General features: G+C 37.6%; 1 long non-coding RNA gene across 1 annotated transcript; it reads right to left on the reverse strand.

Annotated features, from left to right (window-relative positions):
* Positions 1-15,827: 15,827 nt before the first annotated feature.
* On the reverse strand, positions 15,828-30,035 carry LOC123939050. The gene is made up of 3 exons (XR_006817807.1): positions 30,019-30,035; positions 26,380-26,383; positions 15,828-15,855 (listed from the first exon to the last, which is right to left on the reverse strand). It is a non-coding gene; the product is annotated as an uncharacterized LOC123939050 (long non-coding RNA).
* Between the last annotated feature and the right edge of the window lie 42,054 nt (positions 30,036-72,089).

Below are 72,089 nucleotides of genomic sequence, written 5' to 3' on the forward strand. Positions count from 1 at the left end.
TTAGAGAGAATTCTTGCTGACGTCTAGATTTGTGTTACATTTGGTGTCTGTCTCAGGGCAATCTGTAAAGTATTCCCCAAGAATCATCCCCTTCCCCCCTAGTTGTGGGTAAACCCACTATTTTAAAATCTTATGATTTTGTTCTCTCAGTCACTAGTAAGCTAATGTTCTTTCTCTTTCATCAGGTCATACTCATTATTTTCCAAGTTCTTTTTTCAAGCAAGGTCCCGGCTCCCAATTATGTGTGTTTCATAACATGTAAAATTTAGGTGTTGTTATTTGACTATGCCTAAGTGTTTCTTACGCATTATATAAATACCATAAATACTGAGCATTTACTCTTATCATAAATGTTAAAAAGTTCTTCATTATCAATTTAATTTTCTCACAATGTTCAATTTCAGAAAGTAACATAATTCTGTTTTTAAAGATTTCATTTATTTATTTGGCAGAGAGCAAGAGTTCACAAGTAGGCAGAGAAGCAGACAGAGGGAGAGAGGGGGAAGCTCTCTGCTCAGCAGAGAGCCTGATGTGGGGTTCAATCCCAGGACACTGGGATCATGACCTGAGCTGAAGGCAGAAGCTGTAACCCACTGAGCCAATCATAATTCTACTACTGAAGGAGTTTGCTTCAGTATATTTCTTGTATTCTTATTATGTTAAAATCCCATCTATTGTAGAAATGTCAAAAGTTAATGACACTGAGGCACCTGGGTGGCTCAGTCATTAAGCGTCTGCCTTTAGCTTAGGTCATGATCCCAGGGTTCTGGGATCAAGCCCCATATCGGTCTTCCCACTTGACGGGAAGCCTGCTTCTCCCTCTCCCACTTACAGTGCTTGTATTCCTTCTCTCGCTATGTCTCTCTATATCAAGTAAATACATTAAATCTTAAAAAAAGTTAATGACACTTTCTGAAAATTGTTTTCTCCCCATAAATTGAAATAACAGGAACTATAGGTCCTAACTCCATTCATGTCCAATCTCCAGTCCCTGCACAATTTCAACTTGAAATTTAACTTATTATTAAATATTTGTACAACTATGATTTGAAGATTATTTTGAATAAATCAATCACTACTATTACTGAAAAGGAAAACCAGAAGGTGGAGGTAATATTTGGTGTCTTGCTAATTCTTATTGGATAAGGATTGACTCTTACCTGAATATATCTGCCTCTGCAGTTTCTATGAGGCCCCTGCTAGTTAAAACAAATGAAACTGCATGGAAATGAAAGTAAATTGCCCTTGATACTCAGAGAATTGTCCAAGATACTCAGTAGAATCTACCCCACGCAGTCAGTATTGCAGATAAGGCTGTAAGCATTCTTTATCATTATTAATAGACAAAGTGGGGTCAATATCCACTTGTAATTGGGGATAGAAAAGTTTATCACCATGTTATTATGGGAAAGTACATTGAGTTTATTACTAAGAATCACTATGTGTAAGTCTATTAAAAATGTAATCCAGATAGAATAATAATCATAAGAAAAATCTGAATGGAAATAGTGCATGGGGACATCAATAAGAATGATTCTTTATTTTGCAGGGAAATAATTTGTTTAGCCTATAATACTCTGCTGCAAATTAACATGGGATATAGAGTCAGAACATAAATCAAAATCTGTCAGATATTTGGATCCATATGACAAATAAGAATGTACTTGTTTTCAATTTCATCATGTATTAAGTAAGATTGATAATACATCTCTAATGCAGCTTTTGTTTTAAAGAATAAGCAACATGGGGCCCCTGGGTGGCTCAGTGGGTTAAAGCCTCTCCCTTCAGCTCAAGTTATGGTCCCAGGGTCCTGGGATCAAGCCCCACATTGGGCTCCCTGCTCAGCAGGGAGCCTGCTTCCTCCTCTCTTTCTCTCTTTGCCTACCTCTTTGCCTACTTGTGATCTCTGTCAAATAAATAAATAAAATCTTTAAGAAAAAAGAATAAGCAACTTTATAAGAAGTGCTCAGTAAACAGGTAAAGCAGTATGAAATGGGTAAATGTAGCTTTCTCTCTAAAATCAGGTGCAGCACAATATTACTACTTTTCAGGCTTTTGATGGATTTAATATTGTTCTCAGACAAATTCTCAAACTCAGGTTATAGTTATATGCCATATAATTATTGAAAACAAGAGAGAACGAAGTGGTAATTTTAGCAGATATTTTTTCTCCAATTTTAAGTGTATCTTTTATTTCATTTTAGTTTAATTGCGTTGTAGTTAACATTCAATGTTATATTAGTTTCAGGTGTAAAATATAATGATTCAACAATTCAATATATTAGCCAGTGCTCATTAAGTTAAGTGTACTTTTAATTCCCTTCACCTATTTCATCCTTCTCTAGCAACCTCTCTTCTGGTAATCACCAGTTTCTTCTCTAGAGCTGAGGCTTTGTTTAATGGTATGTCCATTTTTCTCCCTATATTTGTTTTTTTGTTTGTTTCTGAAACTCAATATAAGAGTTAAAGCATATGGGGATTGTCTTTCTTTGACTGATTTATTTGAACTAACATTACACTTTCCACATACATCCATGTTATAAAAAGCCAGCTTTTCATCTCTTTTATGACTGAATACTATTTCACTGAATATACATACTATTACATTTTTTTAATTTAAAAGATATTTTATTTACTGTGTGTATGATGTTGAGTGATTTTTTAAATCTTTTTTATTTTATTTCTTCTCAGTGTTCCAGAATTCATTGTTTAAGCACCACACCTAATGCTCCATGCAAAATATGCCCTCCATAATACCCACCACCAGGCTCACCCAACCCCTTACCCACCTCTCCTCCAAAACCCTCAGTTTGTTTCTCAGAGTCCACAGTCTCTCATGGTTCATGTCCCCCTCCGATTTCCACAACTCACTTCTCCTATCTACTTCCCCATGTCCTCCCTGCTATTCCTTATGCTCCACAAATAAGTGAAACCATATGATACTTGACTCTCTCTGGTTGACTTAATTCACTCAGCATAATCTCTTCCAGTCCCCAGCATGTTGATACAGAAGTTGGGTATTCATCCTTTCTGATGGAGGCATAACACTCCACAGTATATATAGACCATATATTCTTTATCCATTCACTTTTTAAATGGCGTCTTGGTTCTTTCCATAGTTTAGCTATTGTGTCCATTGATTCTATGAAAATTGAGGTACAGATGACCCTTCTTTTCACTACACCTGTATCTTTGTGATAAATACTGAATCCAGAATACACCAGCACTTTGTACACCTTAAAGAATTGGAGAATCAACAACAAATTAAGACAACTCCACACACAGAAGGGAAATAATCAATATTAGAGCAGAGGTCAATGACATAGAAACTAGAGATAAAGTAGAACACATCAACAAACCTAGAAGCTAGTTTTTTGAAAGAAACAATAAGATCAATAGGCCATTGGCCAAACTAATCCTAAAGAAAAGGGAGAAGAACCCAATTAATAAAATCATGAATTAAAATGGAGAGGTCATGACTAACACCAAGGAAATAGAAACAATCATCAGAACTTATTATGAATAAGTCAAGTAAGCTATATGTAATGGATGCAGTACTGGAAAGCTAAAAATTTTCAAAACTGAATCAGGATGAAATTGACAACCTGAATAGACCAATATCTAGTAACAAGATTGAAGCAGTGAACAAAAACCTCCCCAAAAACAAGAGCCCAGGACATGATGAATTCCCTGGGGAATTCTACCAAACAGAAAATGTAGAAATAATACCTATTCTCCTGAAGCTGTTTCCAAAAATTGAAGCAGGAGGAAAACTTCCAGACACTTTTTATGAAGCCAGAATTACCCTGATCCCCAAACCAGGCAAAGTCCCAGCCAAAAAGAATTTCAGGCCAATATCACTGATGGATATGGAAGCTAAGAATCTCAAAAAGATCCTTGCTAATAGGATTCAGCGATACATTAAAAAGATTATCCACTATGACCAGGTGGGATTTATTCATAGGATGCAGGGGTGGTTCAACATTTGCAAATCAATCGATGTGATAGAACAAATCAATAAGAGAAGAGCGAAGAACCACAAGGCCCTCTCAATTGATGCAGAAAAAGCAATTGATAAGATACAGCACCCATTCCTGACTAAAAAGCTTCAAATTATAGGGATAGAAGAAACATTATTGAACTTCATAAAATCTATCTATGAAACACTCACAGCAAATTTCATTCTCAATTGGAAAAAGCTGACAACCTTCCCACAGATATCAGGAACATGACAAGGATGCCCAGTCTCACCACTCTTGTTCAACATAGAACTACAAGGCCTAGCAACAGCAATCAGACAACAAAGAGGAAACAAATATATCAAATTGGCAGTGAAGAAGTCAAACTCTCTCTCTTCACAGATGACATGATACTTTATATGGAAAACCCAAAAGACTCCACCCCCAAACTACTAGAACTCATACAGCAATTCAGTAATGTGGCAGGATAAAAGTCAATGTACAGAAATCCATTGTTTTCCCATACATTAACAATGAAAATACAGAAAGGGAAGTTAGAGAATCCATTCCATTTACTATAGCACCAGGAACCATAAGATACCTGGGCAAAAACCTAACAAAGTAGTAAAGGATCTGTACTCAAGGAACTACATAAGATTCATGAAAAAAAATTGAAGAAGACAAAAAAGATGGAAGACCATTCCATGTTCATGGACGGGAAGAATAAACATTGTTAGAATGTCTATATGGCCTAGATCAATCTATACTTTCAATGTCGCTCCGATCAAAATCCCACCAGCATTTTTCAAAGAGCTAGAACAAATAATCCTAAAATTTTTATAGAACCAGAAGAGACCCCAGATTGCTAAGAAAATGTTGAAAAAGAAAAACAAACTGGAAGCATCACGTTGCCTGATTTTAAGCTTTCCTAGAAAGCTGTGATCACCAAGAAAGCATGGTACTAGCACAAAAAACAGAAACAGAGACCAAGGGAACTGAGTAGAGAACACAGATAAGGACCCTTAACTTTATGGTCATATAATCTTCGACAAAGCTGAAAAAAAATATAAAGTGAAAGAAAGACAGTCTCTTCAATAAATGGTGCTGGATAAATTGGACAGATATATGTAGAAGAATGAAACTCTACCATTCTCTTACACCATACACGAAGATAAAACTCAAAATGGATAAAAGACCCCAACGTGAGCAGGAATCTATCAAAATCCTAGAGGAGAACATAGGCAGTAACCTCTCCGACATCGGCCACAGCAACTTCTTTCAAGATATGTCTCCAAAGGCAAAGGAAACAAAAGCAAAAATTAATTTTTTGGGACTTTATCAAGATCTAAAGCTTCTGCAAAGCAAAGAAAACAGTCAACAAAACAAAGAGGCAACCCACGGAAGGGGAGAAGATATTCGCAAATGACACTCCAGACAAAGGGCTGATATCCAAGATCTATAAAGAACTCTTCAAACTCAACACCCACAAAATAGATGGTCATGTCAATAAAAGGGCAGAAGAGATGAACAGACTTCTCCAAAGAAGACATACAAATGGCTAACAGACATATGAAAAATGTTCATCATCATTAGCCATCAGGGAGAATCAAATCAAAACCACATTGAGATACCACCTTAAATCATTTAGAACGGCCACAATTAACAAAACAGTAAACAACGTGTGTTGGAGAGGATGTGGAGAAAGGGGAATCCTCTTACACTATTAGTGGGAATGCAATTTGGGGCAGCCACTTTGGAAAACAGTGTGGAGATTCCTTAAGAAATTAAAAATAGAGATTCCATATGACCCTGCAATTGCATGATACATACTATTTCTTCATTACCCATTCATTTATCAATGTACTTTAGGTAGCTACCAAAATTTATTTCTTTTTTTTTTTAATTTGTTTATTTACAGCATAACAGTGTTCATTGTTTTGGCATCACACCCAGTGCCCCATGCAGTACGTGCCCTCCCTATTACCCACCAACTGGTTCCTCAACCTCCCACCCCCCCCCAACCCCTATAAAACCCTCTGTTTTTTTTTAAGAGTCCATAGTCTCTCACGGTTCATCTCCCATTCCAGTATCCCTCAACTCCCTCTCCTCTCCATCTCCCCATGTCCTCCATGTTATCTATTATGCTCCACAAATAAGTGAGACCATATGATACTTGACTCTCTCTGCTTGACTTATTTCGCTCAGCATAATCTCTTCCAGTCCCATCCATGTGGCTACAAAAGTTGGGTATTCATCCTTTCTGATGGAGGCATAATACTCCATTGTGTTTATGTACCACATCTTCCTTATCCATTCATCCATTGAAGGGCATCTTGGTTCTTTCCACAGTTTGGCGGCTGTAGCCATTGCTGCAATAAACATTGGGGTACAGATGGCCCTTCTTTTCACTACATCTGTATCTTTGGGGTAAATACCCAGCAGTGCAATTGCAGGGTCATAGGGAAGCTCTATTCTTAATTTCTTGAGGAATCTCCACACTGTTCTCCAAAGTGGCTGCACTAACTTGCATTCCGACCAACAGTGTAAGAGGATTCCCCTTTCTCCACATCCTCTCCAACACACGTTGTTTCCTGTCTTGCTAATTTTGGCCATTCTAACTGGTGTCAGGTGGTATCTCAATGTGGTTTTAATTTGAATCTCCCTGATGGCTAGTGATGATGAACATTTTTTCATGTGTCTGATAGCCATTTGTATGTCTTCGTTGGAGAAGTGTCTGTTCATATCTTCTGCCCATTTTTTGATATGATTATCTGTTTTGTGTGTGTTGAGTTTGAGAAGTCCTTTATCGATCCTGGATATCAACTTTTGTCTGTACTGTCATTTGCAAATATCTTCTCCCATTCCGTGGGTTGCCTCTTTGTTTTGTTGACTGTTTCCTTTGCTGTGCAGAAGCTTTTGATCTTGATGAAGTCCCAAAAGTTCATTTTCGCTTTTGTTTCCTTGGCCTTTGGAGACATATCTTGAAAGAAGTTCCTGTGGCTGATATCGAAGAGGTTACTACCTATGTTCTCCTCTAGGATTCTGATAGATTCCTGTCTCCGTTGAGGTCTTTTATCCATTTCGAGTTTATCTTTGTGCACGGTGTACGAGAATGATAGAGTTTCATTCTTCTACATATCGCTGTCCAGTTTTCCCAGCACCATTTATTGAAGAGACTGTCTTTTTTCCATTGAATATTTTTTCCAGTTTTGTCGAAGATTATTTCACCATAGAGTTGAGGGTCCATATCTGGGCTCTCCACTCTGTTCCACTGGTCTATGTGTCTGTATACATAGCCATCCAATCCTCCCTCAAAAAAATTGAAAAATCCAGGATACACCAGCTGTATCTACACCTTGAAGAACTGGAGAATCAACAACAAATCAAACCAACTCCACATGCAAGAAGGGAAATAATCAAAATTAGAGCAGAGATCAATGAGGTAGAAACGAGAGATACAGTAGAACATATCAATGAAACTAGAAGTTGGTTTTATGAAAGAATCAATAAGATCGATAAACCATTGGCCACACTAATCCAAAAGAAAATAGAGAAAGCCCACAGTAATAAAATGATGAATGAAAAGGGAGAGATCACAACTCACACCAAGGAAATAGAAACAATCATCAGAAATTATTACCAACAGTTATATGCCAATAAGCTAAGCAATCTAGATGAAATGGATGCATTCCTGGAAAATTACAAACTCCCAAAATTGAACCAGGAAGAAATTGACAACCTGAATAGACCAATATCTAGTAACGAGATTGAAGCAGTGATCAAAAACCTCCCAAAAAACAAGAGCCCAGGACCTGATGGATTCCCTGGGGAATTCTACCAAACTTTCAAAGAAGAAATAACACCAATTATCCTGAAGCTGTTTCAAAAAATTGAAGCAGAAGGAAAACTTCCAGACTCTTTTTATGAAGCCAGCATTACCCTGATCCCCAAACCAGCCAAAGACCCTACGAAAAAGGAGAATTTCAGACAAATATCACTGATGTATATGGATGCAAAGATTCTCAACAAGATCCTAGCAAACAGGATCCAGCAGTACATTAAAAAGATTATCCACCATGACAAGGTGGGATTAATCCCTGTGTTGCAAGGTTGGTTCAACATTCACAAATCAATCAATGTGATAGAACAAATCAATACGAGAAGTGAGAAGAACTACATGGTCCTCTCAATTGATGCAGAAAAAGCATTTGACAAAATCCAGCATCTGTTCCTGATTAAAATGCTTCAAAGTATAGGGATAGAGGGAACATTCCTGAACTTCATAAAATCTATCTATGAAAGACCCACAGCAAATATCATCCTCAATGGGAAAAAGCTTGAAGCCTTCCCATTGAGAACAAGAAGAAGATATGGATGCCCACTCTCACCACTCTTGTTCCACATAGTATTAGAAGTCCTAGCAATGGCAATCAGACAACAAAGAGAAATAAAAGGTATCCAAATTGGCAAGGAAGAAGTCAAACTCTCTCTCTTGCAGATGACATGATTCTTTATATGGAAAACCCCAAAGACTCCACCCCCAAACTACTAGAACTCATACAGCAATTCAGTAACGTGGCAGGATACAAACTCAATGTACAGAAATCAGTGGCTTTCTTATACACCACAAGGAAAATACAGAAAGGGAAATTAGAGAATCGATTCCATTTACTATAGCACCAAGACCCATAAGATACCTGGGAATAAACCTAACCAAAGAGGTAAAGGACCTGTACTCGAGGAACTACAGAACACTCATGAAAGAAATTGAAGAAGACACAAAAGATGGAAGACTGTACCATGCTCTTGGATTGGAAGAATAAACATTGTTAAAATGTCTATACTGCCTAGAGCAATCTATACTTTTAATGCCATTCCGATCAAAATTCCACCGGTATTTTTCAAAGAGGTGGAGCAAATAATCCTAAAATTTGTATGGAATCAGAAGAGACCCCGAATTGCTAAGGAAATGTTGAAAAACAAAAATAAAACTGGCGGCATCACGTTACCTGATTTCAAGCTTTACTACAAAGCTGTGATCACCAAGACAGCATGGTACTGGCATAATTTATCTCTTATAATTAATTTTGAAATAAACATAAGGTTCCATATATCCTTCTGAATTCGTCATTTTGTATCCTTTGTGGAAATAAACAGTAGTGCCATTATTGGATTACTCATAATTTATTGAAGAATGTCCATACTATCTTCCACAGTGGCTATTTCAGTTTGCATTCCCATCAGCGCTAGCATGAGGGCTCCATTTTCTCCACGTTCTCATCCAAACTTATTTTATTTTCTCTTTTCCATTTTAGCCATTCTGATAGATGTGAGAAGTTACTTCATTGTGGTTTTGATTTGCACTGCTGTGATGATGAGTGATGTTGAACATCTTTTCTTGTGTCTATTGGCCACCTGGGAAGAAATGTCTACATGTTTTCTGCCCATTTTTTAAAATCGGGTTATTTGTTTTTATGTTGTTGAGTTGTGTAAGTTCTTTACATATTTGAGATAATTATCCTTTCTTAGATATGATCTTTACAAATATATCTTCCTATTCAGTAGGTTGCGTTTTCATTTCTTTGGTTGTTTCCTCTGCTGTGTAGAAATATTTTGTTTTTATGTGGTCCCAATAGTTTATTTTTGCTTTTGCTTCTCTTGCCTCAGGAGACATATCTAGAAAGGTGTTGCTATAGCTAATGACAAATTAACTCTTGTGCTCTCTTTCAGGTTTTTATGGTTTCAGATATCATATTTGGGTCCTTAGTTCATTTTAAATTAATTTTTAGTATGATTTAAGAAAGTACCTGTTTTCATTCATTGGTGTGTAGCTGTCTAGTTTTCACAAGAACATTTATTGAAGGAACTTTCTCTTCCCCAATGTATATTTTTGCCTACTTCATTGAAGATTAAGTGACCATATAATCATAGGTTTATTTCTGGTCTTTCTGTACTGTTCTATTGATCTATATGTATATTTCTTTTGTACCAGTATAATACTGTGATGATTACTTCAACTTTGTAATATTACTTGACATATCCAATTTTGACAACTTTGGCATCTTTTTCAAGATCGTTTTGGCTATTCACGGTATTTCATGGTTCCATACAAATATTAAGATAGTTTGCTCTTTTTTAAAAAAAGGATTTTTTTCGTCTACATATAGCTGTCCAGTTTCCCAGCACCATTTATTGAAGAGACTGTCTTTTTTCCACTGTATATATATTTTTTTCCTATTTCATCGAAGATTATTTGACCATAGAGGTGAGGGTCCATATCTGGGCTCTCTACTCTGTTCCACTGGTCTATGTGTCTGTATTTTTGCCAGTACCATATTGTCTTGGTGATCACAGCTTTGTAGTAAAGCTTGAAATCAGACAATATGATGCCTCTAGTTTTGTTTTGTTTTTCAACATTTCCTTAGCAATTCGGGGTCTCTTCTGATTCCATATAAATTTTAGGATTATTTCAAACTTGACCATTCTCTTACACCATACACAAATATAAACTTGAAATGGATAAAGGACCTTTATGTGAGACAGGGATCCATCTGAATCCTAGAGGAGAACATAGGCAGTAACCTCTTCTATATCAGCCACAGCAACTTCTTTCAAGATACGTCTCCAACGGCAAAGGAAACAAAAGCGAAAATTACCTTTTGGGACTTCATCAAGATCAAGTCTTCTGCACAGCAAAGGAAACAGTCAACAAAACAAAAAGGCAACCCATGGAATGGGAGAAGATATTTGCAAATGACAGCATAGACAAAAGGTTGATAACAAGGATCTATAAAGAACTCCTCAAACTCAACACACACAAAACAGATAATCATATCAAAAAATGGGCAGAAGATATGAACAGACACTTCTCCAATGAAGACATACAAATGGCTATCAGACACATGATAAAATGTTCATCATCACTAGCCATCAGGGATATTCAAATTAAAACACATTGAGATATCACCTTACACCAGTTAGAGTGGCCAAAATTAGCAAGACAGGAAACAACGTGTTTGGAGAGGATATGGAGAAAGGGGAACCCTCTTACACTATTGGTGGGAATGCTAGTTGTTGCAGCCACTTTGGAGAACAGTGTGGTGATTCCTCAAGAAATTAAAAATATAGCTTCCCTATGACCCTGCAATTGCACTACTGGGTATTTACCCCAAAGATAGAGATGTAGTGAAAAGAAGGGCCATCTGTACCCCAATGCTTATAGCAGCAATGGCCATGGTCGCCAAACTGTGAAAAGAACCAAGATGCCCTTCAACGGACGAATGGAAAGATGTGGTCCGTATACACGATGGAGTATTATGCCTCCATCAGAAGGATGAATACCCAACTTTTGTAGCAACATGGATGGGACTGGAAGAGATTATGCTGAGTGAAATAAGTCAAGCAGAGAGAGTCAAATGTGAACATTTGAATAACATTTGTCATTTCAATCCATGATCATGGAATGACTCCATTTATTGTGCATTCTTCAATTTCTTTTCCCAATGTTTTACTGTTTCCATAGTACAGTTCCTTCACCTCCTTGGTTAAGTTCATTCTTAGGTATCTTATTATTTTGGGGGACAATTCTGAATGGGATTGCTTGTTTCATTTCTATTTATGCTACTTCATTGTTAGCATATAGAAATGCAACATATTTCTGTATGGCATATTTATGTGCTGTGACTTTACTGAAGTTAGTCATCAGTTCTTTTATTTTTTAAAGTTTTTTTTATTTATTTGACACACATATATAGAGAGAGTGAGAGAGAGTAACAGCAAGTGCACAAGCAGGGGGTGCTGCAGGCAGAGGGAGAAGCAGGCTCTCCACCGAGAAAGGATCCCAAAGCAGGGCTTGATCCCAGGACACTGGGATCATTAACTGAGCCAAAGGCAGAAGGCAGGTGCTTAACTGACTGAGCCACCCAGGTGCCTCTCAATTATCAGTTCTATTTTGGGGGGGGTGGGAGTAGAGGTTTTAGGGTTTTCTACATATAATTTCATATTATCTGCAAATAGTGAACGTTTTACTTCTTCTTTCCCAATTTGGATGATTTTTACTCTTTTTTCTTGCCTGGTTGCTGTGGCTAGGACTTCAAGTACTATGCTGAATAAAAGTGGTGTGAGTGGACATCCCTGCCTTCTTTCTGAACTGAGGGGAAACACTCTCTTTTTCACCACTGAGTACAATGTTAGTGGTCAGTTTTCATATATGGTCTTTATTATGTTGAGATCTGGATGTTACCTCTAAACCTAGTTTGTTGAGAGTTTTTAACATGAATAGATGTTGTACATTAGTGAGTGCTTTATCTGCATTTAATGAGATAATTGTGTTTGTCCTTTCTGTTATTGACGTTATGCATCAAGTTGACTGATTTACAATTATTGAATCATAATGCATCCCAGGAATAAATCCCACATGATCATGCTGAATACTTGTGATATTTTGTTGAGGATTTTTACATCTATACTCATCAGGGATACTAGCTTATGGTTTTCTTTTGTAGTGTTTTTATTTGGTTTTGATATGCAAATAGTGCTGGCATCATAGAATTGATTTGGATATTTTTCCTTCATCTTCTGTTTTTTTGGAATATTTTGAGAAGAATAGATATTATATCTTCTTTAAATGTTTGGTAGATTTAATCTGTGAACTTGACTACCTCTGGCCTTTTATTTCTTGGAAATTTTTTTTCTTTGATTATTGACTCAATTTTATTGCTGGTATTCAGCTGGCCAACTTTGCTATCTATCCTGATTGAGTTTTGAGAGTTTATAGACTTCTAGGAATTGATCCATTTCTTCTAGGATGACATATAATTTTCCATAATATTATTGTATAATTCTTGGCATTCCTGTAGCATATGTTGTTATTTCTCCTCTTTCAGTTCTGGGTTTGTTTGAGTCTCCTGCCTCTCTCTTTCTCTTTCTCTCTTCTTTGTTTGATGAGCCTAGTCAGAGATTTATCAGTTTTATTGATCCTTTCAAAGAATAAGCTCCTGGTTTCAGTGACATATTCTATTGATGTTTGTTTATGTTTCTATCTCAATTAATTTTTTCTCTGGTCCTTATTATTTCCTTCTTTCTACTTGTTTTGGAATTTGTTTTTCCTTCTTTTTCTATCCCCTGTATACCCAGGGATCGGTTTTTATTTGGGAGTTTTCCTCTTAGTGGCTGCCTGGATTGCTATAAGCTTTCCTCTTAGAAGTGTTTTCAGTTTATCTCAATGATTTTGGACAATTCTGTTTTCATTTTCATTTGTCTCTACAAACATTCAGATTTCCTCTGTGATTTCTTGGTTAATTCAGTCACTGCAGAGTAACATGTTATTTAATTTGCATGTGTTTGTGTTCTTTCCAGATTTCTTCCTATGTTTGATTTATAGATTTATATTGTGGTCAGAAAAGATTCATGGTAAGACTTCAATCATTTCTAATTTATTGAGATTTTCTTTGTGACCTACTATGTGGTCTTTTCTGGAAAATGTTCTATGTGAAATTGAAAAGAATGTGTATTCTGCTCCTTTAAGATAATGTGTTCTGAATGTATTTGTTAATTCCATCTCGTCCAATTTGTCATTGGAAGTCTCTATTTCTATGGTGTTCTGTGTGCATGATCTGTCTATTGATGTAAGTGGGATAATAAAGTCCTGTACTATTTTTGTATTACTATCAGACAGTTTATGTTTGTTATTGACTCTATTATATATTTGGGGGCTTCCATGTTGGGTGCACAAATATTTACAATTGTTAAATCTTCTTCTTGGATTGTCCTTTTTCATTATGTTGTGTCCTTCTTTGTATACTGTTAGATTTTTTGTTTTAAAGTCTATTGTGTCTGATATAAGTATTGCTACCTCAACTTTCTGTACAAATCAATTTGCAGGATAAATATTTATCCATCATCTCACTTTCAATCTGTGGGTGTTTATAGTTCTGAAATTAAATGCATTTTATTATCCATTCTATCATATTATGCGTTTTGATTTGTTTTTAGACCATTTACATTTAGAGTAATTATTTCCTTTTTGTTATTTATTTACTTTTTTGTTATTTATTTGCTTTTTATTTCCTTTATGTTTATTTATTTATTTCCTTTTTGTCATTTGTGTTTTGGTTGTTTTTGTAGTTTTCTGTTCTTTTCTTCCCTTGCTCTCCTCTCATGATTAGTTTATTTCTTTGTTGATATACTGGGATTCCTTTCCCTTTTTTAAAATATTTTGCATATCTATTACAGATTTCTGATTCGTGGTTACCATGATATTTGTATATAACATCCAAAATCTATAAGGAACTTAGCAAACTCAACACCCAAAGAACAAACAATCCAATCAAGAAATGGGCAGAGGACATGAACAGACATTTCTACAAAGAAGACTTCCAGATGGCCAACAGACACATGAAAATGTGCTCCACATCACTCGGCATCAGGGAAATACAAATCAAAACCACAATGAGATATCACCTCACACCAGTCAGAATGGCTACAATTAACAAGTCAGGAAATGACAGATGCTGGCAAGGATGTGGAGAAAGGGGAACCCTCCTCCACTGCTGGTGGGAATGCAAGCTGGTGCAACCACTCTGGAAAACAGCATGGAGGTTCCTCAAAATGTTGAAAATAGAACTACCCTATGACCCAGCAATTGCACTACTGGGTATTTACCCTAAAGATACAAACATAGTGATCCGAAGGGGCACGTGTACCCGAATGTTTATAGCAGCAATGTCTACAATAGCAAACTATGGAAAGAACCTAGATGTCCATCAACAGATGAATGGATAAAGAAGATGTGGTATATATACACAATGGAATACTATGCAGCCATCAAAAGAAATGAAATCTTGCCATTTGCGACGACGTGGATGGAACTAGAGCGTATCATGCTTAGTGAAATAAGTCAATCGGAGAAAGACAACTATCATATGATCTCCCTGATATGAGGACATGGAGAAGCAACATGGGGGTTTAGGGGGATAGGAGAAGTATAAATGAAACAAGATGGGATTGGGAGGGAGACAAACCATAAATGACTCTTAATCTCACGAAACTAACTGGGGGTTGCTGGGGGGAGGTGGGATTGGGAGAGGGGGAGGGGGCTATGGACATTGGGGAGGGTATGTGCTATCGTGAGTGCTGTGAAGTGTGTAAACCTGGCGATTCACAGACCTGTACCCCTGGGGATAAAAATACATTATATGTTTATTAAAAAAAAAAAATTTGGAAGGGGAGGCGAACCATAAGAGACTATGGACTCTGAAAAACAACCTGAGGGTTTTGAAGGGTCAGGGGTGGGAGGTCGGGGGAACAGGTGGTGGGTAATGGGGAGGGCACGTTTTGCATGGAGCACTAGGTGTTGTGTAAAAACAATGAATACTGTTATGCTGAAAAATTAAATAAAATGGAAAAAAAATATTTTGCATATCTATTACAGATTTCTGATTCATGGTTACCATGATATTTGTATATAACATCTTCTGCATATAACAGTCCATATAAAATTTATTGTTGTTTTTCTTTGAATTCATTTTTACTCTACACCCTCTACATTTTATGTATATGATATCATGATGTACATGTTTTATTTTGTATATTTTTATTTAGGTATAGTGTCATGTTTTACATGCCTTTATTTTGTGAGATCCCTGTCTGTTTTCTACAGATGTACTCATTCTTACTGCTTTTTTGTTTCCTAAATTTATCACTTTTAGTTATGATCTTTCCTTTCCCCTAAATCCCCCATTAATGTTTCTTTTTTTTTAAGATTTTATTTATTTATTTGACAGAGAGAGATCACAAGTAGGCAGAGAGGCAGGCAGAGAGAGTGAGAGGGAAGCAGGCTCCCTGCCAAGGAGAGAGCCTGATGCGGGACTCGATCCCAGGACCCTGAGATCATGACCTGAGCCGAAGGCAGTGGCTTAAACCACTGAGCCACCCAGGCGCCCCCCCCCCATTAATGTTTCTTGTAGGGTTCATTTAGTGGTCATGAATTCCTTTAACTTTTGTTTGTCTGGGACACAGTCTTTCCAATTCTGAAATATCGTACTGTTGGATGGAATATTCTGGGTTACTGATGATTTGTTTTGAGTATTTGCTATGCCCTTTGGGTATATCATCCCATTTACTTCTCTCCTTCAAAGTTACTGCTAAAAATTCACTGATAGCCTTATGGGGTTTCTTTTGTCTGTAACTGCTTGTCTGCTTTTAAAATTCATACATTGTTTTTACTTTTTTCCATTTTAATTACTGTATCTTGGTGTGGACCTCTTTGGGTGGATTTTGTTGGGCACTCTCTGATTTTGTTTCCTTCCTCAAAATCTGGTAGTTTTTAACTATTATTTCTTCAAATAAAATTTCTCCCTGTTTTCTGTTTCTTCTTTCTGGATTACTGTAATACAAATGCTATTATGTTTGATGATGTCACTGAGTTCCCAAATTCTACTGCCATTTTTTAAAAGATTTTATTTATTTATTTGACAGAAAGAGATCACAAGTAAACAAAGAGGCAGGCAGAGAGTGGGTTGGGGGGAGGCAGGTTCACCATTGAGCAGAGAGCCCTATGCAGGGCTCCATCGCAGGACCCTGGGGTCATGATCTGAGCCAAAGGCAGAAGCTTAACCTTACCACTGAGATATTCAGGGGACCCATCTACTGCCATTTAAAAAAATATATTTTCTCTTACCTTCTGTGTTTACCTTACTCTATCCTCCAGGTAGCTGATACATTAATTTGCTTCTTCTAGTCTGGTATCTATTCAATTTAGTGTATTTTTAATTTCATTTATTCTGTTCTTCATCTCTTATTGGTTCATTTTATGTCTTTGTTGAGGATCCCACTGATGTCTTCCAGTCTTTTCTCACCCCAGTTAGTATCATTATAAGTATTACTTTAAGAACTCCATTATGGGACGCCTGGGTGGCTCAGTGGGTTAAGCCGCTGCCTTCGGCTCAGGTCATGATCTCAGGGTCCTGGGATCGAGTCCCGCATCAGGCTCTCTGCTCAGCAGCAAGCCTGCTTTCCTCTCTCTCTCTGCCTGCCTCTCTGTCTACTTGTGCTCTCTCTCTGTCAAACAAATAAATAAAATCTTAAAAAAAAAAAGGAACTCCATTATGTATACTGTTTATCTCCATTTTGCTTAGGTGTCTTGCTGTCATTTGTCTTGTTCTTTCATGTCGGGTAGCTTCTTCTGTCTCATTTTGTCTGTTTTCATTTGCTTCTGTATTAGTAAAGTCAGCTATATCTCCCTTTGAAAGTAGTGGCCTTATGAAGAAGAGGTCCCATAGCCCTTGCAGTGTAGTATTTACCATGACCTGGTGGAACCACAGAGGAACCTGACACCTGAGAGGTGCCTCCATTGTGTGATGTGCACTTCAGTTGTAGCTGATTATCTTCTCTTCTTTTTTCTTTCTTTCTTTCTTTCTTTCTTTCTTTCTTTCTTTCTTTCTTTCTTTCTTTCTTTCTTTCTTTCTTTCCTATTTCTTTTAATCCAGTCATCTGCAGTGACTCATTTAGCCTGTCATTGTCAGTGTTTGGTCTTTGGTGTTAGTGAACCATTCTGTGGATGCCTTGCACTGGATTTGAATCAGACTGGGCCTTTGCCAAAGATGCAATAGCACCAATCTTCATGATGCTTTCCCGTGTTGTTCTCTGAGGAGTTTTAAATGATATGTGACCTGCAATCAGTCCAGCCTTCTGCCTCAGCTCACTGCTGGAGTTGTACAGTGACTGGTATGTTTGCTTATCTTTCTCTTTCCCTAGTGCAAGAGTCACTTAGAGGTGGTATGGCTGCTCTCAGTGCTTCCTGCACACTGCTAGGCTTATGGTCGCAGTTTGAAAGAACTCTGGCCAAAAGCTTATTGGAGAGGACATATCCCCAGTATGTATTTGTGAAAAGCACGCAGTGCTAACACGATTTGTGCTGTGGTCCTCATGAGAGTGAATCTGTAGTGCTGAGACTCAGCCAAACCTGGCTGGAAAAGGTGGACCCATCCAGTGTCAGAGGTATGGGTATGTGTGGTTTTAGCAAGGTTTCTGCTGCCCTTTTTAGGGTAGAATACCTTCACTGCTGGGACTGGCCATGCCTGGGTGGAGGTGACAGACCCACTGAATCGTGGGGGGTTGGTGAAAGATGCATAATATTACCAAGTAACATAGTACGTGTTGGCACACTGCTGGTTCCCACAGACAACCGTGTGTTTTGGCTAAGTGTTCAGTGAGGATAATACCCAAAATTTCCATTGTTTCTGGAAACATCTGCCCTAGATTCCTGCTCCTCCAGCATATGTTCTGAGACTAGTGTAAATGAATCTCACTCCCCTATGTCTGTGGTGTTTTTCAAACTGTTGTTTCTGTGCTGTCTCTGTATTCTTTTTGTTGTGCTTTTTAAAAAATTTTATAATTATTTTTTTATTATTTGTTTATTTACAGCATAACAGTGTTCATTGTTTTGGCATCACACCCAGTGCTCCATGCAGTACGTGCCCTCCCTATTACCAACCATCTAGTTCCTCAACCTCCTGCCCCCCGCCCCTTCAAAACCCTCTGGTTGTTTTTCAGAGTCCATAGTCTCTCACGGTTCATCTCTCCTTCCAGTTTCCCTCAACACCATCTCCTCTCCATCTCCCCATGTCCTCCATGTAATTTGTTATGCTCCACAAATAAGTGAGACCATATGATACTTGACTCTTTCTGCTTGACTTATTTCACTCAGCATAATCTCTTCCAGTCCCATCCATGTGGCTACAAAAGTTGGGTATTCGTCCTTTCTGATGGAGGCATAATACTCCATTGTGTCTATGTACCACATCTTCCTTATCCATTCATCCATTGAAGGGCATCTTGGCTCTTTCCACAGTTTGGCGACTATAGCCATTGCTGCAATAAACATTGGGGTACAGAAGACTCTTCTTTTCACTACATCTGTAACTTTGGGGTAAATACACAGCAGTGAAATTGCAGGGTCATAGGGAAGGTCTATTCTTAATTTCTCCAGAAATCTCCACACTGTTCTCCAAAGTGGCTGCACCAACTTGCATTCCCAACAACAGTGTAAAGGGTTCCCCTTTCTCCACATCCTCTTCAACACACTTGTTTCCTGTCTTGCTAATTTTGACCATTCTAACTGGTGTCAGGTGGTAGCTCAATGTGGTTTTAATTTGAATCTCCCTGATGGCTAGTGATAATGAACATTATTTCATATGTCTGATAGCCATTTGTATGTCTTCATTGGAGAAGTGTCTGTTCATATCTTCTGCCCATTTTTTGATATGATTATCTGTTTTGTGTGTGTTGAGTTTGAGGAGTTCTTTATAGTTCCTGGATGTCAACCTTTTGTCTTTACTGTCATTTGCAAATATTTTCTCCCATTCCCTGGGTTGACTTTTTGTTTTGTTGACTATTTCCTTTGCTGTGCAGAGAAGCTTTTGATCTTGATGAAGTCCAAAACTTAATTTTCGCTTTTGTTTCCTTTGCCTTCAGAGACATATCTTGAATGAAGTTGCTGTGGCTGATATAGAAGAGGTTACTGCCTATGTTCTCCTCTAGGATTCTGATGGATTCCTGTCTCACGTTGAGGTCTTTTATCCATTTCGAGTTTATCTTTGTGTACGGTGTAAGAGAATGGTCGAGTTTCATTCTTCTACATATCGCTGTCCAGTTTTCCCATCACCATTTATTGAAGAGACTGTCTTTTTTCCATTGTATATTTTTTTCTGTTTTGTCAAAGATTATTTGACCATAGAGTTGACGGTCCATATCTGGGCTCTCGAATCTGTTCCACTGGTCTATGTGTCTGTTTTTATGCCAGTACCACACTGTCTTGGTGATCACAGCTTTGTAGTAAAACTGGAAATCGGGTAACGTGATGCCGCCAGTTTTGTTTTTGTTTTTCAACATTTCCTTAGCAATTCGGGGTCTCTTCTGATTCCATCCAAATTTTAGGATTATTTGCTCCAGTTCTTTGAAACATACCAGTGGAATTTTGATCGGAATGGCATTAAAAGTATAGATTGGTCTAGGCAGTATAGACATTTTAACAATGTTTATTCTTCCAGTCCAAGAGCATGGAACGGTCTTCCATCTTTTTGTGTCTTCTTCAATTTCTTTCATGAGTGTTCTGTGGTTCCTCGATTACAGGTCCTTTACCACTTTGGTTAGGTTTATTCCCAGGTATCTTATGGGTCTTGGTGCTATAGTAAATGGAATCGATTTTCTAATTTCCCTTTCTGTATTTTCATTGTTAGTGTATAAGAAAGCCACTGATGGGCGCCTGGGTGGCTCAGTGGGTTAAGCCGCTGCCTTCGGCTCAGGTCATGATCTCAGGGTCCTGGGATCGAGTCCCACATCGGGCTCTCCGCTCAGTGGAGAGCCCACATCGGGCTCTTGGCTCAGTGGAGAGCCTGCTTCCCTTCCTCTCTCTCTGCCTGCCTCTCTTGTGATTTCTCTCTGTCAAATAAATAAATAAAATCTTTAAAAAAAAAAAGAAAAAAAAAAGAAAGCCACTGATTTCTGTACATTGACTTTGTATACTGCCACGTTACTAAATTGCTGTATGAGTTCTAGTACTTTGGGGGTGGAGTCCTTGGGGTTTTCCCTATGAAGAATCATGTCATCTGCGAAGAGAGAGAGTTTGACTCCGTCATTGATCATTTGGATACATTTTATTTCTCTTTGTTGTCTGATTGCCATTGCTAGAACTTCTAATACTACGTTGAACAAGAGTGGTGAGAGTGGGCATCCTTGTCGAGTTCTTGATCTCAATGCGAAGGCTGCAAGCTTTTTCCCATTGAGGATGATATTTGCTGTGGGTCTTTCATAGATAGATTTTATGAAGTTCAGGAATCTTCCCTCTATCCCTATACTTTGAAGCGTTTTCATCAGGAACGGATGCTGGATTTTGTCAAATGCTTTTTCTGCATCACTTGAGAGGACCATGTGGTTCTTCTCTCTTCTCTTATTGATGTGTTCTATCACATTGATTGATTTGCGAATGTTGAACCAACCTTGCAACCCAGGGATGAATCCCACCTGGTCATGGTGAATAATCTTTTTAATGTGCTTCTGGATCCTCTTTGCTAGGATCTTGTTGAGAATCTTTTCATCCATATTCATCAGTGATATTGGTCTGAAATTCTCCTTTTTGGTAGGGTCTTTGCCTGGTTTGGTGATCAGGGTAATGCTGGCTTCATAAAAAGCGTCAGGAAGTACTCCTTCTGCTTCAATTCTCTGGAACAGCTTCAGGAGAATTGAGTTATTTCTTCTATGAATGTTTGGTAGAATTCCCCAGGGAATCCGTCAAGTCCTGGGCTCTTGTTTTTTGGGTGGTTTTTGATCAATTTTTCAATCTCGTTACTAGTTATCGGTCTATTCAGGTTGTCAAATTCTTCCTGGTTCAATTTTGGGAGTTGGTAGTTTTCCAGGAATGCATCCATTTCATCTAGGTTGCTTAGCTTATTGGCATATAACTGTTGGTAATAATTTCTGATGATTGTTTCTATTTCCTTGGTGTTAGTTGTGATCTCTCCCTTTTCATTCATAATTTTATTAATTTGGGCTTTCTCTCTTTTCTTTTGGATTAGTGTGGCCAATGGTTTATCGATCTTATTGATTCCTTCAAAAAACCAGCTTCTAGTTTCATTGATACGTTCTACTGTATCTCTCGTTTCTACCTCATTGATCTCTGCTCTAATCTTCATTATTTCCCTTCTTGCATGTGGAGTTGGTTTGATTTGTTGTTGATTCTCCAGTTCTTTAAGGTGTAGAGACAGCTGCTGTATTCTGGATTTTTCAATTTTTTTGAGGCAGGCTTGGATGGCTATGTATTTCCCCCTTAGAACCGCCTTTGCTGTATCCCATAGGTTTTGGACCGAGGTGTCTTCATTCTCATTGGTTTCCATGAATTGTTTAAATTCACCTTTGATCTCCTGGTTGATCCAAGCATTCTTAAGCAAGGTGGTATTTAGCTTCCAGGTGTTTGAGTTCCTTCTGAACTTTTCCTTGTGATTGAGTTCCAGTTTCAAAGCATTGTGATCTGAGAATATGCAGGGAATAATGTCAGTCATTTGTTATCGGTTGAGTCCTGCTTTGTGACCCAGTATGTGGTCTATTCTGGAGAAGGTTCCATGTGCACTTTGAAGAATGAGCATTCTGTTGTCTTAGGATGGAATGTTCTGTATGTATCTATGAGGTCCATCTGGTCCAATGTTTCATTCCATGCTCTTGTTTCCTTATTAATGTTCTGCTTCGAAGATATGTTTCTGAGAGAGACGTATTAAGATCTCCTACTATTATTGTATTCATATCCATATGACTCTTTATCTTGATTAATAGTTTTCTTGTGTAATTGGGTGCTCCCATATTGGGGGCATATATATTCACAATTGTTAGATCATCTTGGCGGATAATCCCTTTAAGAATTATGTAGTGTCCTTCTGTATCTCTGATTACAGTCTTTAGTTAAAATCTAATTTATCTGATATGAGAATCGCTACTCCGGCCTTCTTTTGAGCCCATTGGCATGAAAGATGCTTCTCCATCCCTTCACTTTCAGTCTGGGTGTATCCTTAGGTTCAAAATGGGTCTCTTGTAGACAACATATGGATGGGTCCTGTCGTTTTATCCAATCTGCAACCCTGTGTCATTTTATGGATGCATTTGGCCATTCACATTGAGAGTGATTATTGAGAGATAGGTTTTTATTGACATCGTGTTGCCTTTGAAGTCTTTCTGTCTGTAGATTGTTTCTATATTTCTGTTCAATGATATTCTTAGGATTTTTTCTCTTTTTTAGGACCCCCCTTAATATTTCCTGCAGTGTCGGCTTGGTGGTTGCATAGTCTTTTAAGCCTTGCTGGTCTTGGAAACTCTTTATCTCTCCATCCATTTTAAATATCAGTCTTGCTGTATAGAGTATTCTTGGTGGCATATTCTTCACATTTAGTACTCTGAATATATTTTGCCAGCCCTTCCTGGCTTGCCAGGTCTCTGTGAAAAGGTCTGACATTATTCTAATGGGCTTTCCTCTGTATCTAAGGAGCTTCTTTGTCCTAGCTGCTTTTAAGAGGGTCTGTCGTGAAACAGAATTCCTCATTTTAACTATAAGGTGCCATGAGGACTTTCGAGAATCTAAAATCTTGGGAGGAAATCTCTCTGCCTCTAGTACATGAACATTGTTCCCATTCGTGAGATTGGGAAAATTTTCATAGACAACTTCTTCCACTCTATCTTCTTTCTTTTTCCTCCCTTTCAGGAATTCCAATAATTCTGACGTTGGAATGTTTCATGGCATCATTTGTTTCTCTGTTTCTGTTTTCGTGGCTTCTGAGCTGTTTGTTCCAGGCTTCGTCCTGATCCTTTCTCTCTATCTGTTTGTCCTCCAGATCACTAATTCTATCTTCTGTCTCAGTTACCCTAGCTTTTAGATAATTTAAATTGGATTGGAACTCATTGAGAGCATTTTGAACATCATCCCTGGTGGCTTTCAGTCCTGCCCTAACATTGTGAACATCATCCCTGGTGGCTTTCAGTTCTGCCCTAATCAATTCTGTTTGGTTATCCATGGCTTTCTCCAACCTAGCTATTGCCTGGATAATTGTTAGTCTGAATTCCTCTTCTGACATATTGTCTCTGTCAATCGCCATTTGCTCTGTTGCAGAAGGCCCATCCTCTGTATTTTTCTTCTGTTGGGTATTCCTCCTCCTAGTCATTTTGGTAAGAGATGACTAAACAGATGCAGCTGGACTTATCGATTGTGGTGCAGTCAAGGTGCACCCTGGACCGCTTCTGTGCAATCAGGGTTCCCCACCCAAATGAGAGAAAAAAGAAAAGAAAAAGAAATAGAGTAGAAGAAAGAAAAAAAAAAGGAAAAGAAAAAAGGAAAAAAAGAGAGAGAGAGCAAGAGAGAAAGAGAGATAGGAAAAAAAGGGAAGATAAAAGAGAAGGCTCAGCCAAATGGGCCACAAGGTAATATTTGTGATGTATACAAACAAAAACAGACAAACAAAGGACTGATAAAAGTATATGACAAGAGAAAAAATAAATATATATATAAGAAAAAAAGGGGAAGAACCTCATCAGAAAGAACCCCAAGTATAAGATTTATATATTATCAGGACAAACACAAATTCACAGAAACACTGACAGAAGGAAAAATTGGGAGAGTGGTTATAAATTCTCAGTGTGGGTGAGGAAGGTTATTTTGATTCTTCCTGATTGTATCTTGATGTTTTTGTTAAGGTACTCAACTTTCCTAATTTACACGGGGATTAGAAACTGGTTTGTCTATAGTGGTAGCATTGATTGGGGAAAGGGGATTATCTTGAAGTTTAACTCTATATGTATAGTAGAAAATAAAAATTAAAAAAAGAATAAACTAGACTAAACTAAGTTAAATTTAAAAAAAGAATTAAAAAAATAGAAAAGCAAAAGAAAAACACGGGTGTATGTATCAAAAAGTTCTGGTTAGAAGGTTATTAAAAAATTTGATGTACTGGACATCTCAGTGTGGTGGTAAATAGGTTAAAAAATTATCTGTATGTACAAAAAAAAAGAACCAGAATATTGGTAAAGAGTTAAAAATAAAAGGTGTATTTATGAAGTAGTGGTGGTTGTTCTTTTGTAGTCTTTTTTTTTTTCTTCCTTCCTGGTTGGTTTTCTGGGGGAGGGGCCTGCCACGTGGATTTTCAGACAATGATGTTGCCTGAGTTAGGTCCTCCCACTCCCCTCAAGGGGTTGGGCTCTGAAGAAACTGTTTTTTCAGGCTTTTGTTCTCTGGGGGTTTTTATATTCTTTCATTTGTTTTCTCTCACCTTGACAGCTTTTGATGGTTTTTGGTGTTTTAGAGGAGAGCAAACTGCACCCCGACCTCCCTCTCAGTGAGTAGCCTCAGAATGTTCTGCAAGAGCTGCTGGCAGAGTCGTTTCTGAGTCACTGTCCCTGGGGATGCAGGAGCTCCTCGTTGTAACCAAAACCAGGGCAGCGGTGGCTGTCTGGGCAGCTCCAGACCGCCAGAGAGGTTCGGAGCAGAGATCGCACACTGAGATTTTCACGCTGTCCTGGGCTGGGAATGTCTGTTTTTTCCAGATGCCAGAGCTCCAGGCTAGTGCCTAAGAGCACCTCTCCCAAGGGAGGGTGTGGGACGTGCGCGTTTCAGGATTGCCTTCTGGCCAGGTTCCCAGCCCCTCACAGGAGCCAGACCCCACTAGTTCTTGGGTGCGCTGGCGGGTCAGGTGCACTGGCGGCTCAGGGACAGAGACCTGATTTCTCCGCTGCACTCTCTCTGGCTCAGCACCAGGCGAGGCTGTCCTGGGTCCGGGGAATAGGTCCCTGACCCTAACTGCTCAGGTTTCCCCTATTTCCCCCCCGCGATCCTTTGCTCTTTGTTTTTTGATTGCTTTCAACCAGACTCCAAATTAATGCTGGTCCCCAGATGCAGGGCACTCTCGTATTGGGGTATTACTTTCCAGTTGGTCACCTCTGGTGGCTCCCTCCCCCTTTTGTTTATCTTCTGATATCAGTTCGAAGCTCCCAGTTGGCTTTACCTGCCACTGGTATCTTCTGCTCCTGTAGAGATCCAGACGTGTATAATTCTGATCTCAGGCTGATTTAATGGGTGGTCAGAGTTCTTTGGTAGGTAATCAGCTCACTTTAGGGTACAGGTTGAAACGGTGCCTCCTCCTACTTCCGGGATTTAAATTCTTAAATGCAGGTGATGTTTGAGGTTGAGTTCCTTGGGAGCAGATTATGAGATAAGGATTTATGTGCAAGTGGCTAATTTAAGACGTGCTGTCAGAAGAACCCAGTGAGGAGCTGGATGAAACAGCGCAGGGAATGTCTTTGTTGTGCTCTTTATTTAAGGGCAATGACTCATTTTCCTTTCACCCTCCTGACTCACCCAATGATTTTTAAAATTTATGTTTTAAGTCCCTTTGTCTGTTAGAACTCAAGATTTGTCCAATCTGGTTTTAAAAGCCAAGTTATAGATATTTATTTTCCCTATTCAGAGTCCCCAATGTGATAGTCTGTTTCTCTCTCTTTTCCATATATGTGGGTTCCTTCCTCAAGTGGATGAATTTGAACATTTCTGCATTCAAAATGGAACACTGGAAAATTATCACATGGAGCTTTTGAGACTCTTGGCTTGCTCACTAGTATTCACTCCTTTTCTGGAAGATTATTAGAATTCACCAACAGACTATGATGTTGGGCTTGGCCATGAAGTTTGCTTTGGACAATAAAATGGGAGCAAAAGTCAGTGATGGGCAAATAATCAGTGCATTGACCAAATCCTCTTCTCTCTGCAGTATCAACTGAGAAGGTCCATGTAAGTGTTATTTAGTCAGAATAAGGATGAAATTCCATTGGGAACAAAGCCCTCAGATGGTTCATAATAGATATGTCCTATAAAATTAAAGTAATCTTGGGGAACCTGGCTGGCTGAGTTGTTAGGTGTCTGCCTTTAGCTCAAGTCATGATTTCAGGGTGCGAGATCCAGCCTTGCATTGGGCTCCATGCTTGTCAGGAGGCCTGCTTCTCCCTCCCCTACTCCCTCTGCTTGTATTCCCTCTCTTGCAGTTAAATAAATATTATTAAATAAACTTTTATTTGTTTGTTATTTATTTGTTAAATAAATATTTTTAAAAAGTAAAATAATCTTTATGGCATTATGTCACTGAGAAATATAAGTTGTTATGTCAACACCAAATAGTTTTTCTGACTAATGTTTTTATTCATTTGTCAACACAAAAATTGTCAATGGGGTATATAGAACTTATATTGTTAATAAAGTAGTTCAATTTAACCTGAACTGCTTTCTTGGAGATTTTAAATATATATACTTTAATAGATTTCACAAGAATGTACAGGTAATGGTGACATTTTTCATGAGCCAAAACTGTGTGGAAATCTGTATCATCTTACTAAACTAGCACTGCCTTTTGAGTTGAAATTTCTAGAGGAGGTGAAACTGCCCTTGTGTTAATGAGGTGTCTATATGGAGCACAGGACAGGACAGAAAAATGTTCTGGCAATTTTTTGGAAGCACCATTAGTAATTATAACCACAGTGCCATATTTATTTGCATGCCCTCTGTTCCAGAACAGAAAACTTCAGTGGATAGATTTACATTTACTCATTAGTTGATCCTTGGGATATTCAAGATATTAAAAGTAACTTTTCCTCAAGGCTATTTTTACAGTCCATCAGTTGTCTTCACTCCTCCTCTTATAAAGGTGATGTCTTTGAAATATTTAAGTAGCGTTTTTGATCTACAGTTCCCTGTTGTGCCTGCAGGTTCCTGGAATTTCAGTTTGCAAGACTTTTTAAACTCCTAATAACATTGACTTTCATTCAGTGTTTACAATATTCGGATAGTGAATCCTAGATTGGTTATCTAAGCCCCAGGGATTCTGCCATAGGTAAGATAATTCAATAACCCTCATAAAGAAGCTATACACATATTTTCCAAATACAAGAAAATAATTGAGCACTTGTCTTCCAATAATGCTGGATTTTCATCTCCTATTTCCAAGAGGAATAGCCTTGAATAAAACTACGTGTATGAGCATTGACTCAATGCTTTCAATTTTTGTTTTCTCTTTTGGTCTGATTTTCCAGTCCTGAGAAGTGTGTGTATGCAAAAGCTGCCAGATGTTTGGTTCTCAGACCCTTTCCACAATCTTTACTTTATTTGGAGCAGCACTGATAGTGCCAACAACAACAACAAAAATCAGTGTTTCACTTCCCTGCCACCTTGGGTTTAAGAATTTGGAATCATGTTAAAAGATGCTTCTAGCTCAGTGTAGATAGTGATTTACATGATTAAATATAGCATCTAGGTTCAATTAAACTAAAATAATTAATTTCAAATAATTAATTAAAACTAAAATAAAATAATTAAGATTTCACATTGTATTGCATGTGTGACTCACTTGGAAAAACGTGTGAGTTTTGGGTCATGAGTTTGAGCCCCATGTGGTGCATAAAGATAATTAAAGAATTGATAAACATACAAGATTTCATTATACACAAAATAAAGTAAACTTGCCTTGAAGCTCTAATTTCATAGCCTTTGAGTGTCCCTCAATTTTATTTTTTATTGAGGTATAAATAAGAGACAGTGTTATATTCATTGCAGGTATGCATTACATTGATCCAAAAATTCTGTACATTACTTCCTGCTCATCAAGAGACGTGTACTCTTAATCTCTTTTATCTAATTTACTTATCAACCTACCCATCTTCCCTCAAACAATCAAAAGTGTTTTGTTGTGTTTTTTTTTTCTCGGTATTTAAAAGTCTGGTTTATTGTTTGTCTCTTTTTTTGTTTGTTCTGTTTCTTAAATTCCACAAAGGAGTGAAGTGATATGGTATCTGTCTTTCTCTGATTTATTTCCTTTTCCTTTATACCCTCTAGATCAATCCATGTTGTTGCAAATCAAAGGTCTCATTTTGTTTAATGGCCAAGCAATATCACATTGTGTGTGTATACATATATATCACAACTATATCCACATATTTATTGAGTGACACTTGGGCTGCTTCCAGACCTTGGCTATAGTAATGCTGCAACAAACATAGGGTACTATATCTTTTTGAATTTGTGTTTTTTTTTCTTTGTGTAAATAGCCAGTAATGGAATTACTGGATAACATCTTAATTATATTTTTAGTTTTTTGAGCAACCTCCACATTCTTCCCTCATATTTGTATTCTGGTTAAAGTAAATAAGTTTCCCTTTTCTCCACATACTCAACAACACTTTCTCTATCTTGAGTTTCTAGTAGGTGTAATGTGATATCTCATTGTAATTTTTATTTGCATTTTCGTGATGATTAGGGTTGTTGAAAACCTTTTCATGTGTCTGTTCGCCAACTGTATGTCTTCTTTATAAAAATGTCCATTCAGGACTTCTTCCCATGTTTAATTCATTTTCTGGTGTTGGGTCATATAATTTTTTATGTATTTTTCATATTAACTCCTTATCATATATATATTTGCAAATATCTTCTCCCATTTAGTAGGTTGCCTTTTTGTTTTCTTGATAGCTTTCTTCATTGTGCAGAGCTATTTATTTTGATGTAGTGCTACTAGTTTGATTTTGCTTTTGTTTATCTTGCCTGAGGACACATAACTAGAAAAAATTTTCTACTGACAATACCCAAGAAATTACCATGCCTATTTTCTTCTACAAGTTTTAGGACTTCCAGTCTCACATAAAGATCTTTAACCCATTTTGACTTTTATTTGTGTATGATGTAAGAATATAGTCCAAGTTCATTCTTTTGGGTGGTACTGTTCAGTTTGCCTGGCACCATTTATTGAAGAGACTGTCTGTTTTCCATTGTACATTTTTGCTTCTTTATCATAGATTAATTGAAAATATCAAGATAGGTTCCTTTCTGGACTCTCCATTTTGTTCTATTGATCTATGGGTTTATATTTGTGCCAGTACCATACTTTTTTGATTATTATACCATTTTAGTATATCTAGAAATCTTTAATTATAATACCTCAATTTTGTTCTTCTTTCTCAGGATGGTTGTGGCTATTCAAGTTCTTTCGTGGTTTTTAAAAAATGTTAGTATTACTTGTTATAATTTTGTGGAAAATGGGATTTTGATAGGGATTAAATTAAATCTATAGATTTCTTTCGGTAGTATGGACATATATATATATATTTAAATTTCCTTTTTTAGTTTCTTTGGGAGCATGTTACTTATCCTGCATGAATATGTTCCTTCCTGATTTTTGGAGGGTTGATTTCCAATTTCATATTGTGATTAGAAAAGATGCACTGTATGATTTCAAGTTATTTAACTGCTTGAGACCTGATTTGTGGCCTAAAATATGCTCCATTTACAAGAATGTTCCATGCGCTTTTGAAAAGAATGTGTATTTTATTGTTTTTGAATAGAATGTTCTGAATATATCTTTTAGGGTAATTTGGTCCAATGTCTATTTATTTAGAATGGGGGGAGGGGGTAAAAGGATGGGGAGAAGTAGGCTCCCAGATGAGCAGGAAGCTTGACATGGAATTCGATCTTAGGACCCTGGGATCATGACATGACTCAAAGGCAGACCTTTAGCCAAATAATCCAATGTGCCACTTAAAGACACTCTTTCCTTCTTCATTTTCTTTTTGGATAATCTATCCATTTATGTAAGTGGGTGTTAAAGTACCTTACTATTACTGCATTACTGTCAATTCCTTTGTATCTATTAAAAGTTGTTTTATTTAGGTAATTGTTGCTTTATGTACACCAATCTTAAGTGCATAAATATTTATAATAATTATGTACTGTTGTTAGGTAATTTCCTTTATTATTATGTAGTGTTCTTATTTGTCTCTTGTTACAGTCTTCATTTTAAGGCCTATTTTTCCAGTGTATATATTGTTATACTAGATTTCTTTTTGCTCCGTTTGCCTTGTACCTGTTTTGCCATCCCTTAATCTTCAATCTCCAGGTGTCTTTGTCTCTAATGAGTCTCCTTTAGACAGCACATGAATGGGTCTTACCTTTTTTATTCATTTTGTCGCCCTACGTCTCTTAATTGTAGCACTTAAGCCATTTCTATTTAATCTAGTTATTGATAGCTATGTACTTTTTGCCATTTTGTCCGTAGTTTTTTGTGGTTCTTCTATTTTCCTTTCTTCTACTCTTCCTCTTTTCCCTTACAGTTTGATGACTTTTTTAGTGATATACTTGGATTCCATTTCCTTTGTGTGTGTATATCTATATAGGTTTTTTATTTGTGGTTATCATTTTGCACATATGTAATACCTTATGCTTACAACAGTTTATATGAAGTTCAAGGTCACTTAAATTTGAAACCATTATAAAAGCACTAATTTTTTACTGTTCTCACATTCTGTGAATATGATCTCATAATTTACATCCTTTTATTTTATGAATCTCTGACCAATTTTTGCAAATATACTTCTTTGTAATGCTTTTGTATTATGTTTGCATTTACGAATGAAACTTTGTTCTTTCATATTTTTCTTACTCATGATTATGGCCTTTCCTTTCCACACAATGAACTCCTACTATTCTTTCTCTGATGGCTAGCTTAGTGGCAGTAAACTCTTTTAAGATTTTTTTTTGGGGGGGGCTTAAAAACTCATTCTCTCTCCTTTCTATACTGAATAATAAATTTGGTGGGTCAAGTATTCTTGGTTGATTTTTTTCCCCCTTTCAGATCTTCCACCCCTTTCAGATTCAGTACTCACCTCAGTACTTCACCTCAATTCCTTCTGACTTGCAAAGGTTCTTTTAAAAAAATAGTTAATAACCTTATGGGATTTCTTTCTATGTTACTATTTTCTGTGCTCTCGCTCATTTTAAAAGTTCTCTCATTAATGCCTTTTGCCATTTTAAGTACTATAGCTCTTGGTTTGGACCACCTTGAGTTAATTTTCTTGTGATTCTAGATTTCTGTGATTCTTGTGCCTGGATGTGTGGTACATTAATCAGATTAGAAAACTGTCAGCTATTATATCTTCAAATACTTCTCTGTCTCCTTCTCTCTTTTTTCTCTCTGGGATCCCCATAATGTGAATATTATTATGCTTAATGATATCACTGAGTCCCCTTAACATGTCCTCACTTTTATTATTCTTTTATTCTTTTGGCTCTTCAGTTTGATTGCTTTTCATTACCATGTCTTCCAGGTTGTTAAACCATTCTTCTAAACTGCTAAAATCCTCTAAATTGCTACTGATGCCCTCTGGAGTACTACTCATTTCTTGAGCTTTTCGTATATAATTGGAGATGTGTATATATATATATATATAGAGAGAGAGAGAGATAGATAGATAGATAGATAGATAGATAGATAGATATAGATAGATAGATACAAAATGATCTCTTCCTTTTTCACTGAGATCATGAGTGAACTTATATGTTTCACTGAGATCATCCACTGTTTTCTGAAGTCCAGTGACCATATCTATGTCTATGATTTTGGATTCTTTATCAAGCATATCATTTATGTCTGTTTTGTGTAGCTTGTTAGTTTGATGTTTTTGTCCTATGCTTTTATTTGGATAATATTACTTTGTCTTCTCATTTTGTCTCACTTTATGTTTATTTCTATATATTGGAAAAGGTAGCTATGTATCCTGATGTTTCGAGTAGTGACCTTATGATGAAGAGATCTTGTGGTGTCCTTTGGTGTATCAGAAGCATGTGTTTCAGGGATGTCTCTTCTGTGTTTTACATACTCTACTGTTGCAGCGGGGTTGCCTGTGTTTTTAGTCCATTTGGCTTCAATAGTCCACTTTGTCTTACATTGTGCACCAGGCCAGGATAGATCCTGTTGTATTAAGGGGACAGTCTTGGGTTGCTTCAAGCATGTAGTAGGGTGGTATCAGCATTCAGACCAGATGAATGTCCTCAATCCCTCTGCCAGCACTGCAGTCACACTGGCCTGAAGTTCTATCTCCCTGTGCTTGCTCTGGGAAATTTTCACTGGTGGCATGGAAATGCTAGTAGAAATGCCTACCCTAGTCTCCTGTTGAAGCAGAAATCACACTGAACTTCAGGGATCTCTCCCTAGGGCTACCATCTGAAACATTTCCGTTGTTGAGCTGGACCAGCAGGCAGACTACATCTCTGCCCCTCATATGCCTCCTGGGGCTCCAGTTGCCCTTTCTGCCCTGTGAACTATAAGGTTTGGCTACTGGAAGTAGAAGCACACTGGTGTGTGTGGATTATTTTCTTTATCTCAAGGGCAAGAGTTACTTTTGAAAGACACTGGTCCCTGCCAGTGTGGTTGCAGGGTGTATCAGGACAGGCATTCTTTAGAAGGAGGCCTGTTCAGTAGGGCAGTTTGAATGGAGTGGACCCACAGTATAGGGGACAGGGCACATGTTGTTAACAAGATAGTTGGAGGGAATTTATGCTCATCCCTATGTGTGTCTGGCTAATTAAGCTGGGGAAGAGGGAGAGAAATGGAACCTACCAGCTTTTTTTGTTATTAGAGAAATCTTCTATAATTCTCTTTACCTCTAGCACAAATTCTGATATTTGTAAATAAATTTCTTTATGAATACCCGAGGCCTTTATCCAACTACTGCTTCTTTTCTGTATCTTGGCAGGGTTATTTATTATCTTGTCTCCTTAATGGCAAGGACTCAGCTTTCTATTGCCTTCCCACTCACCCAGAACTAAACCTACTGATTGTTAAAATACCCATGTTTAAGCTATGCTGATTGTAAAAACTCACAAGGTTAAACTTCACTAGTTTTCATAGCCAAGTGTGAAGATGACTCATTTTCCCAGTGTGGGTCTCCCATGAGAGGGGTGCATAATGTGGGGTCTGATCCAATCAGTTCTCCATGCTTATGGGTTCTCTCCCATTCCTGGTTAGTGTAGTCAAGGATTTGGTTCTCAACCATATCTCCATATCTCCTCTTCTTTTCAATGTGGCTTCTCTATGAATAACAGTGGAATGTCTGATCTGCCTGTCTTTCAGTCAGCTCCAGTGATGTGGTTATTATCTAAGCGTGTCCATGGAAGGAGGTGAGCTTAGGATCCTCCTGCTCTGCTATCTTCCAGACCTCCTGACCTAGACACACTAAAACTGTCCACATTCTTCTGTTTTGTTGTCAATGAGGTTGGTTATTTTAAAAATTTTATTTAACAATACAATAGTATATTAAGTGAAAAAGACAATTTTATGAAGCCTTATGTGCTTACTACACAGACATGACAGCTGCAAGAATTTTGCATTACAAGATTAAAATATCTTTTAAATGTGTTTTGGTCTTCTATAATTTATTTTCCCTCTTTCTTTTTTTGTCAAAGACTACCAGTATCTTGTACTTAATGTGTACCATTTCAATAATTATTCATTTAACTATTTACTTATGACATGTATTTTTACATGTTTAGGCAATCATAACTAATGCACACATTAATCAGTCAGAAAACAGAGTCCCTATCATGTTTTACATTAAAGGTACTAGATATGTAGAATTGAACAATACAGACAAGAGGTAGCATAATAGGAACATAGGTTTTAGTTGAAAACAAATATTAAACTCATAGATAATATAATAACAATATAAATTCAGATAGCCAAAGTATATAGATATACCACTCATTTAAATGGCATTGCTAAGACATGTGTCTTGTAATGAGTGACTTTGTGTTGTTGTTTTATTGTGTTCAGTTAGCCACTGTATAGTACATCATTAGTTTTTGATGTAGCATTCCGTTATTCTTTAGTTACATATAACATAAAGTGCACATCACAGCATGTGCCCGCCTTGATACCCATCACCCTGTTACCCCCTCCATCTAGCCCCCACTCCTCAGAAAACCTCTGTTTGTTTTCTGGGGTCCATAGTCTCTCATATTTATCTCCCTCTCTGAGTTCTCCCCCTTCAAATTTCCCTCCATTCCCCTATGGTCCTCCGTGCTATTGTTTGTGTTCCACATATGAGTAAAACTATATTATAATTATCTTTCTCTGCTTGAGTTACTTCACTTAGCATAATCCCCTCCAGCTCATCCATGTTGATACAAATGGTGAGAATTCATCTTTTCTGATGGCTGAGTATTATTCCATTGTACCACAACTTCTTTATCCATGCGTCTGTTGAAGGACATCTCAGCTTTTTCCAGTTTGGCTATTGTGGATATTGCTGCTATGATCATTGAGGTGCACATGCTCCTTCTTTTCACTGCATCTGTATCGTTAGGCTAAATACATATTAGTAAAATGGCTATGCCACAACATAGTTCCATTTATAACATATTGAGGAAACTCCATTGTGTTTTCCATTGTGTTTATACAAGCTTGCATTTCAAGCAACAGTGTAAGAGGGTTCACCTTTTTCCACATCCTTGTCAACACCTCTTGTTTCGTCTTGTTAAATTTTGCTTTCTAATTGCTGAAAGGGGGTATCTCAATGTGTTTTTGATTAGTATTTCCCTGATGTCCAATGATGTTGAGCACTTTTTCATGTGTCTTTTAGCTATTTTTTTTTGTCTTCTTTGGAGAACTGTCTGTTCATGTCTTCTGCCCATTTTTTGACTGGGTTATTTGTTTTTTGAGTGTTTGTTCTTCCAATCCATGAGCATGGAATGCTTTTCCACATTTTTATGTCTTCCTCCATTCCTTTCATAAGTGTTCTGTAGTTTCTAGAATATAGGTTCTTTACCTCTTTGTTTATATTTGTTCCTAGGTATCTTATGGGTTTTGATGCTATTGCGAATGGACTCAGTTTCTTAATTTCTCTTTCTACAGTTACATTATTAGCATACAGAGAAACAACTAATTTCTGTGCATTGATTTTGTATCCTGCCACATTGCTGAATTGTTGTATGAGTTGTAGTAATTTGGGATTGGGGTCTTTTGGTTTACCACATAAAGTATCATGTCATCTGTGAACAGAAAGAGTCTAGACTCCTACACAATATAATTTAGTTTTCTGACTTGAACCATTTCTATCAATGGACTCAGATTTTTTGCTTTTTATTATCTCACTCTTTTAGTTAAATGCTGTATCATTAAAAAATCCAAGTGCCTTATGTGGTTATATTTGTCTATTTTCATTGCAGAAAAACACTCCATTTAATAAGCATACCATTATTTATTCATCCAGTCTTGTATTTTGATGAACACTGAGATATTATCAGTTTGGGGTTGCTTTTAAAAAACATTTTTACAGACATACAAATATATGATTCTCATTGCCTTTAGGAATAAAGTTATTTACCTTCTATATTTAAGACTGTAATTGTTGGACCATAGAGTGCTTACTAAATTGAATAATGCCAAAAATTTTTTGAAAATTACTACAGCAAGTTATACTCACATCAGTAATTTATGAAATTTTCATTTGTCTTATTTCTTCAGCAGTATTTTGTGTTCTTTGAATATTTAATATGTGGAAACATGTTAGACATAGGAAAACTTCTCGCTGTGCTTTTAATATGCATTTTTCTACTGAGGGTTGAATATTTGTTTATGTGTTTACCAGCTCTCTGGAATAACTCTTTCCTGATTTTTTTTTTTTTTTTGCTTTGCCTATCTATATATCTATATGTATGTGTATATATATATATTCATCAGACATGTTAAAAAGCCCATATCTCAGTCTGGAGCTTCTTTTCATCTCCTTCAAGGTTTCTGTTCATTAATAGATCTTGCTTATTTTAATACACTCAAAATCATTCACTTGTTTTAGTGTCAGTAGATTTTGTGTTTTACTTGAAATATTTCCCATAGAGTATAAAGACAGTGACCTATGCTATTGTCTAAAACCTGTATATTCTTTTGAGTATATTTAGAACTTAAATCCACTTAAATTTGACACTAATTTGTGATATGAAGTCAGAAAGCAGTAATAATTGCTACATATGAATACCTACTTCTCTGATCATTGTTTATTAAAATGTGTTCTATTTCAGCTGCTGATTTGTACTACTTGGTTGGTTCCTGGGTGTCTGTAGGAATCTCAGTGTCAAAAAGGATGAGAGCTAGCACTTCATTCTCATTGAGCTCCAGGCAGCATCAGTCCTGTAGTGGACATTATACATCCTCATAAAAGTCATTAGCAGGAGTCACACTGATTAAGCCCTCTTAGTGTGAGCCACATTTTGTATTATATTCCAAAGAGCTGCATTTTCTGTTCATGCAAGTAAACCGGATGTAGAGCTGTAATTGTACCAATGTCCTGAAGTCTCAAAATATTTGTGTTCCACAACTTTTCATTGCAGTTACTTCTATGGATGAGGAGTTGCGATGGCACCACAGAAGGGTAAAGGGACCCTTCAGAGACAGGCAGAACTGTGTAAATCTCCTTTCCATTGGAAAATAATAGATTTACTGTCCCACAGCAGACTTGTTGGGAAGACAGAGAGGTTGAGACATCAAGACCTTTCCAAGGAGTGGCAGCCCTTTGTCCAAGGTATCTCCATATGAAAACCACCTGAGACGTCTTTTCCACCTCATTTCTTCTTCTTTTTTATTTTTTTAAAGGATTGTATTTATTTATTTGAGAGAGAATGAGTGAGAGAGAGCATGAGAGCGGAGAAGGTCAGAGGGAGAAGTAGACTCCTCAAGGAGCTGGGAGCCGGATGTGGGACTCGACCCTGGAAGTCCAGGATCATGACCTGAGCCGAAAGCAGTTGCTCAACCAACTGAGCCACTCAGTCCTTGACAGCTGTTTATAGCTTTCCTCACCCTATTTTTTTTTCCTTTCTTCATATCATGGTATCTTTCTCAGACTATGTTCTGAAACCCAACAGATATATATTTTCCAGTCTATCAGCTTTCCCCATCCAGTCATTTCCCCAGGAAATTTATCTGCCTTCAATATCTGGACAGTTCTTTACTTCCCAGAGAAGTAGATGGTGGTGCATTCCTATGGAAAATGAACTTCAGAGTTCAGCATCAGGAACCAGCCTCAGTGAATGATGCTCAACCACTGACTTTTTTGGGAGCTTTAGCTCCAATGAAAATCTCTGTACTATTTGGCTGTAATAAGAGTATGAAAAATGACCTCCAGCATATTTCTGGGGGGAGGGGAACTAGAGAATTTATCTCAGTGACCACAACTCATAAATTCCTCTGATAACCCTTCTGTATCAGCATTGTCAATGGCCTTGGGATGGTTCATAGGCTAGGAAACCACAGCAAGATACCAGAGTTGTTTTCCAGAGTTCTCATTTTGCTATAAAAGCAAAGCCATTGGCCAAGTCCAAGACTTAACATGGATGACATCAGGACTTCTATTCAACAAAATCCACATCTTTATTCATGTCCCTTATTTTAGGATTTCTTCTCCAATTTTCACTTTACTCAACACTAAAGCAAATACAGGGCACTTTTACTTTAGGGCAAAATAATCTGTTTTTGAGGAATTATTGTGCCATTTTGACAATTTCTTAATGATATGGTCAAAATAAATTTCTGCATGTTGCCTACTAAAACTGTTTCAAGGAAGCAGAGATCTACCCCACAGCACTTCCTCTACCAATTGTAGCAATGAAAATGTGGACATTAATCATATCTTGAAGTATAAATTGTATTCACTTATCTTTTCCAGTGCATTTTGAATCTCCAGTCTTCACTAGAAATGACTTTATCACAGTTCTCCTAAGTCTGAAATTCTGTAGCTTCACCTTCTAAATATGAGTCTCCATGTTTTTTTTTTCAAATTTTTATTTAGACTCTGTCCAGTTCATGTATAGTGTAATATTGGCCTAAGCCGTTATATATAGTGACACATCACTTAACATCCTGTGCTTATCATAACAAACGCCCTCCTTTATACCCATCAGTCATTTAACACATCCCTACCCCCCACTATATTAACCTTCAGTTTGTTCTCTATCATTAAGGATCTCTTAGGGTTTGTTTCCTTCTTTCTATTTTTCCTGTTTCCATATGTTCATCTGTCTTGTTTCTTAAATTCCACATATGAGTGAAATCCTATGGTAGTTATGTTTCTGTGATTGACTTATTTCTCTTAGCATAATACACTCAAGCACCATCCACATCCTTGAAAAGGACAATATTTCTTTTTTTTTTTTTTTTTTTTTTGTGTGTGTGTGTATCCACAAAGTTTATTTGACAGCTTGTATTTGCAGAGGAGGATGTTGAAAGGTTGTTTTTTTTTTTTTAATTAATTAATTTATTTTTATTTGCTTATTTACAGCATAACAGTATTCATTGTTTTGGCATCACACCCAGTGCTCCATGCAGTACGTGCCCTCCCTATTACCCACCACCTGGTTCCTCAACCTCCCACCCCACCCCACCCCCTCCCGCCGCCCCTTCATAACCCTCTGGTTGTTTTTCAGAGTCCATAGTGTCTCATGGTTCATCTCCCCTTCCAGTTTCCCTCAACTCCCTCTCCTCTCCATCTCCCCATGTCCTCCATGTTATTTGTTATGCTCCACAAATAAGTGAGACCATATGATACTTGACTCTCTCTGCTTGACTTATTTCGCTCAGCATAATTTCTTCCAGTCCCGTCCATGTTGCTACAAAAGTTGGGTATTCGTCCTTTCTGATGGAGGCATAATACTCCATTGTGTATATGGACCACATCTTCCTTATCCATTCATCCGTTGAAGGGTATCTTGGCTCTTTCCACAGTTTGGCGACTGTAGCCATTGCTGCAATAAACATTGGGGTACAAATGGCCCTTCTTTTCACTACATCTGTATCTTTGGGGTAAATACCCAGCAGTGCAATTGCAGGGTCATAGGGAAGCTCTATTTTTAATTTCTTCAGGAATCTCCACACTGTTCTCCAAAGTGGCTGCACTAACTTGCATTCCCACCAACAGTGTAAGAGGGTTCCCCTTTCTCCACATCCTCTCCAGCACACGTTGTTTCCTGTCTTGCTAATTTTGGCCATTCTAACTGGTGTTAGGTGGTATCTCAATGTGGTTTTAATTTGAATCTCCCTGATGGCTAGTGATGATGAACATTTTTTCATGTGTCTGATAGCCATTTGTATGTCTTCGTTGGAGAAGTGTCTGTTCATATCTTTTGCCCATTTTTTGATATGATTATCTGTTTTGTGTGTGTTGAGCTTGAGAAGTTCTTTGTAGATCCTGGATATCAACCTTTTGTCTGTACTGTCATTTACAAATATCTTCTCCCATTCCGTGGGTTGCCTTTTTGTTTTGTTGACTGTTTCCTTTGCTGTGCAGAAGCATTTGATCTTGATGGAGTCCCAAAAGTTCATTTTGGCTTTTGTTTCCTTGGCCTTTGGAGACTTATCTTGAAAGAAGTTGCTGTGGCTGATATCGAAGAGGTTACTGCCTATGTTCTCCTCTAGGATTCTGATGGATTCCTGTCTCATGTTGAGGTCTTTGATCCATTTCGAGTATATCTTTGTGAACGGTGTAAGAGAATGGTCGAGTTTCAGTCTTCTACATATCGCTGTCCAGTTTTCCCAGCACCATTTATTGAAGAGACTGTCTTTTTTCCATTGAATATTTTTTCCAGTTTTGTCGAAGATTATTTGACCATAGAGTTGAGGGTCCATATCTGGGCTCTCCACTCTGTTCCACTGGTCTATGTGTCTGTTTTTATGCCAGTACCACGCTGTCTTGGTGATCACAGCTTTGTAGTAAAGCTTGAAATCGGGTAACGTGATGCCGCCAGTTTTGTTTTTGTTTTTCAACATTTCCTTAGCAATTCGGGGTCTCTTCTGATTCCATCCAAATTTTAGGATTATTTGCTCCAGTTCTTTGAAACATACCAGTGGAATTTTGATCGGAATGGCATTAAAAGTATAGATTGGCTTCCTGGCTTGCCAGGTCTCTGTGGAAAGGTCTGACGTTATTCTAATGGGCTTTCCTCTGTATGTAAGAAGCTTCTTTGTCCTAGCTGCTTTTAAGAGGGTCTCTCTTGAAACATAATTCCCCATTTTAACTATAAGGTGCCGTGAGGACTTTCGAGAATCTAAAATCTTGGGAGGAGATCTTTCTGCCTCTAGTATATGAACATTGTTTCCATTCGTGAGATTGGGAAAATTTTCATAGACAACTTCTTCCACTATATCTTCTAGACTTCTTTCTTTTTCTTCCCCTTCAGGGATTCCAATAATTCTGACGTTGGAATGTTTCATGGCATCGTTTATTTCCCTGATTCTGTTTTCATGGCTTCTGAGCTGTTTGTTCCAGGCTTCCTCCTGATCCTTTCTCTCTATCTGTTTGTCCTCCAGATCACTAATTCTATCTTCTGTCTCAGTTACCCTAGCTTTTAGAGAATTTAGATTGGACTGGAACTCATTGAGAGCATTTTGAACATCATCCCTGGTGGCTTTCAGTTCTGCCCTAACATTGTGAACATCATCCCTGGTGGCTTTCAGTTCTGCCCTAATCAATTCTGTTTGGTCATCCATGGCTTTCTCCAACCTAGCTATTGCCTGGATAATTGTTAGTCTGAATTCCTTTTCTGACATATTGTCTATGTCGATAGCCATTAGTTCTGTTGCAGAAGGCCCATCCTCTGTATTTTTCTTCTGTTGGGTATTCCTCCTCCTAGTCATTTTTGTAAGAGATGACTAAACAGATGCAGCTGGACTTATCGATTGTGGTGCAGTCAATGTGCACCCTGGAACGCTTCTGTGCAATCAGGATTCCCCACCCAAATGAGAGAAAAAAGAAAAGAAAAAGAAATAGAGAAGAAGAAAGAAAAAAAAGGGGAAAGAAAAAAGGAAGAATAAAAAGAGAGAGAGAGAGAGATAGGAAAAAAAGGGAAGATATAAGAGAAGGCTCAGCCCAAATGGGCCAAAAGGTAAGATTTGTGGAGTATACAAACAAAAACAGACAGACAAAAAGAGTGATAAAAGTAATTGACAAGAGAAAAAAATATGTATATATAAGCAAAAAAAAGGGATAAACCTCCTCAGAAAGAACCCCAAGTATAAGATTTATATATTGTCAGGACAGACACAAATTCACAGAAACACTGACAGAAGGAAAAATTGGGAGAATGGTTATAGATTCTCAGTGTGGGTGAGGAAGGTTATTTTGATTCTTCCTGAAGGTATCTTGATGTTTTTGTTAAGGGACTCAACTTTCCTAAGTTACAGGGGGATTAGAAACTGGTTTGCCTATAGGGGTAGCATTGATTGGGGAAAGGGGATTACCTTGAAGTTTAACTCCATATGTATAGTAGAAAATAAAAATTAAAAAAAGAATAAACTAGACTAAACTAAGTTAAAATTAAAAAAAATAGAAAAACAAAAGAAAAACACGGGTGTATGTATCAAAAATTTCAGGTTGGAAGGTTATTAAAGAATGTGATGTACTGGACATCTCAGTGTGATGGTAAATAGGTTAAAAAATTATCTGTATGTATAAAAAAAAGAACCAGAATATTGGTAAAGAGTTAAAAATAAAAGTTGTATTTATGAAGTAGTGGTGGTTGTTCTCTTGTAGTCTTTTTTTTTTTTTCCTTCCTTCCTGGTCGGTTTTGTGGGGGAGGGTCCTGCCACGTGGGTTTTCAGACAATGATGTTCCCTGAGTTAGGTCCTCCCACTCCCCTCAAGGGGGTGAGCTCTTTTTTTTTCAGGAAACTGTTTTTTTTTTTTTCAGCCTTTTGTTCTCTGGGGGTTTTTATGTTCTTTCATCTGCTTTCTCTCGCCTTGACAGCTTTTGATGGTTTTTGGAGGTTTAGAGGAGAACAAACAGCACCCCAACCTCCCTCTCAGAGAGAAGCCTCAGACTGTTTTGCAAAAGCTGCTGGCAGAGTTGGTTCTGGGTCACTGTCCCTGGGATGCCGGAGCTCCTCGTTGTGCCCAAAACCAGGGCAGCTGTGGCTGTCTAGGCAGCTCCAGACTGCCAGAGAGGTTCTGAGCAGAGATCGCGCACTGAAATTTTCCCGCTGTCCAGGGCTGGGAATGTCTGGTTTTTCCTGCTGCCAGAGCTCTAGGCTAGCGCCTATGAGCACCTATCCCAAGGGAGGGTGTGGGACGCGCGCGTTTCAGGATTGCCATCAGGCCAGGCTCCCAGCCCCTCACGGGAGACAGACCCCACTCGTTCTCAGGCGCGCTGGCGTTCAGGTGCACTCGGGGCTCAGGGACCGAGACCTGATTTCTGCACCGCACTCTCTCTGGCTCCGCGCCAGGGGAGGCTGTCCTGGGTCCGGGGACGTAGGTCCCTGACCCTAACCGCCCAGATTCCCACTCTTACCCCCCCCCACCGTGATCCTTTGCTGTTTGTTTTTTGAGTGCTTTCAACCAGACTCCAAGTTAATGCTGGTCCCCAGACGCAGAGCACTCTTGTGTTGGGGTGTTACTTTCCCATGGGTCACCTCTGGTGGCTCCCTCCCCCTTTTGTTTATCTTCTGATATCAGTCTGATGCTCCCAGTCTGCTTTACCTGCCACTGGCATCTTCTGCTTCAGTAGAGATCCAGACGTGTATAATTCTTGAAAAGGACAATATTTCATTGTTATCATGCCTGAGTACTATTCCATTACAAATATACACATACATATCAATCTTTTAAAGCTGTTCATCAGTCAATGGACATTTGAGCTCTTTCAATATTTCGGATATTGTTGATAATGCTGCCATTAACACTGGGGTATGCATACCCCTTTGAATCAGTGTTTTTGTGTCCTTCAGGTACATACCAAATAGTACAATTCCTAGATCAGAGGGTAGTTCTAATTTTAACATTTTGAAGAAATTCCATGATGTTTTCCAGATGTTTTCCAAAGTAGACACCAGTCTACTTTGCCACCAATAGTTTATGAATATTCTGCTCTGTCTACATCCTCACCAACATCTGTTTCTTCCTGCATTGTTAATTATTGCTGTTCTGACAAGTGTCATGTGATATCTCAACTTGGTTTTGATTTGTATTTCCTTGATGATAAGAAACAGGGAGAATCATTTAATGTAGCTGATAGCTATCCAGATGTCTTGTTTGGAAAGGTCTATTCATGTCTTCTGTCCATGCTTTAACTGGATTATTTTTTGGGGAGGGTGATAAGTATGATAAGTTCTTTACAGATTTTGGATACTACTGCTTTATCAGATATGTCCACTGAAAATGTCTTCTCCCATTCAGTAGCCTGCTTTCTATCTCTGTTGATCCTTTATTTCACTGTATAGAAGTCTGGTATTTAAAGAACCCCCAAAACTTAATTGTAGCTTTTGCTTTCAACACCTCTGGCAATATGTCTAGTAAGAAGTTGCTATGATAAAAGATAAATAATTATTAAAAATAAACTAATTAATTAAAAAAATTTAAACCTTCTAATAATAGAGGAAATAATTGAAGAAATATTCTACACAGTGACTTTTTTAAAATGCACATTGTTTTTACAACTTATATTTATAATGTTGTAAAGGACAACATTGTTTCAACTCATAACTAATCATATCTAGGGAGACCTTTCAAAATAATTGATAACTTGTGACATGGAAATCAATTGCAAATCTGATTTTCAGAGATCAGATATACTTTTCTATGATAAATTTCCCCTCTAAAATATAAAAATTACCACTTACATTTCTCCACATTTGGGACTTCTGTGTAAAACAAAACATAAAATAAACACTTCCGAAAAGTATGTGAGGTGGACTGTCTTGAGAAGCAGAATTTACTCAAACATTTCAAGCTCTGACTTGGCAAAATGTTAATCAGGTAGGTGAAAATAAGAGAAAGAGAAGAGAGAAAAGGACACAGGCCTGATGTACATCATCTCAAATGGGTGATTTCTAAGAGATTTCAGAGTGTCATGAAACATGCCCATCACCCCATCATCTACAATATCTTTTCTTCAAGAACTAGACAAGTCCATGTAGATGCATTTGATAACTAAGTGGAATTCATCCTAAGATATTTACCCAGTTTATACATAGACTCTGAGCTGTAAGAGGCTGAAACCAGAACACTGACCTTTGGAATGAGAAGGTAACCAGAGTCAGGAATAACTTGAAATAGCCAGTAAGGTTTCATTGCTCATTCCAAGAAATTCAAATTCTAAAGTTTAGGCGTTCTTAGGGTGCCTTCAGGGTTATTGGGTTAATTATTTGCCTTCAACTCAGCCCATGATCTCAGGGTTCCTGGATATAGCCCCACATTAGGTTCTCTGCTAAGCAGGTAGTGTGCTTCTCCCGCTCCTGCTCTCTCTGTGAACTCTCTGGTCTCTCAATCTCTAAAAAACCTCTTTTTAAAAAATACATATCAAAAATGTTTAAATACTTTTTGAAGTTCTTAATATGTTTCCAAAATATCAATTAATATTTGCTATAGCAGCATTCTTCATCATATGACTCCTGACATAGCAGCATCAACATTTCTAAATGGGCCCTTCTTAGACATGCCTGTACTACAGCCAAATTCAAGACTTTTGAATCACAAATTCTGGGGTGTTTGACAGCAATATGTGCCCTCCATCTGATTCAGATGCATTCTCTGGATTGAAATATTGGTTCTGTCTGGAGCAGACAAATAAATATAGACAGAAAGCACTGTGCTTTTTCCATAGTTCTCTGAAAATGACAATACACAGCTACTACCTCAGGATGTGGCTAGAACAGGGCTCATATGTAAAAACAGTTCACTAGCCTTAAGTCCTTACTTAAGTCTCTCTAATTTAAACATGGTTAATGTTGGTACTAGGGATCACTCCAACATGAACTATTCCTACAATCTTCCCTTTCTGATCCATATTTGTTGAGGCACACCTTGAATCTCTGTCCTTATTTTCTTTTTTTTAAACTTTATTTATTTATTTGAGAGAGAGAGAGAGTGTGTGTGTGAAAGACAACATAAGATGGGAGAAAGTCAGAAGGAGAATCAGACTCCCCATGGAGCTGGGAGCCCACTGTGGGACTCGATCCCAGGACTCCGGGATCATGACCTGAGCTTAAGGCAGTTGCTCAACCAACTGAGGCACCCGGGTGCCCCTGTGTCCTTATTTTCTAAAGGGAAACTTGAAACTCTCCAAGGTATAATTCAAGCAACTTGGGGAACCTGGTTGGCTCAGTTGGTTAAGCATTTGCCTTCACTTTAGGTCATGATCCTAGTGCCATGGGATCAAGCCTTGAGTCAGGCTGCCTGTTCAGTATGGAGTCTTCTCCTTACTCTATTTCTGACCTACCCCTTTTCTATCACTCTAACATTCTTTCTCTAAAATAAATACAAAAATATTTTTAAATACCCAAACATTGATATTGATACATTTGATTAGCATCTTAAAATATAAACTGCAAATTATCATTAATTATTTTTTGTATTTTTTTCATCTGGGTATCATTTACTTTAATTTCTTTTCAGCGTAACAGTATTCATTGTTTTAGCACCACACACAGTTCTCCATGCAACAGGTGCCCTTCCAAATACTCAGCACCTTGTTCCCCCAACCTCCCACCCTGCGCCCCTTCAAAACACTCAGTTGTTTTTCAGAGTCCATAGTCTCTCATGGTTCACCTCCCCTTCCAATTTACCTCAACCCCATTCTCCTCTCCATGTCTTCCATGTTACTTGTTATGCTCCACAAATAAGTGAAACCATATGATAATTGAATCTCTCTGCTTGACATATTGCACTCAGCATAATCTCTTCCAGTCCTATCCATGTTGCTACAAAAGTTGGGTATTCATCCTTTCTGATGGAGGCATAATAATCTATAGTGTATATGGACCACATCACCCTTATCTATTTGTCTGTTGAAGGGCATCTTGGTGCTTTACACAGTTTGCCGACCATGGCCATTGTTGCTATAAACATTGGGGTACAGATGGCTGTTCTTTTCACTACATCTGTATCCTTGGGGTAAATGCCCAGTAGTGCAATCGCAGGGTCATAGGGAAGCTCTATTTTTAATTTCTTGAGGAATCTCCACACTGTTCTCCAAAGTGACTGCACCATATTACATTCCCACCAAAAGTTTAAGAGGCTTCCCCTTTCTCCACATCCTCTCCAGCACATGTTGTTTCCTGTCTTGCTCATTTTGGCCATTCTAACTGGTGTACAGGGGTATCTCAATGTGGTTTTAATTTGAAACTCCCTGATGGCTAGTGATGATGAACATTTTATCATGTGTCTGATAGCCATTTATATGTCTTAGTTGGAGAAGTGCCTGTTCATATCTTCTGCCCATTTTTTGATATGATTATCTGTTTTGTGTGTGTTGAGGTTGATTTATTTATAGACCCTGGATAACAACCTTTTGTCTGTACTGTCATTTGCAAATATCTTCTCCAGTTCTGAGGGTCGCCTCTTTTTTTTGTTGACTGTTCCTTTGCTGTGCAGAAGTTTTTGATCTTGATGAAGTCCTAAAAGTTCATTTTCATTTTGTTTCCTTGGCCTTTGGAGACATAGCTTGAAAGAAGATGCTATGGCTGATATCGAAGAGGTTACTGCCTATGTTCTCCTCTAGGATTGATAAATTCCTGTCTCACATTGAGGTCTTTTATCCATTTAGAGTTTATCATTTTGAACGGTATGAGAATGGTCAAGTTTCATTCTTCTACACATAGCTGTCCAGTTTTCCCAGCACCATTTATTGAAAAGACTGTCTTTTTCCACTGTATCTTTTTTCCTGTTTTGTCAAAGATTATTTGAACATAGAGTTGAGGGTCCATATCCGGGCTCTCCACTCTGTTCCACTGGTCTATGTGTCTGTTTTTATGCCAGTACCATGATGTCTTGGTGATCACAACTTTGTAGTAAAGCTTGAAATCAGGTAACGTGATGCCGCCAGTTTTGTTTTTGTTTTTCAACAATTCCTTAGCGATTTGGGGTCTCTTCTGATTCCATATAAATTTTAGGATTATTTGCTCCAGCTCTTTGAAAAATCCCTGTGGAATTTTGATCAGAATGGCATTAAAAGTATAGATTGCTCTAGGCAGTATAGACAGTTTAACAATGTTTATTCTTCCGATCCAAGAGCATGGAATGGTCTTCCATCTTTTTGTGTCTTCTTCAATTTCTTTCATGAGTGTTCTGTAGTTCCTTAAATACAGGTCCTTTACCTCTTTGGTTAGGTTTATTCCCAGATATCTTATGTTTCTTGGTGCTATAGTAAATGGAATCGATTCTCTAATTTCCCTTTCTATATTTTCATTGTTAGTGTATAAGAAAGCCACTGATTTCTGTACATTGACTTTGTATCCTGCCACATTACTGAATTGCTGTATGAGTTCTAGAAGTGTGGGAGTGGAGTCCTTGGTGTTTTCTATATAAAGAATCATGTCTTCTGCAAAGACAGAGAGTTTGACTTCATCATTGACAACTTGGATACCTTTTATTTATCTTTGTTGTCTGATTGCTATTGCTAGGACGTCTAATATTATGTTGAACAAGAGTGGTGAGAGTGGGCATCCTTGTCGTGTTCCTGATCTCAATGGGAAGGCTGTGAGCTTCCTCTCATTGAGGATTGATATTTGTTGTGGTTCTTTCATAGATAGATTTTATGGAGTTCAGGAATGTTCCCTCTATCCCTATACTTTGAAGCGTTTTCCTCAGGAACGGATGCTGGATTTTGTCAAATGCTTTTTCTGCATCATTTGAGAAGATCATATGGTTCTTCTCCCTTCTCTTATTGATTTGTTCTATCACATTATTTGATTTGCGAATGTTGAACCATCCTTGTAACACAGGGGTGAATCCCACCTGGTCATGTTGGATAATCCTTTTAATGTGCTGTTGGATCTTGTTTGGTAGGTTCTTGTTGAGAATCTTAGCATCCATATTCATCAGTGATATTGGTCTGAAATTCTTCTTATTGGTAGAGTCTTTGCCTCGTTTGGGGATCAGGGTAATGCTGGCTTCATCAAAAGAGTCTGGAAGTTTTCCTTCTGCTTCAATTTTTTGGAACAGCTTCAGGAGAATTGGTGTTATTTCTTCTTTGAACGTTTGGTAGAATTCCCCAGAGAATCCCTCAGGTCCTGGGCTCTTGTTTTTTTGGGAGATTTTTGATCACTGCTTCAATCTCATTACTAGATATCAGTCTATTCAGGTTGTCAAATTCTTCCTGGTTCAATTTTGGGAGTTTGTAGTTTTCCAGAAATGCCTCCATTTCATCTAGGTTGCTTAACTTATTGGCATATAACTGTTGATAACAAATTCTGATGATTGTTTCTATTTCCTTGGTGTTAGTTGTGATCTCTCCCTTTTCATTCATAATTTTATTAATTTGGGCTTTCTCTCTTTTCTTTTGGATTAGTGGAGCAACGGTTTATCGATCTTATTGATTCTTTCAAAAAACCACCTTCTAGTTTCATTGATATGTTCTACTGTGTCTCTGGTTTCACCTCACTGATCTCTGCTCTAATCTTGATTATTTCCCTTCTTGCGTGTGAAGTTGGTTTGATTTGTTGTTGATTCGCCAGTTGTCTAAGGTGGAGAGACAGCTGGTGTATTCTGGATTTTTTAATTTTTTTGAGGGAGGCTTGGATGGCTATGTATTTCCCCCTTTGAACCGCCTTTGCTGTATCCCATAGATTTTGGATCGAAGTGTCTTCATTCACATTGGTTTCCATGAATTGTTTAAGTTCATCTTTGATCTCCTGGTTGATCCAAGCATTCTTAAGCAAGATGGTCTTTAGCTTCCAGGTGTTTGAATTCCTTCCGAACTTTTCCTTGTGATTGAGTTCCAGTTTCAAAGCATTGTGATCTGAGAATATGCAGGGAATAATGTCAGTATTTTCATATCGGTTTAGTCCTGCTTTGTGACCAAGTATGTGATCTATTCTGGAGAAGGTTCCATGTGCACTTGAGAAGAATGAGTATTCTGTTGTTTTAGGGTGGAATGTTCTGTATATGTCTATGTGGTCCATCTGGTCCAATATTTCAATCAATGCTCTGGTTTCTTTATTGATTTTCTGCTTCGATGATCTGTCTATTACTGAGAGAGGCATATTAAGATCTCCTATTATTAATGTATTCATATCAATATGACTCTTTCTCTTGATTAATAGTTTTCTTATGTAATTGGCTGCTCCTGTATTGGGGGCATAGATATTTACAATTGTTAGATCATCTTGGTGGATAATCCCTTTAAGAATGATGCAGTGTCCTCTGTATCTCTAACTACAGTCTTTAGTTTAAAATATTATTTATCTTATAGGAGAATCACTACCCCAGCCTTCTTTTGAGGCCCATTGGCATGAAAGATGCTTCTCCATCCCTTCACTTTCAGTCTGGGTGCATCTTTAGGTTCTAAATGGATCTCTTGTGACAACATATGGAGGGGTCCTGTCATTTTATCTAATCTGCAACCCTGTGTCGTTTTATGGGTGGGTTTAGGCCATTCACATTGAGAGTGATAATTGATACATATGTTTTTATTGACATCGTGTTACCTTTGAAGTCTATCTTCCTGTAGATTGTCTCTATATTTATGTTCAATGATATTCTTGGAATTCTTTCTCTTGTGTAGAACCCCCCTTAATATTTCCTGCAGTGTCAGCTTGGTGGTTGCATATTTTAAGCCTTGCTGATCTTGGAAACTCTTTATCTCTCCATCAATTTTGAATGTCAGTCTTGCTGGATAAAGTATTCTTGGCTGCATGTTCTTCTATTTAGTGCCCTGAATAATTTTTTCCAGCCCCTTTGCCTTGCCAGGTCTCTGTGGAAAGGTCTAACATTATTCTAATAGGCTATCCTCTTTATGTAAGGAGCTTCTTTTTCCTAGCTGCTTTCAAGAGGGTCTGCCTACGATTATAATTCTTCATTCTTAATATCAGGTGTCTCAAGGACTTTCAAGAATCTATTATCTTGGGGGGAAACTGTTATGCCTCTAGTACATGAACGCCGGTTCCATTCGTGACATTGGGAAAATTTTCATAGACAACTTGTTCCACTATATCTTCTAGAATTCTTTCTTTCTCCTCCCCTTTAGGGATTCCAATAATTCTGATATTGGAACATTTCATGGCATCATTTATTTCCCTGATTCTCTTTTAGTGGGTTCTGAGCTGTTTGTTCCAGGCTTCCTCCTGATCCTTTCTCTTTATCTGTTTGTCTTCTAGATTACTAATTCTATCTTCTGTCTCAGTTACACTAGCTTTTAGAGAATTTAGATTCAATTGGAACTCATTGGGAGCATTTTGAACATCATCCCTGGTGGCTTTCAGTTCTGACCTAACATTATGAACATCATCCCTGGTGGCTTTCAGTTCTGCCCTAATCAGTTCCATTTGGTCATCCATGGCTTTCTCCAACCTACCTATTGCCTGGATAATTGTTAGCCAGTATTCCCTTTCTGACACATAGTCTATGTAGATAGCCATTAGCTCTGTTGTAGAAGGCCCATCCTCCGTATTTTTCTTCTGGGAAATTTCTCTTCCCAGTTGGGCATTTCTCTTCCTAATCATTTTGGTGAGAGATGACTGATCAGATGTAGCTGGATATATCGACCGTGTTGCAGTCAAGGTGCACCCTGGAACGCTTCTGACCAATCAGGATTCCCCACCCAAGTGAGAGAAAAAAGTAAAGAAAAAAAAAAAAAGAAAGAGAGAGGGAGACAGGAAAAAAAGGGAAGATAAAAGAGAAGGCTCAGGCCAAATGTACCCCATGGTAAGATTTATGAAGTACACAATCAAAAACCGACAAACAAAAAGACTGATAAAAGTATATGAGAAGAGGGAAATATATATATATATTTATATATGATATTAATTATATATATAATATATAAATATATATATATATATGCAAAAAGAAAAAGGAAGACCTTCATCAAAAAGAACCCCAATTATAAGATTTATATACTATCAGGACAAACATAAATACACAGAATCACTGGTGGAAGAAAAAGATGGGAGAGTGGTTATAAATTCTCAGTGTGGGCGAGGAAGTTTATTTTCATTCTTCCTGGGTTTATACTGATATCGTTGTTAAAGGACTCAACTTTCCTAAGATAAAGGGAGAGTAAAAATTCGTTTACCTATAGGGGTAGCATTGATTGGGGAAAGGGAATTTCCTTGAAGTTTAACTCTATCTGAATATTAGAAAATAAAATTAAAGAAAGAATAAACTAGACTAAACTAATTTTTTTTAATTAAAAAAATACATACGCAAAAGAAAAACACAGGTGCATGTATCAAAAACTTCAGGTTTAAGGTTATTATTTAATTTAATGTACTGATATCTCATTGTGATGATAAATAGGTTAAAAATTATCTATATAAAAAAAGCAGAATAGTTGGGAACGAGTTAAAAATAAAAGTTGTATCTATGCAGTAGTGTGGTTGTTCTCTTGTGTCTTCTTTTTTTTCTTTCCTGGTTGGTTTTCTGGGGGAGGGGCCTTCCACGTGGGTTTTCATTCAATGATCTTTCCTGAGTTAAGTCCTCCCGCCCCCCTCAAGGGGTGGGCTCTGAGGAAACCGGTTTTTTCAGGCTTTTGATCTCTGGAGATCTTTATGTTTGTTCATCTGTTTTCTCTCACCTTGACAGCTTTTGATGGTTTTTGGAGGTTTAGAGGAAAGAAAACTGCACTCCGACCTCCCTCTCAGAGAGAAGCCTCAGCCTGCTCCCCTGTGGGTGTTGGAGATTGCATAAATTCTCCCTTGGCAGCTGGCAGAGTGGGTTCTGAGTTGCGGTCCCTGGGGACGCAGGATCCTCTGCTTGTATCCAAAACCATGGCAGCGGTGGCTGTCTGGGCAGCTCCAGACTGCCAGAGAGGTTCCAAGCAGGGATCACACACTGAGATTTTCCCGCTGCCCGGGCTGTGAGTTCCTGGTCTTTCTGGACCCAAGATATCCTAGCTTGTGCCTGTGTGCACTCTCCCAGGGGAGGGTGTGGGGTGCGTGCTTCTCAGGCTCTGATGGTACAGCTTGGGTCTAAGCTGGAGCACTGGGCTGATGCCAGTCCACACCTCTCTCAAGGAAGGGTGTGGGGCTCGCATGTCTCAGGCTCTGTTGGCAGGGCCCAGGCTCCCAGGCCCTCACAGAGCTGGACCCCATGCATTCTGGAGCACGCTGGTGGCTCAGGGACCAAGACCTGGTTTCTCCGCCGCACTTTCTCTGACTCAGCGCCAGGGGAGGCTGTCCTGGGTCCAGGGACTTAAGCCCCTGTCCCTAGCCACCCAGATTCCCACAATTTCCCCTCCGCAATTCTTTGCTCTTTTTGAGTGCTTTCAACCAGACTCCAAGTTAATGCTGGTTCCCAGTCACAGAGCACTCTCGTATTGGGGTATTACTTTCCAATCAGTCACCTCTGGTGGCTCCCTCCCCCTTTTGTTTATCTTCCAATATCAGTCCGATGTTCCCAGTCCACTTTACCTGCCCACTGGCGTCTTCTGCCCTCATAGAGATCCAAACATGTGTAATTCTGCTCTCAGGCTGATTTCATGGGTGATTGGAGTTCTTTGGTAGGTAATCAGCTCACTTTAGGGTACAGGTTGAAATGGCGCCCCCTCCTACTTCCCTGCCATCTTGTCTGGATCTCAGCAAGCCAGAAGAATGGAAACAGTGCAGAGGGAAGCTCTGCCTCATGCGGGGGGCAGTCCTGGAATTCCCGGCAGCTGCCTGGGTCCCACCTCCTTGCCAAGACTGTCAGCATGTCAAAACTGAAACTATTTAGTAACGAGATTGACACTCTTTATTCAAGGTAAAATGGGGCACAGCCCAGAGGAGTACAAGGCCTCCCCAACAGCGCTGGCTGCCCATTTTAATTCTTTTGAGAATAAAATTGTTTTTCCCACCAAGAATTCAGGGCATTCCTTATTGATGTTGTTGACAAAATTCCATATCTTTTTGATAATAACCGCTGTGACAGATATATTTTCATCTGTGTGTTCAGGTGCTCTGAGGCTCACTCTTTGGGGGAGGATTTTGTTAGATTTCTTACCATCTCCCCTCCCAATTCTAAACCTATTTATATCCTTCCATTGTGTATGAGTACGTGGTAACTCTCTTAGGAACTCATTCCTCCCTATGATACTCCTGAGGTCTCATAGAGCTTAGCCCCGAGTTTCATGCAAGCAAATTTCTTTTTTCTTTCTTTCTTTCTTTCTTTCTTTCTTTCTTTCTTTCTTTCTTTCTTTTTTTTTGTAATAGCCAGAAGTTTTATTCATAAATTGGTTAAGTAATGAAATATAATTTAATTTATTCTGTTTATGCATCACACCCAGTATTCCATACAATACATGTCCTCCTTAATACCCACCACCGGGAAGTCCATTCTAAGCAGTCCCAGGCCAAGGATCTTAACCGTGCCTTCCTCTTTGCTCAGAGCAGTATGTCCAAAGACATGAGGTTCAGAATAATAAGAGATGAAGTCATTGTAAAAGATTAATTACACCATAAGTGATTCTGTGAAAATTAGATGTCATTTGATGGTCACACACTAGAACAAGAAAGAAAACAGAGCTCATGTCCTCTTTTCCTATGTATTCTAGAAAAATAAGAAGCAAAACCAACAGACAAAGAAAAATTCATAATTAAGCATCAGTTTTTCCACCCAACAGGTACTGATGAACTGGGCACACATAGCTCTGCAATGATCAGACTACTGATGCTCAGTAAAGAAGGACACAAAGTGCTGACTGGTCCCATGTGCACAGAACCATAAAAGGTAATAAATAAGTGATGCATGGCTGTGAGGTCCCAAAGAGTACTCAGATCCTTCTATGAACTAGTTAAAGTTCATCAGGTTCACACAGGGAAAGCAAAATTAATTAGGAAATGATTACAGAAATGAAATATTTCAAGGCTAGAGAAAAAGAAGTGCAAATAAATAGATATTAAATCAAAATAAATATAATCTACTAAATATTACATGGAGCACTGGGTGTGGTGCATAAATAATGAATTCTGGATCACTGAAAGGAAATAAAATAAAATGAAAAAAATAAAAATAATATTCTACTAAGTAACAAGGTCAAGAGTTAAAAAGCAAAATCAAAACAAAAAATAAACATATGATATAGTATATGAAAGCTTATGCATCTTATATTTTAACAAACATACCACAGAAAAAATATAATGAGCCAAATATTGGGACATGTGTGTGACACAGCCATTTAAATGACCAACTCTTGGTTTTGTCTCAGGTCATGATCTCAGGATCATGAGATCATGAGAGCCATGCCAGGCTCTGTATCCAGCAGAGAGTCTCCTCATGATTCTCTCTCCCACTGCCACCCCAAAATTCTCTCTCACACTCTCTTTCTAAAATAAATACTTCTTTAAAAATAGCCAAGTGTTGATGGTCACTCTATTTAGTTGGCATTTTATCATATAGAATACATATTGCCACTAGTTATGATTTCAAAATAAAGAAATTAGGAATAGGAGGAAAGCCAAGATGATGATAAAAGTTCAGGCATTTATTTGTATTTTAGATGTAATAGCAGAAAAATCATAAAGGATTATCTGAGTATTTTACTCGACCTTTAAATATTAAAAAACCTTGGGATGTTTGGGTGGCTCACTCCCTTAAAGTATCTGGCTCTTGTTTTTGGCTCAGGTGATAATTTCAGAGTGATGGGTTCTATCATTCATGGGGCTCCTTGTTCAGTGTGGAGTCTACTTGTCCCTCTCCCTCCACTCCTTCCCACACTCACGTTATCTCTCTCTCTTTCTCTCTAAAATAAAAATTTAAAATCTTTTAAAAATCAAAGTGTCTACATTCTCTTACACTGTAAACAAAGATAAACTCGAAATGGATAAAAGACCTCAATGTGAGACAGGAATCCATCAGAATCCTAGAGGAGAACATAGGCAGTAACCTCTTCCATATCAGCCAGAGCAACTTCTTTCAAGATATGTCTCCAAAGGCCAAGGAAACAAAAGAGAAGATGAACTTTTGGGACTTCCTCAAGATCCAAAGCTTCTGCACAGCAAAGGAAACAATCAACAAAACAGAGAGGCAACCCACGGAATGGGAGAAGATATTTGCAAATGACAATACAGACAAAAGGTTGATATCCAGGATCTATAAAGAACTCCTCAAACTCAATACACACAAAACAGATAATCATATCAAAAAAATGGGCAGAAGATATGAATAGACACTTCTCCAATGAAGACATACAAATGGCTATCAGACACATGAAAAAATGCTGATCATCACTAGGCATCAGGGAGATTCAAATTAAAACCTCATTGAGATATCACCTTACACCAGTTAGAATGACCAAAATTAGCAAGACAGGAAACAACGTGTGTTGGAGAGGTTGTGGAGAAAGGGGAACCCTCTTCCACTGTTGATGGGACTGCAAGTTGGTGCAGCCACTCTGGAGAACAGTGTGGAGATTCCCCAAGAAATTAAAAATAGAGCTTCCCTATGACCCTGCAATTGCAATACTGGGTATTTACCCCAAATATACAGATATAGTGAAAAGAAGGGCCATCTGTATCCCAATGTTTATAGCAGCAATGGCCACGGTCCCCAAACTGTGGAAGGAAGAAAGATGCCCTTCAATGGATGAATGGATAAGGAAAATGTGGTCCATATACACGATGGAGTATTATGCCTCCATCAGAAAGGATGAATACCCAACTTTTGTAGCAACATGGACGGGACTGGAAGAGATTATGCTGAGCAAAATAAGTCAAGCAGAGAGAGTCAAGTATGATATGGTTTCACTTATTTGTGGAGCATAACAAAGAACATGGAGGACATGGGAAGATGGAAAGGAGAAGGGAGTTGTGGGACATTGGAATGAGAGATGAACCATGAGAGACTATGGACTCTGAAAAACAACCTGAGGGTTTTGAAGGAGCGGGGGTGGGAGGTTGAGCAACCAGGTGGAGGATAATAGAGAGGGCATGTATTGCATGGAGCACTGGGTGTGGTGCAAAAATAATGAGTACTGTTATGCTGAAAATAAATTAATTAATTTAAAAAATAAAAGTGTCTAATAACACAGGAAATAACTGAACAAAGATGCTTCAGTGTAACTATTTTAAAATGCAAATTGGTTATGCAACCCATAGTTTATAATGTTTCAATAGGATAAATTGTTTGAACTGATAACTAATCATATATAGGGAGAGCGTTTAAGTGAATTAACAGTTTATGATATGAGAATCAATTGCTAATATAATTAACATGGATCAAATACATGTTTCTATGATAACTTCCTCTCCAAAATACAAAGAAATTCTACTCACATTACTGTTTAGTTAAGCATTCTGTGTAAAAACAAAAGATACAATGAAGAATTATACAAAGCATGGGCATAAGGATTTCTATAGAAACAAACTTTACTCACATCTTTCAGGCTCTTACTTGGTAAAATATTAGTCATGTAGGTGAAAATATGAGATAGACTAGAGAAACAGGATAGCATGATTTCAAAGAGATACCCAAGTATCATGAAATATGCCCATAACTCCATCATCTTTACTCTCCTTTCCTCAAGAACTAAGTCAGTCCTTGAAGATCCATCTGCTTATTTTGTGGACTCATCCTTGAATATTCCCCAAAGTTGAGGCAGAGTACACATGGGGTCAGAGCTGCAAGAGACTGGGACAGGATCACTGAGACTTTGGATGGGGGAAGGCATCCAGAATCAGGAACAATTTGGAACAACCAAGCAGGCTTCATTGCTCATCCCAGGAAGGAATTCTGAATATTCAAAGACAAAATTTTCCTCTGTACACTTGATAAGTTTATAATCTGATGATAATACAAATACTAATTCATAACTTGGAAAGGTAGGGGGTTATGAAATATTTTAAAAATTGAGGGGGTGTCAGAGTAGGTGAGAGAGAATCCCCCACACATAAGGAAGCTTCAAAAGTGTAGAAGAGAAAAAATGTTCTCCAAGTGTATTTTAGACAAGCTTCCTTTTCTTAATTTCAAAGCAAGTGGATTAACAAGTAAAGTAACAATAGGAAGTGAGAATAGCTAACATTAGTAGAGATTTGGTGTTGGAACAGGCTGTGCTCTGCATTGAAATATAGCATCATGATCCTTTTCAGGATTTCTATGGGATTTACTGCATATCTTCATATAATTCTTTGTCCTGGTTTTTATTAACAAGCTTCATCTCTCTGTAGAATCAAAGCACTATTTGCAAACTTCAAGGAATTATAGGCATAATGATCCAACAGAGCTGATGGGCATTGGACAAACTAATTAATACAAAAGGAAAGGAAATGCACAATTCCAAAACAGATATTGCTATTTATTTCCTTACACTTTTAGAGAATTTTTCTCTTCAATCTTTCCTTCAAAAAAAAAAAAAATGCTTGACCTTTATATTGTGATTAATCCATTAGACAAAGGGAAGTAATGGATGACTTACCATTTTTTTTCCTGAACTTTACATTTAAAAAATATACACAAATAAGTTAGGTAGTGAATCTAAAAAGTCTGACAGCTCACTGGTCTGTGAAGGAACTAAAGATAATAATATAATTGGAAATGGTATATTGTGTGTGTGTGAGCCACGTGTTGTGCAGCTGTATAGCAAATAAGTATATGTTTCAACCACAGAGATTATTTTTTTTTCAAATTTTATGTATTTATTTGACAGACAGAGATCGCAAGTAGGCAGAGAAGCAGGCAAAGAGAGAGAGGAGGAAGCAGGCTTCCCGCAGAGCAGAGAGCCCGATGCGGGGCTCGATCCCAGAACCCTAGGATCATGACCTGAGCCGAAAGCAGAGGCTTTAACCCACTGAGCCACCCAGGCACCCCAACCAGAGAAATTATTAATAGACTTTTGAGAACCCATAGCATGATTCACAGAGCCCTGAGCCATGACCTTCCAACACTGTGCAGGGAGATATTCAATATCTATTTCATCTATCTCTATATCTATATCTGTATATAGATATCTATATTCCTAATCTATCTATCCATAGGTATATATAGAGAAATCTTCTTTATCCATTCTCTATCTTTGGACATTTATGTACTTCTGTATCTTGGCTATAAAAAAAATGTTCTGATAAGCATAGGACAACATATGCCTTTTTGCAGTAGTATTATGATTTTTCTCCTGTTAAAATCCTAATACATAAATTATTGAATAATATGGTAATTCCGTTTTTATTCTGTTGAGGAACCTGAAACTTTTTTTTCAACAATAGCTGCACCAACTTATGTTTCCCACAAGAGTTCAGTATTCCTTTTGCACATCTTCACCATCATTTCTTTTATTATTAAATTTATTTTTTAATTTAATTTTATTTTTTCAGTGCTCCAAGATTCATTGTTTATGCACGACACCCAGTGTTCTATGCAATACATGCTCTCCTTAATTTCCACCACGGGCTCACATAACACCCCACCCGCCTCCTCTCCAAAACCCTCAATTTGTTTCTCAGAGTCCACAGTTCCTTGTGGTTCATCTACCCCTGCCAGGATTTCACCCAGTTCACTTTTCTTTTCCTTCTTCTAATGTCCCCCATGCTATTCCTTATGCTCCACAAGTAAGTGAAACCATATGATAGTTGATTCTCTCTGCTTGACTTATTTCACTCAGCATAATCTCCTCTGGTCCAATCCATGTTGATACAAAAGTTGGGTATTCATCCTTTCTGATGGAGAAATAATATTCCAATGTATATATGGACCATATCTTCTTTATCTATTCATTTGTTGAAGGGCATCTAGGCTCTTTCCACAGTTTGGTGACTGTAGACATTGATGCTATGAACATTGGTGTACATAGGGCCCTTCATTTCACTACATCTGTATCTTTAGGGGTAAGTATCCACTAGTGAAATTGCAGGGTCATAGGGTAGCTCTATTGTTAATTTCTTAAGGAATCTCCTCACTGCTTTCCAAAGTGGCTACACCAGCTTGCATTCCCACCCACAGTGTAAGAGGATTCTCCTTTCTCCTCATCCTCTCCAACACTTGTCATTTACTGTCTTATTAATTTTGGTAATAACTGTTATGTCCGTTATTTTTTTTTCATCTGTGTGTTTTCATGCTATAATGCTCACTCTTTCATTTGCAGAAGATTTTGGTAGATTCTTCACCATCCTCCCTCCCAATGCTCAACCTACTTCTATCCATTCATGGGGAATGAATAGTAACTCTCCCAGAAATTAATCCCTCCCCAGGATTCTCCTGAGTTCTCATAGAGTCTAGCCCAAAATCTCAGGAAGTCCATTTCTAGGTATCTCTTGGCCATGATTTTTGCCTTCCCTTACTTTTTCCTCAGGGAAGTACAGCCAAAGACATTAGGTTCAGATCAATTTAAGATGAAGTAAGTATAAGAGATTTAATTATGACATAAGGGATTCTGTGAAAATTACTTGCTATATGATATTTAAAGCTAGATCACAGAAGAAAGCAGAGCTCATGTAAGGAGCAAAATAAACAAAGAAAAATTCATAAATAAACGTCAGCTTTTTCACACAACAGGTACTGGTGGAGAGGTCACACTTACCTCCACACTGACCAGACTACTGACTCTCAGTAAAAGACACACAGCCTTGACAAGTCCCATTGCAGAGCACAATGCAAAGCAATAATGAGGGGATGCATGGCTGTGGGGTCCCATAGAGTACTCGGAGAAGATTTATCAGGTTCTCACAGGGAAAATGGAGCTAATTGGGAAATTATTTAAAAAAATGAAATCTTGGGGCGCCTGGGTGGCTCAGTGGATTAAGCCGCTGCCTTCGGCTCAGGTCATGATCTCAGGGTCCTGAGATCGAGCCCCGCATCGGGCTCTCTGCTCTGCAGGAAGCCTGCTTCCTCCTCTCTCTCTCTGCCTGCCTCTCTGCCTGCCTGTGATCTCTGTCTGTCAAATAAATAAATAAATAAAATCTTTAAAAAAAAATGAAATCTTTCAGGAATATAGAAAAGCAAATTCAAATGTAGATATTAGATTACTATAAAAATATTCTCTGAGTAACAAGGTCTAGAGCTTAAAAAAAAATCAAAACAGACAAATAAAAAAATATATAGACATAATATATCCAAGCTTATGCATCTTTTATTTTACAAATTAAACACATCTTGGGGGAAAAGTAAACTTTTAAACACCTAAATATTGGTACGTGTGGGTGGTACAGCCACTTAAGTGACCAGCTCTTGGTTTTGGATCAGATCATGATCTCAGAGACATGGTTTCCAGCTCCTCATTGATCTGCATACTCACTGTGGAGTCTACTTGTCTCTCTCCTTCCACTCCTCCCCCTACTCATGCACTCTCTCTAAAATAAAATAATAATAATAATAAAGACTTGTAAAAAATTAAAGCATCTAATAACAGTAAATAATGGATCAAAGATGCTACAAAGTGACTATTTTAAAATAAAAGTTGGTTATACGCTTACAACTTATATATATTTTATTAAATATTTATTTATTTATTTGAAAGAGAGAGATCACAAGTAGGCAGAGAGGCAGGCAGAGAGAGAGGGGGAAGCAGGCTCCCCACTGAGCAGGGAACCAAATGCAGGGCTTGATCCCAGGACCCTGAGACCATGACCTGAGCCGAAGGCAGAGGCTTTAACCACTGAGCCACCCAGGCTCCCCTGCTTACAACTTATACTGTTACAAAAGTACAATATTGTTTAACTGATAGATAATAATATATAGGGAGATCATTTAAATGATCATCTTATGGGATATGGCAAACACAGTCCTAAGGGGGAAATACATAGCCATTCAAGCCTCACTCAAAAAAAAAAAAAAAAAAAGTTTAAAAATGCCAAATACACCAAATACACCAACTCTCTTTACACCTTAAAGAACTGGGCAATCAACAAGCAGTTAAGCCAACCCCTTTCCCCATGCACAAAAAGGGAAAAAAATTAAGATTAGAGCAGAGATAATAGACATTAGAGATACAGTAGAAGACGTCAAGAAAATGAAAAACTGATTTCTATAAAAGAATTAAGATGAATAAACAACTATCCAAACTAATATAAAAGAAAAGAGAGAGGACCCAAATTAATAAAATTATGAATGAAAGGGGAGAGATCAGGACTAACCTCAAGGAAATGGAAAATAATCATCAGAAGTTATTATCAACAGTTATATGCCAATAAGTTAAGCAACCTAGAAGACGTGGATGCATGCCTGGAAACCTACAAATTTCCAAGATGAAATCAGGAAGAAATTGACAACTTCAGTAGGCCAATATTTAGTAAAAGATTGAAGCAGTGATCAAAACCCTCCCAAAAAAACAAGAGCACAGGACCTGACAGATTCCCTGGGGTACTCTACCAAATATTCAATGTAGAAATATTACCTATTATCCTGAAGCTGTTTCAAAAAAATTGGAATCAGAAGGAAATCTTCCATACTCTTTCTATGAAGCCAGTATTACTTGTTCCCTAAACCAGGCAAAGACCCCATCGAAAAGGAGAATTTCAAACCAATATTTCTGATGAATATGGATGCCAAGATTCTCAACAAGATAGCTAATAGGTTCCAACAGTACATTAAAAAGATTATCCACCATGACCAGGTGGAATTTGTCTCTGGGATGAAACGGTGATTCAACATTTTCTGTAAATCAATCAAAGTGATAGAACAAATTAGCAAGAGAAGAGAGAAAAACACCATTGTCCTCTTAATTGATGCAGAAAAAGCATTTGACAAAATACAGCATCCTTTCCTGATTAAAACTCTTCAGAGTATAGGAATAGGGGAAACATTCCTCAACTTCATAAAAATCTACCTATGAAAAACCAACAGCGAATGTCATTCTCAAAGAAGAAAATCTGACAGCCTTCCATTTGAGATTAGGAACATGAGAAGGATGCCCACTCTAGCCACTGATGTTCACCATAGTACTAGAATTCCTTGCAACAACGAGACGACAAAAAGAAATAAATGGTATTCAGATTGGCAAAGAAGTCAAACTGTCTCTCTTCACATATGACATGACACTTTATATGGAAAACCCCAAAATGTTCAGTCTTGATTAATTCAGGATCCATAACTACATAAACCAATCCCTCTTTATTAACTTTCCCTTTTTCTCTCCCTCCCTCTCTCTCTTTATAGATAGATAGAGGTGGATATAGATACATATATAATCTCTCACCTATTGGTTCTGTTTCCAGGAGAACCTGAAGTAATGCAGATTTTGTTACCAAGAATGGGTCTGTAGAAAAATCAATTTAAGGAGGAGTTGGTTCTGAATGGACTTAAAGATTAGTGGCTTTACTTCCAGCAGTAAAGAGAGCACTGATAGTTCATGTTTTGAACTGTTTCAAGAGTTAGATAAAACATCTACTTTTGATATTCTGAATCAACCATTTAGAAACAAGTATTTGGATGACTGTGTATGGTGTTCTTCAAAACTTTTTTTTTTTTTTTGGAAAAGTAACAATGTAATAATGTTGCCTGGTTTTCCACAATATCACTGGGAAAGGTGATGAAAGAAAAAGAAGAATTTTATAAATTAGAATTCTCAGGTCAAGTGCCCCATAAATGAGCTAAAAATTCTATATGTGCTATGAATGAGTGCCTACTTTTCTGTAGCTACAGGATTGACATTGCTATAAAATCAAATACAGAGCTTCATCATATGACAGATAAAATTACAACAGAAGTTAAAGTCCCAGCATTCAAAAACATCTACTCATAAAGTAACAATATTGACTAGAGGAAAAGGGCTTTTGTAGGTTGGAATTGGGTATGTGATGAGATCTTGGTGAATTTAGGAACATTTGGTCCATACATTCTGAATACTTTTTTTTTTTTAAACCAATGGAAGAAATTTCATCATTCCCAGTAGACTTGCCCTCTTCACTTCCAGGAGACTTGCCCTCACTACCCACAACAGAAGTATCCTTCACGACCCTATGGCAGTATTATCCCCATCCTCTGTGACATTTGCCTTTCACCTTCATCTGAGGAGATTAACTCTGTATTGCTAAAGGGTATAATAATGGCATCCTCTGAGGCAATTACTTTGCAAGATAATGTTAATTCTCATCAGGACCTATATGCCTCTTTGCTTCTGGACCTCTAATTGGACTTGAGGCCCAGCAGAGCCCTAAAAAAAGGTGATGTACACCTTTGGGGTGTACAAGGTGTACCCATAGGGATGTATGCTACATTCCAAAGTAACTACTTGAGTTTTCTAATTCATATAAACAAAATTTTGTGATTAGGAAAGGATATTGAGGTTGTGGAATAATTGCAGAAGGAACATAGAATTGGATCAGGTCAAATTTATTGATATGAACAGACCAAAATTTTGATATGAAATTCTACATTTAATGTTGCAACTCTAGAGGTCAGGAAGCACTTTGGTCAGATGAAACACAGACCAAAAAAATGTGAGTGAATTGGATGTGTCAGACATGTCTTACTTTAATATGAATCAAGGAGTTAAAATATTTGGGGAGATTAGAATGTTAGAATGAATTGGACTTTAAGACCTACTCATCCATACTAAGGAGATCAAGAAGACATATCTTATCCCACAAATCGGAACAATGAATTTGTGAGAATAGCCACTTAAAGGCATGCTTAAATTGGGTTCTATGATCTCTCTATGGAGGTCAGAATTCACAGTGGCAATTGCAGTCACTTACTTGAAAATTTTAAATGCAGTGGGAGCCTATAGACCCCAAGGTGGCAAGGGTCAAGTGGAAGCACTCAACCTCCAATGACAAAGTGGGTGTGCCTACTATAAATAAATAATTAGAACAGTCTGACTCTTGCAGACTTATGGTGTTGACTATTTAAACATGGTGTTCCTAGAAGTAAAATTGATGGGTAGCTGACCAAATTCTTCCTTCATTTTTATAAGCAGAAATGTTCTCGGTCAAGTTAACAAAACTCTAAGTTAAGTAATAAAAATATAGTGTCACACTCACTCAGTCAATTCTGAATTGGAGCCAGATTACAGACCAGAAGTCCTTAAATAAGGGCAAGTTGGGGTCCTTTGAGGTGAACCCGAGTATACTACTGAAAAGTGATACTGCCAAAATTTTTCACAGCCTTTACCAAAGGGGCCTAAGACTTTTACCATGATAAATGCACATTGCAGAAAAGGAAATAATCAGAACTTTTAGGACTATTACACTGAGGGTCTGATCTTACACTAATTCCAGAAGACAAAATTGTTACTGTTTTCCATGAGAGTACTGGTAATGCAACTTGTACAGCAACGAGGATATAGTTCTGGGTCCCACAGAAAATGAGCAGATTTTTGAATCTGTAAATAAGAGGAAATAACACACTGAAATGGGGAATGTATTGTTTACAAAATTTTTTAGAAAGCGTGCTGAGGGTTGTGCTTCCTTTTTTTGGTTATAGGAGGGTCCAGATGCAACAACTAATCATTTACTTTAGAAGAAATAGCTCAACATGTGCCCACCCACTGAACACTTAGAAATTTCTAGAAAGGGGCACCTGGGTGGCTCAGTGGGTTGAAGCCTCTGCCTTTGGCTCAGGTCATGATCACAGAGTCCTGGGATCGAGCCCTGCATCGGGCTCTCTGCCCAGCAGGGACCCTGCTTCCTCCTCTCTCTCTGCCTGAGTCTCTACCTACTTGTGATCTCTGTAATGTCAAATTAATAGATAAAATATTTTTTAAAAAAGAAATTTCTAGAAAGACCCTAAATTTTAGTCAAAAATTTCCCCACCCCCATCTTATCTATAAGTTCTTGAATGATGTTTACTCACACAAAAATTTCCCCACTCTGATCTTATCCACAAGTATAGAGTAGTTGTTATGTTTTTCTCAGTAGGTCTAATCAGCATGTTATCAATGTTATGGGCCAGTGTGTATTTCATGGAAGATGGAAGGGAAAACTGATAAATAACCTTTATTTTTTACTTAAGTTTATTTATTTAAGTAATATATATACCCAATGTGGGAACTGAATTCATGACCCCAAGTTAAGAGTTGCATACTGTTATGACTGAGCCAACCAGGCATCCTAAATAACCTTTAGGTAATTGGGTAGAGTGCAAAGTAGATGGCATTACTCACAGGACCGGAACAGGACTGGATTCATTTGTTCTGGGTTATATACATGATAGTTGTATAATGTTGGGTGCGATTATGTCCTCAGTGTTAGCTTTATTTGGGGATTCAGGATGCTTTAAGGACATTAGTACAGATTCCAAGATAACCATTGTTTGAATTTTGATGGCTAATCTTTTGTATCACAGTTAGGGTTAAGAAATTGTCCAGATAGTTTGTAGAATATTGTTTTTGGGTGAGTCTGTGAAAGTATTTTTGGAAGAGATCAGAATTTGAATGGATAACCTGAGTAAAGATAATCACCATCATCAATGTGGATGATCAACCAAACCATTGATGGCCTGTGTAGAACATAATTACAGGGAAGAATAAATTTATTTCTGGGCTGGAACATCCATCTTCTCCTGTCCTTGCACACTGGAGCTCCTGAATTTGGGCATTTTTATTCAGACTATGGTTTATATCACAGTTCTTCCTCTTCTCAGGTATTTGGGCTTGAACTGAGACTTGTATCATTGGTCTCAATGGTTGTCAGCCTTTTGAGTTCGGAGTTGAAACATACAACTGCCTTTTGGGGGCCTTAAATTTTCAGAGAGCAGATTGTGGGACTTTTCAATGTTCACAATCTCGTTACCCTTTTTTTTTTAAATCTATCTACATATCTATCTATCTATCTATCTATCTATCTATCATCTACAGGCTTAACAATAGTTTAGATAAATAATGGCTGAAACTTCACGATTTCATCAAAGACATGATCCTCTTTCAGGGAGTATAAAAACTCCAAACAGAAGAAGTTTAAAGAAACTCAACTCAAAATACATTTTAATCAAACTCTTGAAAGTTAAAGAAAGAAAATTTTGAAAGTTAGAAGGAAAAATTCACTTAGAATTTCCAAGATAGCCTCAAAAAATCATACTTATTTTTCCTTATAAGTCATTGAGGTCAGAATGTAGATAGTAGGATTACATGACTTAAGAACTGAAAGATTTTGTTTTTAACTGCCAACCAATTATCATATGGTTTCACTTACTTGTGGATCTTAAGTAATAACACAGAGGACATTGAGAGATGGAGACAAGAAGAGAGTTGGGGAAAATTGGAGGATGATGCAAACCATGAGAGACTGGGAACTCTGAGAAACAAACTAAGGGTTTTGGAGGGGAGGGTGGGTAGGGGGTTGGGTGAGCCTAGTGGTGGGTATCATAGAGGGCACGTCTTGCATGGAGCACTGGGTGTGGTACATAAACAATGAATTCTAACACTGAAAAGAAATTAAATAAAATTAAATTTTTAAAAAATGGCCAATCAAGAATTATGTTTCTAGCAAGAATATCCTTCAAATACAAAGAAGAAGCTGAACCACCACCAGAAAAGCACAAGTTGAGGAAGTTAATTATGCCTAGACTTACTTTAGAAGAGATAATAAAAGTAGTTTTTGAAGTGAAAGTGAAAGAACATTGAATTGTAATTGAAAGAAATAACAATTTCTATTAGGTATAAATATATGGGAAATATAAAAATCATTACTGTTGTGTATTTAATTTGTAGATCCACGTTTTATTTTCAATCAGACAAATTCAAAAAATATAAATCTAGGTTATTGGCATAATATAATAATTATATTTTAAGGGAAACATTCCATAAATGATAAAGATGTGATATATGAAAGCAAAAACATAATGTTTGGGAGGATGAAGCTGTATAGGGATAGAGTTTTGTATCTTATTAAAGTGATATTTTATACATCTAGATGCTAAATGTATTATCTATGCTAAGAACTATGAGAATATTTTTTAAATGTATAGACAGAAGAAAATGAGAAAATTAACAATAAAAGTTATCCTACCAAAAAAAAAAAAAAGAAATAAACACAAACAGGCAGAAATAGAGACAATGAGAAACAGAAAATATATAAGACCTAGAGGAAACAGATAACAAAATACCATAAGGAATCTGATGGATCCCTGCCTCATGTTGAGATCTTTTATTCATTTTAGTTTATCTTTGTGGACGGTGTAAGAGAATGGTCGAGTTTCATTCTTCTACAAATAGCTGTCCAATTTTCCCAGCACCATTTATTGAAGAGACTGACTTTTACCACTGTATATTTTTTCCTGCTTTGTCACAGATTATTTGACCATAGCAATGAGGGTCCATATCTGGGCTCTCTACTCTTTTATATTGGTCTATGTGTCTGTTTTTATGTCAGTACCATGCTGTCTTTGTGATCATAGCTTTGTAGTAAAGCTTGAAATCAGGCAATGTGATGGCCCAGTTTTGTTTTTCTTTTTCCACATTTCCTTAGTAATTCAGGGTCACTTCTGATTCCATAGAAATGTTAGGATTGTTGTTCCAACTATTTGAAAAATGCTGGTAAAATTGTCAATGGAATGGCATTGAAAGTATCGATTGCTCTAGGAATATAAACATTTTAACAATGTTTATTCTTCCTATCCATGAGCATGGAATTGTCTTCCATCTTTTTGTGTCTTCTTCAATTTCTTTCATGAGTGTTCTGTAGTTCCTCGAGTACAGATCATTTACCTCTTTGGTTAGGTTTATTCCAAGGTATCTTATGGTTTCTGGTACTATAGTAAATGGAACTGATTCTCTTATTTCACTTTCTGTATCTTCATTGCTGGTGTATAAGAAAGCAACCGATTTCTGTACATTGACTTTGTGTCCTGCCACATTACTGAATTGCTGCTGTATGAGCTCTAGTAGTTTGGGGGTGGAGTCTTTTGGGTTTTCCATATAAAGTATCATGTCCTCTGCAAAGAGAGAGTTTGACTTCTTCTTTGCCAATTTGGCTACCTTTTATTTCTCTTTGTTGTCTGATTGCTGTTGTTAGGATTTCTAATACTATGCTTAACAAGATTGGTGAGAGTGGGCCTCCTTGTCGCGTTCCTGAGCTCAATGGGAAGGTTGTCAGCTTTTTACCACTGAGGATGATATTTTCTGTGGGTTTTTCATAGATAGATTTTATGAAGTTCAGGAATGTTCCCTCTATCCCTATACTTTGAAGTGTTTTAATCAGGAACGAATGCTGGATTTTGTCAAATGCTTTTTCTGCATCAATGAGAGGACCATGTGGTTTTTCTCTCTTCTCTTATTGATTTGTTCTATCACATTGATTGATTTGCAAATGTTGAACCTCCCTTGGAACCCAGGGATGAATCCCACCTGGTCATGGTGGATAATCTTTTTAATGTGCTATTGTATCCTATTACCTAGGATCTTGTTGAGAATCCTAGCATCCATATTCATCAATGATATTGATCTGAAATTCTCCTTTTTGGTGGGGTCCAAGCTGTTTACATTAAATACAACTCAAATATTTTGAAAGAGAGAAGGTGGAAAAAAACATTTCATGGAAATGTGTCAAAAAAAAGTGGGGTGGTTATATTACATTCAGACAAAATAGACTAAGTCAGAAAGTGTTAAAAGATACAAAGTACGGTGTTATTTAGTGAGAAAAGAATAAATTCAACAAGAGGTGTAGCAATATTTAATGTTGCAATTAAATGATATATATATGTATACATATACTCATATATATATATATATATATATATATATATATATATATATGGAGAGAGAGAGAGAGAGTGCACCCCAAAATACAAAACAAATATTAGCACAGTTAAAGGAAGTTATAATCACTTCTGCAATAACAATTGGAGACTTCAATATACCAGTTTCAATAGTAGATGGAACAGATAGAATATAAATAAGGATTAGAGCATTTGAACAACAGTATATGATAAGTGTACCCAACAGACTTTACCACCACTAATAAGATCAACATTTTTTAAGTGCACATGGAAAACTGTCCAGGATAATCTATGTTAATCAAAAATGAGTCTTATTCAATTTTTAACAAAGATTGAATTTATAGAAAGCCTTTATAAACACCAATTGGAAAATTTAGAAAATATAAAAATCAAACAACAAACACAGGAGTTAAAAAAAAAACATCTATGATGGAAATTATGAAATAGTGGTGAATGAAAAGCAAACAAAAACCTCCCCATGACATAACAAGTTTATGGGATATCATATGATAGTCGTCAGAGAAAAATTTATACTTCTTAATGCTGCCATTAAAAAAGAAGAAATAACCTCAGATAAATAAAATATATCTTAAGAAATTCATGAAATTTAAGGGTGCCTGAGTGGCTCAGTCATTAAGTGTCTGTATTTGGCTCAGGTCATGGTCCCAGAGTCCTAGGACTGAACCTTGCATTGGGCCCTCTTCTTGGAGGGATGCCTGCTTTTCCCACTTCTCTGCTTGATTCCCTCTCTTACTTTGCCCTCTCTGTCAAATAAATAAATAAAATCTTTACCAAAAAATAGAAGTGTAAGAAAATTAAAAAAAAAGTAAACTAAATGAAAAGCTAAGAAAGGAAATAATTAAGAATTGAAAAGTAAACAGAATTTTGAATATTGGTACATTAAAATTTATGTTTAGAAAAGTTTAGAAGCAACTGGTTAAACTAAGAGAAAAGAATAAACAACTTAAATTATAAATAAAAGGGGACAATACTAGTGATATTAAATAAATCAAAGATATCTTGATGAAATCCCAATAGTTCATTTTTGCCCTTGCTTCCCTTGCCTTTGCCGTTGTTCCTAGGAAGATGTTGCTGCGGCTGAGGTCGAAGAGGTTGCTGCCTGCGTTCTCCTCAAGGATTTTGATGGATTCCTTTCTCACATTGAGGTCCTTCATCCATTTGGAGTCTATTTTCGTGTGTGGTGTAAGGAAGTGGTCCAATTTCATTTTTCTGCATGTGGCTGTCCAATTTTCCCAGCACCATTTATTGAAGAGGCTGTCTTTTTTCCATTGGACATTCTTTCCTGCTTTGTCGAAGATTAGTTGACCATAGAGTTGAGGGCGACGACGTGGATGGAACTAGAGCGTATCATGCTTAGTGAAATAAGTCAATCGGAGAAAGACAACTATCATATGATCTCCCTGATATGAGGACATGAAGAAGCAACATGGGGGGGGAGGGGGATAGGAGAAGAATAAATGAAACAAGATGGGATTGGGAGGGAGACAAACCATAAATGACTCTTAATCTCACAAAACAAACTGGGGGTTGCTGGGGGGAGGTGGGATTGGGAGAGGGGGAGCGGGCTATGGACATTGGGGAGGGGAGGCGAACCATAAGAGACTATGGACTCTGAAAAACAACCTGAGGGTTTTGAAGGGTCAGGGGTGGGAGGTTGGGGGAACAGGTGGTGGGTGATGGGGAGGGCACGTTTTGCATGGAGCACTGGGTGTTGTGCAAAAAGAATGAATACTGTTACGCTGAAAAAATTAATAAAAGGGGGAAAAAAAAAAAAAAAAAAAAAAATAAATCAAAGATACTGTGAGAATGCTATGAACAATTGCACGCCAAAAAATTGAATATATGGAACACATTTCTAGAAAGAAAAAGTATCTAAACTGACTCAAACTAAACTATGAGATCACAAAACCCAATAAAATGGAACTAGAGGGTATCATGCTTAGTGAAATAAGTCAATTGGAGAAAGACAACTATCATATGATCTCCCTGATATGAGGACATGGAGAAGCAACATGGGGGGTTAGGGGGATAGGAGAAGAATAAATGAAACGAGATGGGATTGGGAGGGAGACAAACCATAAATGACTCTTAATCTCACAAAACAAATGGGGGGTTGCTGAGGGGAGGTGGGGTTGGGAGAGGAGGAGGGGGTTATGGACATTGGGGAGGGTACGTGCTATCGTGAGTGCTGTGAAGTGTGTAAACCTGGCGATTCACAGACCTGTACCCCTGGGGATAAAAATACATTATATGTTTATAAAAAAAAAATTGGAAGGGGAGGCTAACCATAAGAGACTATGGACTCTGAAAAACAACCTGAGGGTTTAGAAGGGTCAGGGGTGGGAGTTTGGGGGAACAGGTGGTGGGTAATAGGGAGGGCACGTTTTGCATGGAGCACTGGGTGTTGTGCAAAAACAATGAATACTGTTACCCTGAAAAAATAAATAAATTTAAAAAAAAACTCAAAGAAAATAAATAAATTGGATAAGTAAACATAAACCTTCCATAACGGGAACATTGAGGACCATGTGGCTTTAGTGACGAATTCTGCCAAATATTTAAAGAAAACAACCATACTTCACAATACCTTCCAAAATAAAGAAGAGGCCAGAAGATTTCATGATTTATTTTATGAGGCAAACATTACCCTGCTACCAAAGCCTGACACAGACTAATATCTTTAAGAATATTAAGGCAAATAATTTTCACCAAAATTCTAGCAACTAAATCCAATAGGATATTAAAAAGCATATTAAAAGAATTGTGTGTCATTACCAAGTGGGATTCTCCCAAGAATACAGGAGCGTTTCAGCATAAGAACATCAGCCAATATAATAGCATAGTAAAGGTAAACCTACATGATCATCTCGAATCACACAGAAAAGGAATGTAAAAAAAAATTCACTCTTTCATGTTAAAAACATTAATAAAAATATTAGGAAGTAGCTTTAACATAATAATGGGGCCTTATGCAAAATCCAAAGCTTACATCATACCCCATGTGAAAAAACTGAAACTTTCTCCCTAAACTCAGGAAGAGGACAAGGTTTCTGATTTCAGCATTTCTATTCAACATTGTACTGAAAGTTATATCCAGAGCAATTAGACAAGAGCAAGAAATTAAAAAAATATATCTAAGTAGGAAAAGAAACTAAGATTTTATTTATTTATTTGACAGAGAGCTAGAGAGCACGAGTAAGCAGAGCAGCAAACAGAACGAGAAGCAGAAGCAGGCTTCCTGACAAGC

Source organism: Meles meles, chromosome 3 (assembly GCF_922984935.1).
Source record: "Meles meles chromosome 3, mMelMel3.1 paternal haplotype, whole genome shotgun sequence".
In the NCBI taxonomy this organism is placed as follows: domain Eukaryota; kingdom Metazoa; phylum Chordata; class Mammalia; order Carnivora; family Mustelidae; genus Meles; species Meles meles.